The 72,089-nt window shown below is 34.4% G+C and overlaps 8 protein-coding genes and 1 pseudogene across 10 annotated transcripts; 3 read left to right on the top strand and 6 right to left on the bottom strand.

Annotated features, from left to right (window-relative positions):
- The first annotated feature begins 6,612 nt into the window (after positions 1-6,612).
- LOC133293201 (auxin transporter-like protein 2) lies at positions 6,613-14,843 on the top strand. The gene is made up of 9 exons (XM_061491737.1): positions 6,613-6,783; positions 7,128-7,313; positions 9,028-9,140; positions 9,424-9,607; positions 9,943-10,040; positions 10,810-11,017; positions 13,167-13,424; positions 13,935-14,165; positions 14,832-14,843. Exons 1-9 carry the CDS (start codon positions 6,613-6,615, stop codon positions 14,841-14,843), a joined length of 1,461 nt encoding a protein of 486 aa, XP_061347721.1.
- LOC133293208 (T-complex protein 1 subunit beta) lies at positions 14,762-21,977 on the bottom strand. 2 transcript variants are annotated; one of them, XM_061491745.1, is made up of 12 exons: positions 21,903-21,977; positions 20,871-20,899; positions 20,723-20,779; positions 20,498-20,563; positions 20,296-20,407; positions 19,002-19,130; positions 18,209-18,280; positions 17,980-18,095; positions 17,413-17,489; positions 16,657-17,142; positions 15,750-16,065; positions 14,762-15,221 (listed from the first exon to the last, which is right to left on the bottom strand). In XM_061491745.1, the coding sequence occupies exons 2-12, from the start codon at positions 20,874-20,876 to the stop codon at positions 15,075-15,077; spliced, it is 1,584 nt and encodes a 527-aa protein (XP_061347729.1). In that variant the 5' UTR covers positions 20,877-20,899; positions 21,903-21,977; the 3' UTR covers positions 14,762-15,074. The 2 variants fall into 2 exon arrangements, with proteins under 2 accessions (XP_061347729.1, XP_061347730.1); XM_061491746.1 differs by having other exon boundaries at positions 20,871-20,918; positions 21,903-21,941.
- A 2,863-nt stretch (positions 21,978-24,840) lies between these two features.
- LOC133293200 (uncharacterized) lies at positions 24,841-25,573 on the bottom strand (annotated as a pseudogene).
- An 832-nt stretch (positions 25,574-26,405) lies between these two features.
- On the top strand, positions 26,406-29,255 carry LOC133293202 (uncharacterized). Its single transcript, XM_061491738.1, has one exon. The coding sequence runs from the start codon at positions 26,406-26,408 to the stop codon at positions 29,253-29,255; it is 2,850 nt and encodes a 949-aa protein (XP_061347722.1).
- A 3,303-nt stretch (positions 29,256-32,558) lies between these two features.
- LOC133293203 (UPF0481 protein At3g47200-like) lies at positions 32,559-33,929 on the top strand. The gene has a single exon (XM_061491739.1). The coding sequence runs from the start codon at positions 32,559-32,561 to the stop codon at positions 33,927-33,929; it is 1,371 nt and encodes a 456-aa protein (XP_061347723.1).
- A 629-nt stretch (positions 33,930-34,558) lies between these two features.
- Positions 34,559-35,542, bottom strand: LOC133293209 (uncharacterized). Its single transcript, XM_061491747.1, has 2 exons — positions 35,102-35,542; positions 34,559-35,008 (listed from the first exon to the last, which is right to left on the bottom strand). The coding sequence occupies exons 1-2, from the start codon at positions 35,487-35,489 to the stop codon at positions 34,650-34,652; spliced, it is 747 nt and encodes a 248-aa protein (XP_061347731.1). The 5' UTR covers positions 35,490-35,542; the 3' UTR covers positions 34,559-34,649.
- Positions 35,543-39,042: 3,500 nt separating this feature from the next.
- Positions 39,043-44,394, bottom strand: LOC133293207 (pentatricopeptide repeat-containing protein At4g28010). Of its 2 annotated transcripts, none has more exons than XM_061491743.1 (4): positions 42,167-44,394; positions 42,005-42,058; positions 41,255-41,421; positions 39,043-39,390 (listed from the first exon to the last, which is right to left on the bottom strand). In XM_061491743.1, the coding sequence occupies exon 1, from the start codon at positions 44,384-44,386 to the stop codon at positions 42,209-42,211; it is 2,178 nt and encodes a 725-aa protein (XP_061347727.1). In that variant the 5' UTR covers positions 44,387-44,394; the 3' UTR covers positions 39,043-39,390; positions 41,255-41,421; positions 42,005-42,058; positions 42,167-42,208. The 2 variants fall into 2 exon arrangements, with proteins under 2 accessions (XP_061347727.1, XP_061347728.1); XM_061491744.1 differs by having other exon boundaries at positions 41,255-41,426.
- A 2,451-nt stretch (positions 44,395-46,845) lies between these two features.
- On the bottom strand, positions 46,846-48,129 carry LOC133293204 (uncharacterized). Its single transcript, XM_061491741.1, has one exon. The coding sequence runs from the start codon at positions 48,127-48,129 to the stop codon at positions 46,846-46,848; it is 1,284 nt and encodes a 427-aa protein (XP_061347725.1).
- A 19,404-nt stretch (positions 48,130-67,533) lies between these two features.
- Positions 67,534-68,802, bottom strand: LOC133293205 (uncharacterized). The gene has a single exon (XM_061491742.1). The coding sequence runs from the start codon at positions 68,800-68,802 to the stop codon at positions 67,534-67,536; it is 1,269 nt and encodes a 422-aa protein (XP_061347726.1).
- Between the last annotated feature and the right edge of the window lie 3,287 nt (positions 68,803-72,089).

Consider the following 72,089-nt stretch of genomic DNA (forward strand, 5'->3'; position numbering starts at 1 on the left):
CTTTGTTTATGATTCAAACACCAAGGAGATCAGTGTCAGGTTTAAAGGGTTCAAACCCTCTAACGTTGATCTCCACCACCCCACGTCAAGATGCAAGAACTCTTCTTGAAAAGCCACCAATTGATCACCACAAAAGCTTGCTAGGCGTCCAATGTGTGAAGGAAGAGGCTAGGTAAAGGTGTTTAGAAGAGTGAAGTCTTCAGCATGAAAACTTCACAAAAGTGGGGCATGGATGCTCTTAGAAAAGGCTAAGTTAATTCAAAAAAGACTTAAGGAAAAACCTAACAAAAGTGGCGCACCAAAAGGATGAGAGAAAGCAAGGATGCAATCAGATTTTCTCCCCAAATTCTGATCACAAATGGCGCACATAAAGGGAGAGATATGGTGGAGTTGTTGCAATTGAAAATTCCCAACAACCTACCATACAATCCTCATGAGACTAGATCTTTATCTAGTCAAAATTCTGACCTAATGTCCATCATATGGCCAGCCATCTATGCGCCCCATTCAGCCCCAAAAGGGGTCCAAATACGTTGAGCAGTTGCATTCAAATTTGAACCAACTCACTCACTTCAACCAACCAAATCTGATTGGATCTTATTTGGTTGACTAGATGACACTTATAATCACACCAAATCAGTGCCCCAAACAGCTCTTGGTGATCTCCAAATATCTCCTCTTAATACAAGGGATTTGTTTTAACAAGATCTTATCTTATCCTTTTGTTATGAAACAACTTTTCATAGCCAATTCAAATTCAAATTCAAACATTTAAATTCAAACGTTCAAACATTTAAATTCAAAATTCAAATTCAAAATTTAAATTCAAATTTCAAAATTCAAATTCAAAATTCAAAATTCAAATTTCAAAATTCAAATTCAAATTTCAAATTTCAAATTTCAAATTTCAAATTTCAAATTTCAAATTTCAAATTCAAAATTCAAATTTTAAATATTTGATAATTAATTTAACTAATTAAATTAATTAGTAATGTCTTGGACCATCCAAGCCCACTACATGATCCATGCGCCCTTTTCCCTTTTAGGTGGGCTTCCAAACTTCTTCTTGGGCTAACAACCATTATTAGGCCCAATACCTTTAATGTTAGATCATAATGGAAATAAGGTGTTAGTGTGTGACCCATTAGGTCCAACATAGCCACTGACATAAATGGGCTCGGGCCCAACAAGCCCACAACCCATTTAATGACAACATAGAGCACTAGCAATGCTTTGTTGCCCCAGAACTAGTTAGATTAATGACTTGATCATTCTATTACACATATTTGGTTGTCGTATGTATTTCCTTTCGTCTCGGTTACCTTCCTTTTAAACCTAGGATGAGGAAATATATCAACCCTTGCGGTTTAGGGTAAGCTTTAATTCGAAATTGGGAAGCTTCAATTTACTGACTCTAAAGACAGATCATCTCATAATCTCTTGTACTATGCATAGATTCCCGAGTCCTGTAAATGTCATCTCGATTTCTCCGGTTTACAGATAACCTAATCCTTTACAGAGATTTGACGAATTCCTTCAGCTTATCACCCTAGGCCTGTGCTCTTTCAGGACATGCCCTAAAGTATACCTACGAGTCTCCATGTTTCAGGAAGACGAGGTATACAATCAAAACATGCCTTCTAGAACATAGTCTAGGTGACAACTTATGGTTTAAGGAAAGACGTACCCTGTAAGAACCTGCACCGTTAATTAAGGAAATTAAGTAATTAATTGTGTTAAATTAGAAAATGATCCCATAATTGACCCTAATAATTATTAAGAGGCTTTAATAATTATGATAAGTGATTAAGAATGCTGAAAGTCGCTTTTCGGAAGAAAAGTGCAGATACCGGTTCTGCTAGTCCGTGTAAATGCGTACCGAAAAAGTATCCCAAAAAATTATAATAAGTGCATGATAATTACTAGAATAATATATAGGACTTGTAAAACGAGTTTCAAGTCCAAATAATGAGAACTGGTGCCAGAAACTGATACTGGCTATGAAAAGCGCATACTGGAAAAGTGCTCCGAAAAATATAAGAAAAATATGATAATTCTTGTAAAATTGTGTAGGTTAAGAATCCAAAGTTTGAGATTAAAATGTTGAGCGTAGCAATTAAAGTTAATATTGTGTGTTTAATGCTTAACTGCCTATATATAGCCTTATTAAGGGCAGAAAGCCCTAGAAAACTGACTCTATGCGTGGGTTCTTGTGGTGGCTGATCAGTTTTGCTCTGTGTTAGTGCTTTCTTCCCTTTGTGTGAGCCTTGTGACCTTCTACCTCCATGTTACCTCTTCCAATAATTTAATAAATAAAAAGTATAGTGACTAAAACTTAAATTATTAAAAAATATAAGAATTGATATCTTAAGGATAAGAACCGAAACTTAAATAAGTGAAAATATGTAGATCAAATATCAAAATAAAAATAAAAATATCAAGATAAAGATTCAAATTCGTAGAAATTATAGAGATTAAAAAAAATTGGAAACAGATAGATAAAAATCTTGTCTAAACTAATTTTCAATGTTATCCTTCTCTCACTTTTTTTTTTTTTTTGGTAAACCTCCTTCTCTCATAAATTTTAATCTTATTTAAACCTTAAATTTAAATAAGTAAATTGATAAGTAAAAACTATGGAGATTAATACCATAATGAATAAATATTGTAGGGATTAAAACCTAAATCATTAGAAAATGTAAGAATTGATGTCATAAGGGTTACATGAAATAGAAGGGAAAAAAATCAAAATCCAAATTGATAAAAAATTATAACGATCAAAATCTTGTTTAAACCTACTTTTAGATAAATCTCTCTTCCTCTTTTAATTTAGTTTCTTGATTTTTCTAAATCTTAAATTTTGTCCTTGTAATAACATCATTGCACGATCAAACGACAAAGATAAGAAGAAATTAAATTTGTACCCAACAGTCTTCATGAATAGGAAACAAGAACGAATTCATACATACATATACATATACATACATATATATATATGAGGTAGGATCCTTTGACACCGGTGTCAAATTTGAAGTTTGACACCTCATCTGAAAATCGTTAGATAAAAAAAGATCAATGGTGTCACATGCTTACAAATCAGAGTCGTTAATCTTTTTTGATCTAATGGCTTTCAGATAAGGTGTCAAACTTCAAATTTGACACCGGTGTCAAAGGATCCTACCTCTATATATATATATATATATAAATATATATATATAAAATAAAACACTAAGTTATATATATAGAAAGATCAAACGTGAAAATATGCATACCTAATTAGGCTATCTTTAGATTCGAAGGGAAATGTGTGAACTTAATATTAAGATCTTCCCCTCTATGAGTTATTATTCTTGGAAAAGTTTATATGAAAATAGACTAGAGAGAAAACATAACAAAACCTAATCAGAATGTATGTCCATTGTATTCACCCATCATGGAATCTTGACCTAACAAAACCCTAGTCAAGATGTATGTCTAGTGTGTCCACTAATCATGAAATTTAGTCTCACACTAATAACTACATAACCAGATTAATTTTGAAATACTAAATTATATTAATTAATAAAGCCACGTAAGAAAAATTTCTAACAAAACTATCAAACAAGTAATTGTAATTACACGAACTAAGTTGCAAAGAAGAAAAATAAGAATTAAAATATAAGTGAATGGAAACTTTAATTATTTTAGATGACGTAAAGAATCATTTTAACACAAAATTTTAAGCTTGTAAGGGATAAGTTTTCAATGATTTTATATTACATCTATCTAACACACCGCTTCACATACGAGTCATTGGGGCTTAAAGTGTCGGTTAACATCAAACTTGTGATCCTATGATCACCTCAGCTCTGATACCATGATAAGCTACAAATTCAACTCAATAGCTTAAACTTATAAGTAACAGGCTTCAATAATTCTATATTACATCTCTCTAACAAATGAAATGTAAGTGACTATCACATTAAGTAGCCTTTACTATCACATAATTGAACTTAGTAACAAAGTTACAACAAGGTTCTTACGTACCTCCACTAGAAAATTTTCAACAATGGACTTATCTCTTGTCTCCACTAGCAAATGTTCAACAATGGACTTATCTCTTATGTCCACTAGCAAATTTTTCCATTGAAAAAAAATCTGAGTTTTTACGGTTTAGGGAACAAGTAAAACGTATGGATTTGGATACTCAAAGATGGTCAATAATTTTAGGTAGAAAAATTTACGTTACACAAAAAAAAAATCGGTCAGTTTAAGTGCGTATTGCCCGTATGCTAAAGTGATTGCTTCTCTCAAATAACTGAGGCACATTGTGGCTGCATATTCTAGTTTACTATAAAGCGAGAAAAAAGTGGGAATACATGTAGTTTTTTTTTTTTTTTTTTGAAAATATTCCAATCGGTCTTGCTTCGCAACTAATCCGATTCGAAGCGGGTCCAGAATTAAGGCTTTAAACCCCTCCCAAAAGTGGTACTGGGGAGATTCGAACACATGCTCTCACCCCACCTACTTATTTCCCATGCGCCAACTGAGCTACCACCATTTGATAGAATACACGTAGTTTAAATACCCTTAAGTACCGATTTCTCCACTAGAGATTGGAGAATGGACCTTGACTCAGAAAATTTTATTTATGTGTGTATATTTAACCCGAATATTTAGTTTCGGGGCAGTGGCTCCGAAAAAATATTTTTAAACAAAGTTTTAAATGCATTAAAAAATAAAAAAATATAAACAAACAGAGATTTATATCTCTCATATTACATGAACCAAATTTTTTGTCATGTTAAGAAAAAAACAAGACCAATTCATTGAATATGTGTCATCTCACTTTCTTTAATAGTATATAACTTGTCTTTTTTTTAACATGACAAAAAATTTCGTTCATATAAAATGAAGGATATAATCCTCAAACAACAAAAGAAAAGAAAACTTTGACTTAACATAAAAAAATAATCATCATCTTAATGATATAAAACCACTAAAACATAAGCAGTAAATAAAATATGTTTCTTTCTTAGTACCTATGCTTGTATTTCTGGCAATGCAGCCACTAAAATTACTCCTTGAGTGACATTCTTAATTAATTAAAAAATATATCTCTTCTTTACTAAAAAAAATATATGACCAAATTTATGTGTGCATTTACGCACATTGACAACCAAATAGGTCCGTCTATGTTGTGCCTGAGGAGCAGAGTTTCTTCACTACAGATGAGGGATGGGAACTTGTGCGGTAGGAACACATAGTTTCTTTCTCTAGGTCGCATTTTACATGCTTAGATTTCCAAAAAGTCCGTATATTGTCCATCATTTTTAACGGTTTATATTTGAATAAAATTTAATCCAATAACTCAGTTGTCAATATAGATTGAGTGAAGAGAGAACCTGAGTTTGATTTCCACCAAATACATCGTTAGAGGCAATGAGCTTTAAATGTGATAAGTCCATACTTGTAATTAATCTCGTAGCCAACTCAAAAAGTTGAAACTTATGAAAATAGGGGGCGACTCACCTCAAAATTATAATTAGGGTCGGTATAAAAAAATTTAATCCAATAAAATGCTACTATATATGCTTTAATAAGCTCAACGAAAGGAGAATATTAAGAAGAACATGTAATGATGCATGTACCAATAAGATAAAAAATAAAATATTCAAAAAAATATTTAAATTTAAGTAGTAATAATCAAAGAAAATATAATATAACATGGACTGAGATTATTTGTAATATTTTTCAAAGACTCTTAGATATTCCGTTAAAAAAATAAATTTATTACTAAGAACATGACATTTAAAAAAACGAAAAGTCCATCGAAACTCAAATGAATGAAAAGTAATAAAATAAAAATTAAATTGATGTATGATTTGTATTAAAATAAAGTGGAGGAAAACTTAGGGGTGTCAAAACGGATTGACACGACACGAATACATCAACACGAACACGACACGAATTTTTGTTCGTGTCAAAATCTTCAACACTGACACGACACGGATTTTTTGCTTGTTGACACGACACGACACGAATAACACGCAAAATAGGGGTCAAAACGGTAATTGACAACAAAATTTAAAAAAAATAGTTCAAAATTAAAAAATAAATAAAAAATAATACTAAAAAAATAAATAAAAAAAAATATGGGTCGACACGAACACGAATACCTCAACACGAACACAACACGAATTTTTTTACGGGTCAACCCGAACACAAATTTTTATGTCGTGTGGCGGGTCGACCCACGTGTCATAACCCATATTGACACCTTTCCGAAAACTAGGGGTTTATATATGGGAAAAAGTGTTTTGATATGCAATAAAAGATTAAATTATGTCATGTAATCTTAAAATGACTTGTTTCTCTCTTGATAATTTTATATAAGGCGTTTTGAAAATTTTGTTTCTCTTTTTTAACACGATTTTTAAAAAAATATTTTATACTTTTTTTTCCAACCCAAAAACGACTTTTTGTTTTTCTTTAAGGATTCTAGTACCCGTATTTGTTGTTTTTTTTTTTCTGATTCATTGTCCTATATATGTTTCAGAACTGAACCGAAAGAAGGTGAAGCAGAAAATTGTTTTTGAAGGTACACACTGCCTTTCCCGAATAAGGGAGATAATGTCCCCTCAGAAACAGGCAAAGGAAGCAATAGTCACAAACTTGGGTGGCACAGAGCATGAAGTTGGAAGGGAGGAAGAGGAGCAAGACCAGTCTATGTTTAGTGTCAAGAACATCCTCTGGCACGGTGGTTCTGTATGGGATGCATGGTTCACCTGTGCTTCAAATCAAGTAACATCACTAGTCTATACCCATTCCATTACCAAAACTTCATTACAAAAATGGGAAAAAGGTTTGTGCTTACATGTGTTCCTTTAACACAACGTGTTACCGGTACGATTTTGTTATAATATAAAATTTGCTTTTTTTCCTTTTCTTTAGTTACTTTAGGTGATGTGAAAAGAGAAAAAAAAGTAACTTTACATATTATAAAAATGTCGTACTCATAAGACATTGTATTAAACACTAAAAGGATATAAGTACAGACACTTGGCCCTAAAAAAAACACTCTTTTTTTTTTCTTCTTCTCCATTTTAGCTCATAATATTAACCATCCAATTAATGGGATTTTTTAGGTAGCTCAAGTGCTGTTGACACTACCATATTCTTTTTCTCAACTGGGCATGCTATCAGGTATCATGCTTCAGGTGTTCTATGGGCTCATTGGAAGCTGGACTGCATATCTAATCAGTGTCCTTTACATCGAGTATCGCACTATAAAGGAAAAGGAAAATATCAGTTTCAAGAACCATGTCATTCAGGTAGGTTTCGTTCTGTGCCTTAACTGAATCAATTCTGCTACCACTACAGGTGTTCAATAATCTTATACACTTATATTTAAGGGGGCGTTTGGTACAGGAGAAATTTTTATTTGTCCGGGAATCTCAATTTTCAAAAATATGATTTTCACGTTCAGTTTACGATAATACCTGAAAATTTAAAATTTAGAAAAATTCAGTTTCCCGGGAATCCCTCAAATTCCCGCGTACCAAACGCCCCCTAAGGGTTTTATAAGAGTTATGTTCTAGGAAAGATGATTGTGTTATATTATAGAGATTTGTTTTGCATGTCGTAGTTTTTCTTTTTTCAAAACATGCGGGTCCCACAAAATATTGTGTGTGTAAGAAATTTTTTGTGGTCATGTTAAATGATAGATATAATCCCCTATATTTAAATACAAAGTGATGCCCTTTTATTCAAATTTAATGAGAAAAATTATTATGATTTTATTCTTCTAACTTTTGAGAATTTGATATGTAAATTTATTTTAAATTTTATGATCTTATTATTTTAAGATTTTTTAAAAATAATACTGTAATTAAGTAATACGTTTAAATTTTTGAGAAATTGTAGATTTTATATAATTTTTTATTAAAATGTATATTATTTATCAATGGCTAATATGAAATCAAAATCAATTATTAAATAACGTAGATATATAAGATTGTAATATAAACTATAAGTTGAAAGAACAAAGTTTTCAAATTTATATTATAGGTCTTGAACTATAGAAACTATTTGTTGGATACATTTTGCAAATAGCAAATAAGCATATTATGGGAGAGCGAAAGAAAAGAATTCAAAAGCGAATTTATGAAGAAAAAAAAGATACTTGGTGCTGTATGTGCTCAATATAAATGCATATGATTGTTAGTTGACTGTAAATGGGGATTGAGAATTAATTGTGTTAAGAGAACCAGGAAGGCAGGAAGGAATATAAATTAATATTAGGCACAAAATAAAGGAAGTGAGAAACTATATAATATTTTATAATTATATTAACTTTTTGCATATTTTTAATAGGAAATCAAATGAATAGGTAAAACTTAATCGGCATGTGAGAGGTGAATATATATTAAACACTTCTTTTTAAAATTGAGAAAACATGTAGGTATGTTTTTCCTTTTCTTAATTTTCAATTTTTTATATTTTTTATATCATTCATAAAGTTATGTAGCTTGTGAAATTTGCGTACCTTAAGTTCCTGATAAGTTATTATATTATTTATACGTAACGTAGGTAGATCTAAATATTTTTCCCTTAAATGAATTAACTACTTAAAATTTTAGGATCCACTAAGATAAATGAACTAACCACCCAAGATTTTACCCTTTACGGTATAGCCAACCCGGTCCACAACTGGTTTCTAGAACAGTTTCCAAACACAGAAATTGGCTCTGTTTGATTATTGTTTTTAAAAGTAATTTTTTAGTTTTTAGAATAAAAAAATTAAAAAACTCGTTTGGTAAGACCTGTTTTATAAAAAATATTTTGAAAATTATAACTATTTTTTTGCTTTTAGAATCAAATTTAGAGAATATATCTGAATTGTTTTTGTTTTTTATTTTAATTTTTAACTTTCAAAAAGAAAAAAAATATAAAAAATAATTGTTTCCATAACTATTTTACAAAACAGTTTTAAAAACAAAAATATCATAACACAATCAACCTAGCCCTACTAAATTGCACTTTCAGTGGTTCGAAGTTCTTGATGGGTTATTGGGTCTATATTGGAAAGCAATTGGGCTAGGCTTCAACTGTACTATGCTCCTCTTCACAGCTGTGATACAGCTTATAGCATGTGCAAGGTAATTCAAGATCTTCTCTTCATTTCTGCGGGTAATTTTGGATTAGTTTTTATTTTGTCATAATGATTATATACGGTGTAAGTTATATTTTTTAATTTTTATTGTTAATTTTCCTTGTATTTAACACTTTTACTTTTTTAATTATATAAGTCATTGAAAATAAATGGATCCATAACCAATAAGAAGTGTAAAATTTTATATTATTATAGAAATGTAAGAATAATCTGATTTTTTTTTTTTTTTTAATGATTACAACTTTTTATTGCCTTTTTGATGAGAACAGTAACATCTACTACATAAATGACAAATTGGACAAAAGGACTTGGACCTATATTTTTGGAGCTTGTTGTGCTACTACTGTGTTCATACCCTCCTTTCACAATTACCGTATCTGTTCGTTTTTGGGTCTTGGAATGACCACTTACACCGCATGGTACTTGACTATTGCATCCATTATTCATGGCCAGGTAAATCACCAATTTTACAGTAACAGTTTTAATTTTTTTCTTTTTTCCTTTTTTTTTTTTGAGTAAACTCAGGATATCTGCATCATTTCATAAAATGAGACTATTTTTATATGGTTTGGAGTATAATGATTTTCACTACTGTTCTCAAAGTACTTATCATAGAAATCGAACCCATAACTTTATCAGTTGAACCCCACACTTGAGCTACATTCCACTTACCAACTGAGCTACATCTTAGAGTTACAGTAACAGTTTTTTAAATCTTTAAAAGTTGAAATCAAATCTTTATTATGGGCTAACATGTTTGCAAAATAAAAAATAAAAAAATGTTGCAGGTGGAAAATGTGACACACTCGGGTCCAACAAAGCTAGTGCTATATTTCACTGGAGCCACTAACATTCTGTACACATTTGGTGGACATGCAGTCACTGTGTAGGTTTCCCATAGTATCGTTATGTATCCTTCCTCATTGCTTGTTTCAATTAGAGAGTTTTTATAAACTAGGTTCATACATACTATACTATGTAGATTAAATCAATTACCAACTATATATATATATATATATATATATATATATATATATATATATAATACTAAAAAGACAATTAAAAGTATTGATTATGGGCAAACTGTGTAAATAAGTGAATTAATTACGATTTAATTTATGAATGAATTAAGCTAGTATTTTAAAAGAAAAAGAATTACTCTCATAATAATAGAAAGTAAAACTTAGAAGTCTTACTTTGAAGTCAAAAGAACTCTCCCTATATATAAAGGTGTAGACAATTAAAAGTATTAATTATGGGCAAGTTGTCTAAATAAGTGAATTAATTAAGTATTAATTTATGAATGAATTACTATCGAAAATAAAATATCAAAGTTATAAATATTATTAAAACTAATAATAGGGATTAATTATTACAAGTGTTTTTGAGGGAGGGGCTAACTATTAATACTAATAATATATTATTACTATAAGAATATTATTTTATACATATAATAAAAAAAAATAGGAAGGAGCGACCTCTCATATACTCCCCCGGCAATATGTAATATGGAATGAAGGAAACAAAATTATATAACAATATTATGAATCAATTTACCAAAGATAACAATAATAATAATAATAATAATAATAATAATAATAATAATAATAATATGAATCATACATGAAAACAATGGTGACGTATATATGTTGCAGGGAGGTTATGCATGCAATGTGGAAGTCTAAGAAGTTCAAGTACATATATTTATTTGCAACTTTGTACGTTTTCACATTAACGATTCCTTCTGCTACTGCCGTTTACTGGGCTTTTGGTGATGAGCTGCTTAACCATTCCAATGCCTTCTCTCTCCTTCCCAGAAGTTGTTTCCGTGATGTTGCTGTAATCCTCATGCTCATCCACCAGGTAAGCTTTTTAGTGCACACAATTTTTTACTTTTTTATTTTTTTGGTATAAAAATTATAAAATAAAAAAAAAAAAAAAACTACTCCGACACATTGTCTTGCATAGTTTTCTTTTTAATACTTTTTATTAAAGAAAGATAAACTTACCATTTTTTCTCTATTTCCATTTTCAATAAATATAGTAGGAATAACATAGTTGTGAAATATATATAATAATGAAATAGAAAAAATGAAGCTAAAAAAGTGTAGTAGTATCCAACAATAATTAATTGATGTCAAGTCCTATTTGGAAAACATAATTTCGGGATCAAATGTCAATGAATGCACTTCATATATACTTTGATCTACCCCACCCGGCATAAGGTCCTTAAGGGTCATTTGGAACAAAATCTTATCATTGTAACGTCTGGCCGCTTCAGGAATTAATGATTATCCCCACATACTAACACTAGACTTTTTAGTCTGCTTTTTTCTCACTCACACACTTCCCGAAAAACTTTCTAGGAGGTCACTCATCTCAGAATTGCTCCAAGTCAAGCACGTTTAACTATAGAGTTCTTCTGTTCTGGGCTACCGAAAAGTAGATGCATCTTGTTAGTATATAGGTAGTACCAATTAATTCTTATAAGCTATCACAAACAGTCTCATACCTGCACAGTCTTTGGACTCCCTCTCTTTCGGGTGTCGGTTCGATTCATCCATTCATGTGAGCTCCCGCTGGAAGCCTGTCAGGAGCCACTCCTTGTCCATGCCCTTTCGCACCGGCGATCACTCCCAGCCCTCGTCAGCGCTCGGGATGTTACATGCCCACTAGCTTCCGTCTGGTTCGTCCTCGAACCACACCGTACTGGAAGAGAGGCCCTGCTCTGATACCACTTGTAAGGACTGGCCGCTTCATGAATCAATGACTATCCTCACATACTAACATGAGACTTTTCAGTGTGCTTTTTCCTCACTCGCACACTTTCCGAGAAAACTTCTCAGGAGGTCACCCATCCCAGAATTACTCCAAGTCATGCACGCTTAACTATGGAGTTCTTCTGTTCCGGGCTACCGAAAAGTATATGCATCTTGTTAGTATAGGTAATACCAATTAATTCTTATAAGCTATCCCAAACTGTGCAGTCTCATACCTGCACAGTCTTTGGAATCCCTCTCTTTCGGGTGTCGGTTCGATTCATCCATTCATGTAATCCCCCGCTGGAAACCTGTCAAGAGCCGTTCTTTATCCATGCCCTTTCGCACCGGCGATCACTCCCCGCCTTCGTCAGCGCTTGGGATGTTACATGCCCACCAGCTTCCGCCTGGTTCGTCCTCGAACCACACCGTACTGGAAGAGAGGCTTGCTCTGATACCACTTGTAATGCCTGGCTGCTTCAGGAATCAATGACTATCTCCATATACTAACACGAGACTTTTCAGTGTGTTTTTTCCTCACTCGCACACTTCCCAGGAAAACTTCCCAGGAGGTCACCTATCCCAGAATTACTCAAAGTAAAGCACGCTTAACTATGGCGTTCTTCTGTTTCGGGCTACCAAAAAGTAGATGCATCTTGTTAGTATAGGTAGTACCAATTAATTCTTATAAGCTATCCCAAACTGTGCAGTCTCATACCTGCACAGTATTTGGAATCCCTCTCTTTCGGGTGTCGGTTCGATTCATCCATTCATGTAACTCCCGCTGGAAGCCTGTTAGGAGCTGCTCCTTGTCCATGCCCTTTCGCATCGGCGATCACTTCCTATCCTCGTCAGCGCTTGAGATGTTACAATCATTGAGGGTTTTATTTTTATTTTTTATCCGGAGGAGGTATAATAAAAATAATCACAAGTCATAACATTAAATATTGATTGAAATCAACTATATTTTATATGGATTTAGTGTTTCTACGGTTACGTAACATAAAATTATTTTCTACAATTTTAAAACAATTCATTTTGTATTTTGGGAAAATAAATAATTTTTTTTAAGAAAATTCATATTGCAAGGGCGTTTTGAATTTGTGAAATATACTATTCATAGAAGTGGTAAACTTAAATGGGTGCATCCAAAGCACAGCAAATGTTTTGGTTGAAAAATATATTTTTGGGATGATAAAATAGAATATTCTTACTACCAATATTGAATTTTCCCCTCTAATAAATGGGTGCAGTTCACAACATTTGGGTTTGCATGTATTCCATTGTACTTTGTGTGGGAGAAGGTAATTGGGATGCATGACACAAGAAACATTTGTCTGAGGGCATTAGCAAGGGTGCCAGTGGTGATACCCATATGGTTCTTGGCTATAATCTTCCCCTTCTTTGGACCCATAAACTCTGCAGTTGGAGCTCTTCTGGTTAGCTTCACTGTCTACATCATTCCTACCTTAGCCCATATGCTCACTTACAGAAAAGCCTCTGCAAGACAGGTAAATGCTCTTAACTCCCAACTATCTCTTAAACACCCTCAATTATCATGTTATGCTGCAGTTATAAATAATCATCTAAAGTTTCAAGTTCTGAAATAGATGTAACCGAGAGTTACTTTAGCCATTTTCATTGGTTATATGAGCTGTTAAAGATTTATCAGTTGCTGATTTTTGAATAACAGTGGAAGTTGGAATAGGTTATATTTACAAAAAATTTGTTTACAAACTATACTAAGTACTACGGGTAGTATATGCTCAAGTAGGATCTACTACCCATAATATATAGTATAATTTGTAAACAAAAAGTTTGTAAATATAACTCTGCTTGAAGGAGTTTGGAACAAAATCTCAGATATGAACCAGGTGCCCTTGTTATTGACAATCTTGTGTAATCCCTATTGCTATATCCTATTTGGCATCATGCTGCTCCTGTCTTGGGAATTCTCTGAGTAATGCAATGCTAGTGTAGTAGGGGCCTCCTTAGTGATCTTAATTTGCTTCATTTTGCAGAATGCTGCAGAGAAGCTTCCTTTCTTCATACCAAGCTGGACTGCAGTGTATGTCCTCAATGCATTCGTTGTGGTATGGGTTTTGGTGGTTGGATTTGGGTTAGGAGGATATGCTAGCATAACCAACATCATGAAGCAAATTAACACATTTGGGCTGTTTGCAAAGTGCTACCAGTGCAAGCACCCAACACCACCACACGCAGCAGCAGCGCCCCCTCGCGCCCATTACTGCGTACAGCTAGCTAACTCACCACAACATAATAGAGTTCAGCTGAAACTACTCTTTCTCACATCATACACCCTTTCAATTGATACGTGCTGGCTGTGTTTTTACTGTTTTGAATAAGTAGAGCTACTTGTATGTGCAAGCTTGACAAATAGCTCCAATAATCTCCATGTTCATGAATAATACATCAATTTCACTCTACAATTGAACGTTTACCTTTCTCGGTGTACGAAATTTCGCCTCAGTAATCAATTATGTTATGCTAATGCATTATGGAGCCCACAACTCTAATTCTCGATAGATCCGATCATCATCTTTCTAAATAGAGAATTTCATGATTTTGTTTTGTAGAGTGATGGGTCTTTCAAGATCATGAGGTGTAAAATCAGAACAGCAGAATTTAAGTCCAATGTCATCAAACCGTGACCAAAGGAATATGGTTACGGTTCAATTTCACGCAGAAGTAGCAAAAAGAGATGGAGCAGTTTCAATTCTTAGTTAAATATTAGGTATTCACAGAATAAATAAATTGTTTTTACGTTTTGTAAAGAATGAATATATCTTTAGAGAAACAGGTTAAAAGAAAAAAAGAAAGAGATCTTTTTCGAATAATCAAGTAAAAGATAATATCCTCATAAATTTAAATTGAACAAATTTAACTACTGATTGCAGGGGCAGGAGTAAAAGGTTCTCAGTAGAATTTCTTTACCAACGCCATATAATAACCATCTCAACCCCTATCCCACTGCCACCCACCCCAATCCACCGGCGTGTGCCTGGGTTCCAAATAAAATCAAAATTTACCTAACATATTTTAAGCATTACAACCAGTTCTTCCAATCACACACACTCGATAGAATACACCAGAAATTGCAAGGCATCCCAAGCACATAAAGTTGGACGCTCACCAGACTTTTACATTCTGTCTTCTCTCCTCCTTGGAGCACAAGTAATGATTTCATCAACTCTAAGGATCATCTCAGCTGCCTCAGTTGAAGATAGCAATACAGCCTGCTTGACTTTGAATGCTTCACATATTCCCCGTTCAGCCATGTCTCCAACCTTCCAAAAATACAAAACAAGTCAAAGGTTAGCCGAAAAAATAAATAAGGAAGCAAGTCGAACTAGTAGCCTACAGGATACTTTTCTAAGACAACACAAACCATGGTAAAATCCATCCCTTCATACCTAAGCCATAAGCTCAAGTTAAAAAAAGGTATGTATCCTAACTCCAACAGCGTTAGGCACATGCCCCTGGATGGACATATCCACTAGGGAGTCAATCTTACTTAGAAATGACGTAAGATACGTACTCATATTGGAAATTTCAATGAGACATTTCATGTTATATGCCAAAAATCAATATATGACCAGTGAAAGGGGCAATCAGAAATAGATCTGCTTCCTATATAAAAAGTCCTCAGTAAAACATTATATAATCAGGTCAAATAACTTCGAAGATGCTCGTGCAAGTAGCAACCCCACCCAAGGGAAAAGGGAAACACTAGCATATTCATACATCAACATGAAGCATTTTTGAAATCGTGCTCACTCTAGTAAATCTACCAATTTCTCAGATTCAGTACTTACAGAACCAGAGATAACATCAATTCCAGCAGTACATCCCTCCTTCTGGTGCTCTGCACGGAGCTGAGAAATCAACTCAGCACTGTCCAAACCAGCATTATCAGCAATGATTGTTGGGATAGCCAAGAGTGCCCGGGAGAATGCCTCCATAGCAAGCGACTTCTTTCCAGGAGTTTTCCTAGCCAATTCATCCACTTCCTTTGCCATCACCATCTCAGGCCACCCACCTCCAAGCAGCACCCTGCTGTCATTGACTGTCTGAGATAGCACACACAAGGCATCATGCAATGACCTCTCAGCCTCATCAAGAACATGGTGGCTGCCACAATAGTAGATATGTCAAACTTAATGCGCACACAACAATAAATCATTCAAGTCTGGTAAAAAACAGATGTCTACTCATGCATAGAAAACACTCCTATACGTGTCACGCTCACAGTACACTGATTAAAACAATAAAAAATTGGATAGGACTACATAAAGTTATAAACTAACTTGGCATGAAGATACATGAACACATGCATAAAAGCAAGTACTATCCAAAATTCTAGCAGTCTATAGTTAAATCACTGAGCTCAATCAGCATCATTTTATCAAATATTCTGAAAGAAAAATAACAACACAAATTTTTAGATTCTAGATGTTAAATTTCAATAAATCAGCATGGCAACGTAACGGGTAGTGTAGTTAGTATTAAGCAATTCATATCAAGTACAATGATCCACCTAGAATGGATAGCGGCTATAGTTGACAGGAGCAAAAAATTCTAATCAAACCGTATTGCCAGAATATGAAAACCTCAGATGACTGAAAAATTATGATTTGAAGTAATATAGTATCAAGATTAAAATGCCTTAGTATGTAAAAGAACAACATTGAAGGAATTTTCAATATATTAGAATAAAAGTACCTAGCGCCTCTCAGTACTATTGTACATGCCTGCCCCATAGCAACACCAGAAAAATGAATCAGTTTATCCTCGCCAATCATAATCTCTTCAATAAGGTCGCAATGCCCAAGCTTAACAGACTCAGGATTGTCAAAGGTTGATGCAATATCACCACCAGTTACCAGAGCCAGACGCTCAATACCATCAAAATCAGCATGCTCAATAGCCAATATTCCAGCATCAGCAAAGAGCTCCTCTGGAAAATTGTAAATCAACTGTCTATTAACAAAACAATTGATACCATGGCCTATTATCTTCTGCACCTTTTCCCTCATTTTCTCCTTTTCAGCTCCTTCAATCTCAGCAACTCTAGACATGGAATCAACACGAACACGTGCACCATATATCTTCACCTTGTCTGTGTCCATGGCAGTGTTTGCCACCAGTATCTTTGCATTCTCTATGCGTTTGGGTTGTCCAATACCGATTTTCTTGTCAAGAATGAATCTGAATATAAATATGAATCCAATTCAGAAAGATTATCTTTTACCCAGAATAACGTGAGGATAAGCAATACTGAAAAAGAACAAAAGATTATTGATGCAAATGCTTCATTATTCAGGAGAGTGCAGAAGTTGATAATCATTTGAGTTTGTACAAATTCCTTGAATAATGCCAATGCAACTCAATACAAAAAGATACACCAGGATTCAAAAAAGGGTTGAAGCATTCCATACTTGCAAACTACAAATAGTCAAACTTTTTCAGAAATATTACCCTTCATCTAAAAAAGAGTCCTTCAGTGACCCTCCAGGTTTTTTTATAATCTGGATAGATTCTAAATTAGTGCTTCCCTGCAGTTTAAAACATTACCATTAAAAAGTAAGATACAAGGAAATGAAAACATGAAAAGAAATGTACTTAACTTTATAACAATATATCTCAATATGATACAGAATCCTTTTGAGTCATAATGGCTCCGTGCAAAGTTTACACAGAAGAAGAAAAAATTGAATAACTATATAATAAGTCAACTAAGAAAACTCCACACTCATGGACCATTTAGACAAAAGGAAAAAGCCACTGCTCCAAATGAAAAACTGCTATAACCCAACAAAACTATTACCAAGTTCAACTCATCATTTCACTGAAGGTCTTTATATACCATTCCAAACTCGCTGTGTATGCAGAAAAATATATAGATCAAAATTGAATTGAATGTGTCTCTAGACTGTATATCTTTGAAACAAGACCCAAAGGAGAAAACTAGGCCAACAGTACAGGCACTATCTGCTAAATCCACCTAAACTGAAAAATGTATTCAGTAGGGTAGTCGCAGTTCACCTTTAGTCTCATTACAGCATCAACAGCTAATTTTGCAAAATGCTCCTTGTCCTGGGAGAGAATCTTGGAGCTCAAAGTAGTCATTGCAATGTTCATCAAGTCTGACCTGAATTTCTCTGCAGATTCCAGTAAATTCATGTATAAGATATTAAGATGCAAGAATGCCTCCATACCTGGCCCTAGTAATAAAACACCAAAAACAATCCTATCCAAAAGGGAAAACAAATACCAGCATCTGCTTTGTTGTCCACGACCTTCTGTAACAACGCATCACGAGCACACTCAGCTGCCATTCGGAAACCTAAAAAGCATAACCATTAATATCAAGCACGCACATGTTAATCACAAAGGCATCTTTGGTAACAAAATCATTTCAAAACACATGGAAGACAGAAAACCGCAGCCCCCAAGGGCAGGGCGGGGGGGGGGGGGGGGGGAAGATATTCATGTAAAACCCATCAGAATTGTAAATTGTTTTTTAAGCACCACCATCTAACATTTATGCTTTATGTTTCTGATGCTTCCCACAATTTCCCCTCCTTATTACTCATCTTTCTGGAAGAAGGAAGAGTCCACTAACAGCAAAACCATACTAAAGGAAGTATAAACGAGGCAGCCTTGGAAAGAAAACAAAACATTGAGTATAAAAAATTTCATTGAGTGCTTCTATCACAACCACTTCCATCACAACCATCAATAAATTGATGTTTAATTTAATTTGAAAGCTGGAATGAATAAATTTTTAAGACAAGTAGGTTTTACCATTTTACATTTATTTGCTTAATAAAAATTTAAATATGTTAGACATCAAAAAAGGATCTACTATACGAAATACAAATTAATAATGGATAGATAATAAGGAAGATGTTCTTTCTTTACCAATGTAATTACTTTTGAGATAAACTGCCTAATACTCAAATGTAAACAGTAAAGTTGTCATTCAAAAGTTTGTCAACGTGAAAAGACAACAAAATTTGCATCATAGAGCAGTTGGACCACTGTTGAAAAGCAACGAAATGAACCTGATATTATCGTCATCGGATGAATCTTAGCAGCAACCAGCTTTTCTGCCTCCCTTAAAAGTTCTCCAGCCAATACAACAACAGAGGTTGTTCCATCCCCAACTTCATCATCTTGAACTTTAGATATATCTAACTTTCATTAAGGATGGTTGTTTTAGGATTTGAAACTTAGATAGTTACATTGCAAAGAAAAATCCACATAAAACCCTCATCAGGAGCCGGGTAGGTATTATGTTGAGCACAAAAATGCTTGCCATCTAAACGATAAACATGTACCACATGACATATACCCATTGGTTAAAATTATTGAAAATTCTGCCTAATACAAGATTAATGATATTCAACATATTCTCTAAAGATGCTGAAGCATTTGAAGACAAATTCAAGACCAATGTAATGAGTTAGCACAAATTCATCACCCGTCCATTTATTGTCAGAATTCAGGAAGTCAGACTAAGGCCTGTTTTCATTTTGAATTTGAATGTTACCTTTTAAGACCAGCCTAAGCCCAGATATGGAAACCTCTGGATGTCTACTTTTTAGATTAATAAACCTTGTACTTTCGTAATGCACTGTCAGCAGAGTGTCTAGTAAAATCAGAATTCCAAATTTAGCAAAATGACGTTGAAACTTTTATCTTCTTGCTTCTCGCCGAACACAATTTATTTTTAATTATCTATTTCGCCATGATTGGAGGAATGATCCAAAGCTATTTTGTTTTACTTGTCCACTTTTCTATACCCAAAAGGATGTTTCAAGGCTGTCGACTCATATGTTTCTCATGCAACAAGACTTCTAGGGTGATCATTGAGAAATCTGGAGCGCTTTTTTTGCTTTCCTCGCTAGTTCTGCATGAATTTGATGAGTTACATTCAGTGATTAACTGTATCTTAGCATTTTTGCATCTTTTTGAGGGATTCAAAAAGGAGGTGAGTGCATCTTGGTCTGTATCTCTAAGGTTGTAGGTTCCTTAGGCTGGTTGTGGCCTTTAATCTATCATAAATCCTGACCTATATTTCAGTTTTGTTCTAGAAAGACATTTGCTTTAGGTTGGTTCAATGTGTTCCCTTGGGACTAGGAGCTTCTCATGTGCTTCTAAAATTTCAAAACCTTGACTTACTTCTCACTTTGGAATCATTGTGTTATGAATTTTCTACAGTTAAATATTATTGATTTTAGTTTCATGCCCTTCAATAACATGTACAGGCATTTCATATCAGCTCTCTCCAAAATCCTGTATCATCCAACAATTTCTAAGCTGATTTCAACACAACATAAAAAATGATAAGGATACCAACAAGGACTTTAGCAGCTGGATTGTCAATATGGAGGGACTTCAAGATTGTAGCACCATCATTAGTTACGGTAACTTCACGTCCTCTACCTGTTGACTGCAAAATTTTATCCTGCAGTTATCACATCCAAGATATATGATTTAGTTAGGCGTAGAAAATAAAATCATTTACCAGCACATTTAATGAGTGAAGAGATTTTACCATTCCTTTTGGCCCTAAGGTAGTCTTCACCAAGTCAGCAATAGCCATGGCTCCAACAAAAGATGCCTGCACAAGACCAAAATATACAACACATGTAATTAGAGTTAAGCAACTTTCCCCAGACTCATAAAAAAGTATAATGCATGGAAATATTTGCTAATACAGATCAGAAGTGTGTATATTAATTTTAACAAGCGAAAAAACACAAAATCATAACAAGCTCACCATTCTGGCCCGCTCTCCTTTTTCTTCACTGGCTTCATCTTTAAAAATTCTATCAATCTATGGCATTCACCACGCAAGAAATTGTCAAAAGGGTAAAAAAAGAATAACAAAAGGGACAAAAAAGCAAAATTAGTAGCAAGTAACTTACCGCCATTATGGGAATCCAAATGTGGTCACCTGAATAGAAAAATATATCCTGTCACACAATGAATCATGAAAAAGGTATCTATATTCTACATAATAGAGGGAGGAGCTAAGCTAGTGCAGTAAGGGGACCAGGCCAAACTTGAAAGCGATAATAATAATAATAATAATTATTATTATTATTATAAAATTACATTGAAAATAAAAATAAAATATAAAGGTTTGGAGGCTAAGGCCACCTCAACCTAAGAGGCACTGCCCCCTATATATATTGGGCTTGATTACATTATACTTTTTGATACTATCATGGACTGCATTTACAACTGGAACCAATCAAATGACCAATTTGTGCTGTCTCGAGCAAGTGAGAGGAGTAGCTTATTAGTCATTAAATCTTACATGAATGGTCAAAATTAAAACATAAAATCATGTGACCTTTAAGTAACTTCTAAAGTTAACCAAGGTCGATATTTGCCCTTTTCACCTCATAATAAACCACTCCACTCACAATATATATCAGTCAGTTTATAGTTATAACTAAGCAGACTATAAACTGAGAGATTTTTCCTGCACCACAATCTATCATCAAGCTACTAGAATACAAATTTTTTTTTTAAAAAAAAAAAAACTAAGTGTAACACTAAGACAATGAATAAATAAATAAATAACCCACTACACCTAAAGGCCATTGAAGAAAACCTTAATCAGTTGCAGCTGATCCTAGGTTAAGCACTGCAAAAGCAATTCTTAGTTCTATCGACTAAAGCATTCTTAACTCTAAATAAAAAAAACCATATCGTCCTATCAAAAGAAGAAAAGAAACCATCAGATTTTGGGTCAAAGATCCTGCAACAGAAAAACATTGAAGCAACAGAAATAGCATGGAATTTTTACAAACTTGAGAAATGGAATTAGGTACGGAGCAACTGAGAAGTGAAGAAGAAGTTTTGATGCAATGCAGAGTTCGCGAACGAAGAGAAAATGAAGATTTGAAATGCATAAAATGCTTAAATTAAACAGAGAGAGAAGCACTAACCGAGAAAGAGGGTAGGGTTCGCGAGAGAGTGGAACTGGAAATGCTATGTGAGAGAGAGAGAGAGAGAGAGGGTTTGGGCCGTTTGGGGTTAAGAGTATGATGGGTTTATAAAGACACTTAAACGACATCGTTTCTAATTTCCATCCATCCGCTCTTTTTTCCTGTGCTTTGCGCTTATTATATGTATAATGCTCCGTTATACAGGGATTCCTATTTGGTTAAGATTAAAGTTGTGTTTCTTTTCTAATTAAAAATAAAATTGTATTAGTTAGTGAAACTGTAACTCTTTTAAGTTTATTCTTAATTTTTATTTAAGTCTATTGGTAAGTAGTTAAGTACTAAGTATCATGATTTAATTGGGCCTGCTCAAAGTTAAGATCTTGGCCCATTACAAATAGTTTTCTTTGCAGGACATGCCTTAACAATTCGGGGGGATCAAATCTCTTGTATGACATGCCTCTGACACATACCTTTAGTATCTACTGGTATCACGTCCTCTCTTTAAGAATTAAACTCATGACTTTGACTCTTATGGGACGTTTGGTACAGGAGAAATTTTTATTTGTCCGGGAATCTCAATTTTCAAAAATATGATTTTTACATTCAGTTTACGATAATATTCGAAAATTTAAAATTTAGAAAAATTCAGTTTCCCGGGAATCCAGCCAAATGCCGCGTACCAAACGCCCCCTAGCGTTTGTTGGATAGAGTACTTTTTTTTATACATTGAGAAATTAAACATAAAACTTATTATATAATTATTCACACCTCTCGTCACTAAATTAATCTTGTTGAGAAATATAGTCCTACATTGAGTGTATCGGCAACTAATGTGAAGTTTATAAGGACTTGGGCACTCTTACCCTCTGAGCTAGCTTTTGAGATGGTGACCTCAAGGTTCTTAACATGGTATCAGAGCGTTCGAAATCTCACCGCCTCCCACTTTCTTTGTAGTGGAATTTCCACATGTAGGTGAGCTTGTAACTTTCTTTGTAGTGGAATTTCCACATGTAGGTGAGATTGTATGTTGTCCACCCTTCAAGCCCAGTGGGCTCTCGTGTGAGGGGGCGTGTTGAGAAATATAGTCTCACATTGAGTGTATCGGCAACTAATGTGAAGTTTATAAGACTTTGGGCACTCCTACTCTTTGAGCTAGCTTTTGAAACGGTAACCTCAAAGTTCTTAACAAATCTTAATAGCTTTGTTGGATAGAGTACTTAACATTAAGCTTAAAGATATAGCGATTAGTGAAGCTTTTTATTTATTTATTTATTTATTTTTGCAACCTGTCGAAGATGCCCAAGTATAGGTCCGCTCTCATAAAGAAATCTTTCATTGAAGCTGTTTCATGAATTAGAGCAAAGGCATCAAGCCCTTCTATGTTTATAGCTTTTCATAGCACATGGTCCTTTGAATCAGCATCTTTTAGCTGGTACAGACCCGGTTAAAAACAATTGGTTAGATCTTGTCAATGTTCTAAATAATTAAGAAGTTTTTTTTATTCAGTATTAATTTTAGCCCAAGTGATAAAGCATGTTACTTTACCCGTAACTCAAATTTCTTTTTATGTCTTACAACATATGAGAAATAATAAATCCTCTTTTTATAGCTTATCTTAAATTAAAAAATAAAAGGGTTTGGTCGTTCAATTCCTCCCTAAAGAGAATGATATCTCAAAGAATAAATGAGAAATGAGTGGTTCATCCCTCACTAAACTGGTTTTCAAAGAATAATAGCTGCCTCGATACAATGAGCTATCGCTCAAAGGGCAAAATTCAATGCACAAAACTTTAATTTTTTTTTTTCAAGATATTAATTGGTGTCCGAAACTCTAACAAACCCGCCTAATTTAATTTTGAATTTAAGCATCTCCATCGTCTTCAAGAGTTGTTATTCTTGAGTGGTGGGAGAGGACCTCGGTTCGAATCCCACCAACACCATCTGGGGAGGGGCATAAGTACCGTAATCTTTGGACTCGTACCCGAACTCTGGATCAATCTCATAGGCGGCTCAAAGAGTCGAACCCGTGGGGATACCGGGGGATTCTTATTCGCCTCAAAGAGATAATTAAGATCAGTTTCCAAAAAGAGTTGTTATTCTTGGAATGGAACTTACTATGTTTTTTACCCTTAAATATTTACAAGAAAGTATTTCTCACATTCAAAATTGTGATCTTCTAGTCATAATTAAGCAAGGCTCACTCTCAAAGGACTTTGCATATTTAAATTAATTTATTTTAATGCCAAAAAAAAATTTAATTAAAAGATTTAAGGGAAAGCCTCTAAAAAAGTGATTAATTTTTCAAAAGAATTATTTATCAAACATGCTACTAGTCTGTGTATGCAAAGTACAAATAGATATGGAGATAAAGGGTATTCCAGTCTAGGTGAGAAGTAAAAAGTCACATAAATTCTGGGAACCCAACATCCAATAATGTAAATTCCAATTATTTCTGTGATATGCCTTTCTAAATCCACTTTTAACTAGCTTGTAACCTTTCTTTTTGCTCATCGAGTGAAAAACCTCTTCAACTATAACAAAGTTATCTGAACTGTGCCTCGCGGGAATGAAGCTACACTGATTGGGAGCTATAAGAAAATCCAAGTGATATTTCATTCGGTTGGCAATAACCTTCGTAATGATTTTAACAGCCTTCGTGAATGTAAATTTATCCATGCATATTAATAGATTATTACGAGTTACATAAATTGATATGATATAACAGAACATTACTATGTTGTACTAAGGAAGCCCATAACTATATCACTACTACAAATTAAAGCTAAGACAGAAAATACTGAAAATTCTAATAGTTGGAGAGTACTGAAGCTAGCGTGCACAGGCCTTGTGTATGCAATTTTGAGCAGCATCAAACTTAATTGCATTAACATCCAAAAGAACACTGTCTAGCTACTAGGCTATGCTTCAAAGCTGTTATTATTAAAGCCGAGACCTTAGCATAAATTGACCCTCAGCTACTAGTCTTGTTTCTGTTAACACTGGTGTTGCTCCACCATCAACATTGTTACCTGCAGGTTCAACTTTCCCAGTACTGGAGTTGGAAGTACTTGTGACTTTCAATGTGTATACTGCATCACCAAGAAAATAATACACTTCTAGTCACGGACTTAGATGGGTACTGAAATATGGAAATTTCATGAATAATTAAGCCAAGTCAAAATGTTGAAATTGATCCAAGGAACTAATGAATCAAGTGATTAGTAATGTAAAACTGGTCTAGTCATGTTATTGTATTCTTAATACCCTCCAACATCTTATCATGACTTTTTGACTAAAATTCTCCAAAATAAAATTTCTTCAAATGCAAACTGACCTGGTGGAGGGGAAGTGGAAGTTGGGGTGAGCTATAGGATCTGCTCACAAACAGCTGAAATTTGACACTACCTGTTGGGTTCTCCTTAAAAGCAGAAATCAGCAAATTAGGGAGAGGTAAGGCAGGGACTTGTTGGTCTAAGGTTGATAAGGGTGCTTCAGAATTGTGCTTAAGCTTCTTGTGGTCATGGTCTGCATCTGCACCAGAAGATGGGTAACCAAGTTGTTTATCCACAAACATGCTGAAAGAATTGTGTCTTTTCCTTTGGTTCGGTCCATGATCTTCCATGCTTCAAGATGAGGACTCAATTTTTCAATATCTAAGTGTCTGTATGGATTAGGACTTTTGACAAGAAAAGAGGTTAAGGTATTAAACATTAAAACATTTTATTCAAGCTTAAATAAACCAAAGAATTTAAGATATTGTAACTTTACAGATTTTGTGGAAGAATAAATTGCTGGGGTTGAGATTTCATCTCCCATAAATCAAGGGACTTTTAGTCTAACTGCAATAGTTGTCAATGTTCGACAACTTTATTCTCTTTCTCGAGCCCATCCTTTGGGGCGTAGAGGAGGGAAAAAAAAGTTTTGGAAAATCTGGTATCAAATTTTTTTTCCACAGTAAGTTAAGAAAAAGTGTTTGGTAGGACAAATTTTTTTTGAAAAAAAAAGTTATTTTTACTGATGTTATATTTGTTTAATTGTAAAATATTGATGGAAATCTGAACTGAAATAACAAAATTATCCATTTGTACACATTTATTGATATATTATATAAGAGCATTTTGTCTCAAAATATGAAAATATATTTGATGCACTTGAGTCACCATAAGTCATCATAATTGTCATTTAGAGGGGTTTTAAGGCCTTTTATGAATTTTAATAATTGCAGACGTTTCAGTTTGCATGACTTTATGTTTGGTTTATGATTATGTCTGTTTTGAGTCAGTTTTATTTCTGTTTTGTGTCAGTTTTAATATCATTGATAGTCCTTTATTGTTGTTTACGTTATGTATTGCCTGATTAAAAAGGCTTTGTAGAAGGATGTGAAGGGCAGACTTTGATTTGTTGAAGAATAATAATATAGCAGAAAACTTCTGCATTTTCCTGAAAGCCTACTTTCCATATAATTCTGCATCATTTGGTATCAGAGCTCAGGTTGCCTTAAAGATGGCTGAGCAGGAAAATCGCGGAGGTCGTGGTCGTGGTCGTGGACGAAGAGGTCGTGGCGGCAGAGGACGCGGTCAACCTACCGATGACGATTATTATACTGATGCGAGAGATGCTGAAATTGAGGAAAAGGACAGACGGATCCAAGAACTCGAACAACTGCTTGCAGAGGCACAGTTGCACGGGTCAGAAGGGAGACAAGAATCTGAACTGTCATCTCTAGAGGAAGAGGAGGACGAAAATCCATTTTTGAACCGCGAAATACCAAGGAGAGGTCGAACCGGTGATCAACCCTTCACTTCCAATTTTGGGATGAAGATCGAGATTCCAGAATTTGAGGGATCAACTCACCCTGACGTATTCATCGACTGGTTACACACCATCGAGAGGGTTTTTGATTTAAAAAACCTCACAGATGAGCAAAAGGTGAAATTAGTGGCAATCAAATTGAGGAAGCATGCCTCAATCTGGTGGGAACATGTCAAGAAACAAAGAATCAGAGATGGAAAGTCTAAGATTCAAAGATGGGACAAGATGAAGAAATTGTTGCAGCACAAATTTTTGCCTGCTCAATACAGACAAGAAGCCTTTATTGAGTATCACAATTTCAGGCAACGTGACCTTACAGTGGAACAATACACCACTGAATTTGATCGTCTTCGAATGCGTTGTGACATGGTCGAAGAAGATGAACAAGTGATTGCTCGATATCTAGGTGGATTACGGGATGAAATTTCTGATGTTGTGTACTTACAACAGTATTGGTCTTATGAAGATGTGTGCAAACTGTCCTTGAAGGTGGAAGGACAATGTAAAAGAAAGGGTGACCGTTCGAAGTTTCAATCAAGATTTCCTAGAAAAGAATTCGGAGCTAAATCAGTGAGTTCTTCAGCAACTTCACCTGCTGGAAGGAGTTCTATGCCTCAAAAAAATATTCCCAACAAGGAAGGGTCGATCAAAGGATGTAGTACAGGAAAGAGGTGTTTCAAGTGCCAAGGAATTGGACATTTTGCTGCAGATTGTCCAAATAAACAGATTGTGACATTTGCAGAGGCTCCAATTTTTGATGAAGAACCAATCTATGACAATGTCGATGAACAAGAAGAAGCAGAATCTGAAGAGGTGGGGATTGTCTATGCTGATACCGGAGAATCACTAGTCGTTCGGAGGGTCTTGAATGTGGATATGGTGAATGATGAAACATGGCTTCGACACAATATTTTCCACACCAAGTGCACCAGCAGGGGAAAAGTATGCAGTGTGATTATAGACAGAGGGAGTTGTGAAAACGTGGTTTCTACCACTATGGTAGAAAAATTGGGGCTGAAAACAGAAGAACACCCACAACCGTACAGGCTGTCTTGGCTAAAAAAAGGGAATGAGGTGAAAGTAACCAAAAGATGCCTAGTGTGTTTTTCAATTGGGAAAAGATATTCAGATGAAGTATGGTGCGATGTCATTCCTATGGATGCTTGTCACATTTTATTAGGCAGGCCATGGCAGTTTGATAGGAAGACAAAACATGATGGTTTCAAAAATACTTACACCTTTAAGAAGGATGGCCACCTTATTACACTAGCACCTTCAGATTGGAGGAAGGAGGCGAAGAATTCTATGCTGTCCAAGGCAGAATTTTTAGAAGAAGTCATTGGTGCAACTGAGATATTTGCACTAGTGGTGATAGTAGGAAACGATAATGGTCCACATATTCCCTTGAAGATTGAACCTATACTGACAAAATTCGCTGATGTAATGCCAGGGGAGATGCCACCAATATTACCGCCTATGAGAGATATTCAGCATTGCATAGACTTTGTTCCCGGAGCAGCCATTCCAAATAAGGCAGCTTACAGAATGAGTCCCAAAGAACATGCTGAGTTGCAGAAGCAGGTACAAGAATTGCTTAAAAAAGGGGCGGTCCGCGAAAGCTTGAGTCCTTGTGCAGTACCAGCATTATTGGTTCCCAAGAAGGATGGGTCATGGCGAATGTGCATTGACAGCAGAGCTGTTAACAGAATCACCATCAAGTATCGTTTTCCTATTCCACGTTTTGATGATCTGATTGACCAACTTCATGGCGCAACTATTTTTTCTAAAATAGACTTGCGTAGTGGATATCACCAGATCAGAGTTAGGCCTGAAGATGAGTGGAAAACAGCCTTCAAAACAAGAGATGGTTTATATGAATGGATGGTGATGCCATTTGGGTTGAGTAATGCACCAAGCACCTTCATGCGACTAATGAACCAGGTTTTTCGATCTTTCATTGGTCAATTTGTGGTAGTCTATTTTGATGATATTTTAATATATAGTCCATCTGTTGAACAACACTTGGTCCACTTGAGAAAAGTTCTTGAAACATTGCGTGAGCAGAAGCTATTTGTTAATGTGAAGAAGTGCCATTTTCTCACCTCAAGCGTGACCTTTTTGGGTTACATTATCTCAAAAGATGGTATTCAGATGGATCCAACAAAGGTTGAAGCAATTACAGGTTGGGAAACACCAACAAGCATTCATGAAGTCCGAAGCTTTCTTGGTTTGGCTTCCTTTTATAGGAGGTTTATTAAAGATTTTAGCTCCATTTCGACACCAATTTCTGATTGTCTTAAAGGAAACAAGTTTCTATGGACTATGGAGGCGGAAGCTGCGTTTCAGATCTTAAAGGTTAAGGTAACTGAGGCCCCTGTTCTAATATTACCTAATTTTTCTGATGTGTTTGAAGTGCATTGTGATGCTTCTGGAGTAGGAATTGGGGGTGTACTAAGCCAAAAAGGGAAGCCAATTGCATTTTTTAGTGAAAAGTTGAATGAAGCCAAGAGGAAGTATTCGACGTATGACAAAGAGTTTTAAGCTATAATTCGAACTTTGGAACATTGGAGGCATTATCTTCTATCTAAGGAATTTGTCTTATATTCAGATCATGAGGCATTGAAGTATATCAACGGGCAGCATAAGCTCAATGCTAGACATGCGAAATGGGTAGAATTTCTCCAATCTTTCAGTTTTGTTATTGTTCATAAAGCTGGAACTTTAAACAAGGTGGCTGATGCTTTGAGCAGAAAGCATTCTTTGTTAACTACTATGCAGGTGACTTATGGAGGAAGTGCCAAATTGGACCCTATCAGCAATTTCAAATTGTAGAAGGGTTCCTTTTTAAAAATAACAAATTGTGCATTCCTCAATGTTCATTAAGGGCAGCCATTATACTTGAAGGACATGCTGGTGGCCTAGCAGGACACTTTGGTATTGACAAAACCAAGGCGCTGATTGGTGAGCACTTTTATTGGCCACAGATCGAATCTGATGTGACCAAATTGGTTGCAAGATGCAGGACCTGTCATTTAGCAAAAATGACAAAACAAAATAGTGGCCTCTATATGCCACTACCAATTCCAACCGCTCCTTGGGAAGATATTAGCCTTGATTTTGTACTCGGCCTACCGAGAACACAACGCAACAAGGATTCTGTTATGGTGGTAGTAGATAGGTTCTCTAAGATGGCACATTTTATTCCTTGCAATAAGACTTTTGATGCTTCGCAAGTAGCTAAATTATTTTTGCAGGAAATAGTCAAACTTCATGGTGTTCCAAAAACAATTACATCAGATAGAGATGTGAAGTTTGTGAGTCACTTTTGGCGTACTCTATGGCGACTAATGGGGACCAAATTGCAGTTCAGTTCTTCACACCACCCGCAGACAGATGGTCAAACAGAAGCAGTAAATCGGAGCTTAGGTAACTTGCTGAGGAGCTTAATAGGAAACAATCCCAAACATTGGGATTTGGTACTACCACAGGCAGAATTTGCCTACAACAGATCCCAGCACCGCACTACTGGCAAGAGTCCTTTTGAGATTGTCTATGGGCGTGCTCCAATTACACCAGTAGAACTATCACCTTTGCCAATTCAGAAATATTTTAGCTCCGATGCAGAGGAACATGCTAAGCACATCAAGGAACTCCACTCTCAAGTTCACAGTCAAATTCAGAAACAGAATGAGAAATACAAGCAACGGGTAGACAAGCATAGGAAGCAACAGATCTTCAAGGAAGGAGATCTAGTATGGATTCACTTGCGCAAAGAACGTTTTCCTGCTAAACGCTCTGGCAAGTTGCAACCCCGAGCTGATGGTCCTTTTAGAATCCTTTAGAAAATCAATGACAATGCATATAAGGTTGAGTTACCAGGGCAGTATAATGTGGCTGGCACTTTTAATGTTGCAGATTTATCCCCATACTGTGCCGAAGATGAAGGTGACATGGCAGATGAAGACAATGCAGATTCGAGGACGAATCTTCTCGTGGTAGGGGAGGATGATGCACTTGAGTCACCATAAGTCATCATAATTGTCATTTAGAGGGGTTTTAAGGCCTTTTATGAATTTTAATAATTGCAGACGTTTCAGTTTGCATGACTTTATGTTTGGTTTATGATTATGTCTGTTTTGAGTCAGTTTTATTTCTGTTTTGTGTCGGTTTTAATATCATTGATAGTCCTTTATTGTTGTTTACGTTATGTATTGCCTGATTAAAAAGGCTTTGTAGAAGGATGTGAAGGGCAGACTTTGATTTGTTGAAGAAATATAATATAGCAGAAAACTTCTGCATTTTCCTGAAAGCCTACTTTCCATATAATTCTGCATCAATATTTTTTAATTGGTGGGGAAAAAATAATATCATGGATGAAATGAGATTATTTTTTTCCCATGTATAATTAAAAATGAGAATGATGAAAAAAAAAAAAACTATCTCAAGATAATTTTACTATTACTTATACTTACTTGGTAAAAAAAAAAAAACCCACCCTACTTTGCCATAATTTCCTCCAAAATACTCGTAACAAACACTTTAGTTACCCTTAGCTTTTCTTCTCCATTGCAGTAGCATACGTGTTTTTTAATATATGTAGTTACTTAACCTTCTTGAGTCCAGATAATGGAACCAATGTAATTTAAAAAAAAAAAAGATAATGGAACCAATGCTAAGCCATAGAATGGTAATTTACTACTCGGTATTATCTTAGTATGATCATAATGTCACACAAATGACATCATCTCAGAAATTTAGCAATAACAATCAATAATATTTGTGGGAGGCTTACCTTAGTGAATAAATTTTTGGTGCTATTATTGCACCTAAATTTAGTGTATCTTATCAATTAAAATATTACACATAAGAGGAGAAAGAGAGAATTTGTCAGAGAATTTTTTTTTTTGGCTGACATATAATATTTACATCGATGGAATACACTGAAATTTTTGATACAACATCACCAAAAATTTATTTTCCCTTGTCGTCATTTGTAAATTATTGACCATGTGCTAGAGACAAGTGGGCTTGAGTAAACGAAATTGTACTTTTGTAACAGACACATAAAAAGAAAAGACATAGAGTGGTGGACAGCTAATAGATGGAGACATTTTACCCAATCATAAATCACGAAAGAATTTAAGATAATGTAAACATATAGAGGTTGAGATTTCATCTACCATAAATCAAGGGACTTTCTTAGTCTAAATGCAAAAGTTGTCAGTGTTCACCAACTTTATTCACTTTCTCGAGCCCTCCCTTTACCTTTTGTTACCCTTACTTTTTCTTACCCATTACAGTATGTAGCGTGCATTTTTCTTTTTTATTGTTATTAATATAGTTACATAAGTCCAGGTAACGGATTATTTGCTAAGCATTATAATGGTAATTTACTACTCGGTTGGTATTCTGTTACTATAGAAGAATGGCCTCAAGTACAGGTCAAAATCGTAATCATATATATGAAATCATCTCAGAAATTTAGCAATAAACTATCAATAATATTTGTGGGAAGCTTCCCTTAACTATCAATAATATCTAAAGTCTCTTTTTCACAGTAGGCTACAAGTCCAATAAAAATATATTCTTTGACTGTTCTTGAATCCTTTCAAAGTTTGAATAAATGGTATGGTATATAGTGTATTACATCTAACGAGGGTGACATAACATTAGGAAATGCCAAATCAGTCCTCAAACAGAATCACAAATATCCCATATGAAATTGAGTTTGAGGTGTGACTGGTTTCCCCAAATCCCCTTCTGTCCTTCCCTGGTTTGAGTGTTTCAAAGTTGCATTTTCTGTCCAGATTTATATCCTTCATTTCAACACTAATCTCAGCTATCATGGACCAAACTCAAAATGAGTCTGGTTGGATGCATTCTATCAAAGTAACACTGGGTTCTCTAGATCACAGAGAGGTTAAATCTTTCATAAGCAGCATTCCCAGTGTTCCAAGCAAACTTAGAAAACCCAATGAGGAAGCTTACTCACCTAAGCTTGTCACCATTGGACCAATACACAGGGGAACCAGTAGCCACCTGCTAGCCATGGAAGAACACAAATGGCGTTACATGCTTGCTCTTCTTCACAGAACCCAAAACCCAGTTTCAACCTTGGATGAATGTGGCACAGTCATTCTAGGCTTGGATGATGCAGTTCGTGCAAGCTATGGAGGTAACATCAAATATGAACCTCATGAGCTAGCTAAAATAATGTTACTTGATGGTTCCTTCTTGTTAGAACTCCTCCTTAGGTGTGGTCCACAAGATATGGTACCTCAAATTCCAAATGAAGATAACCATCATGGTTCTTCTTCAGACCCTATACTAGGACACCAAGAGATGCTATCATCTGTTCTCACTGATCTCACTTTGTTAGAGAACCAAATACCCTTTTTTGTTCTCAAGACATTGGCTAGGACACTTTTTCCAAATGTCTTCACAAGTCAAGTTGATCACCTTGTTGCTGATCTTACACTGTCTCTCTTTTGCTACCCTTTGATTCGTTGTCCTGCTGTGGCACATTTTCTTCATCTTATGCACTTGTCTTCCATTATTGATGAGGGGCAGAAGGTGAAACAAGCTCAACAAGAACTAAAGCGTTGTGCTACAAGGCTCAGAGCTGCTGGGGTAACAATTAGACCAGTAGATAGGCATAGCAAGCTTGTTAATTTGTTTGGCTTTGACATAAGGTTCCTCAAAGGGGTGCTAGAAATCCCACCTTTGCATGTAGTCGAAACAACTGAGGTCTATTTGAGGAACTTCATTGCTTGGGAACAAAGCAGAATTGGAATCAGCAGGCAATTCACTTCTTATGCTTTGTTACTCAGAGGCTTGATATGTTCTCTGCAAGATATTGAGACGCTTGTGGACAATGGAGTTCTGGTGAAAGATACTAAGATCAGCAATGAAGATTTGCTCACTTTATTTGGCACAATCACAAAGGGTGTGGACCAAATGGACTCCAGTTACAGTAAACTTTGTGAGGACTTGAATACATACTCAGCAGTGAACCCCTTGAAGAAGTTCCCTATACTGATATGGCATTATTGTAGACTTTGTGTAGAATGCATGAGATACTTTTGCAAACGCAGCTACAGAATCTTGATTCGCGATCATATACCAAATGTTTGGAAATTGATAGGAATTGTGGTAGCTGCAGTGCTGCTTGTTCTCACCATTATGCAAACCTATTTTTCAGCCCGGGCTAAGTAAATTATGTTATTAAGTGTAACCATGACTCAGTAACCAAGGAATTTTGTGCCAAGGCTCGAAAAGTGAAAGGAAGCAATATAACTTTCTTTAAATTCTATACACTTATTCAGTTTGGTGTGTGCAAATACTAGTTGCTAATGGTTAGAACGTGCATCCAGATAGACAAAGGTAGGGTCATCAAAAGTTTCAACCACAAAACTTGTCGGCCAAAGTTAGCTATAATGCAAACAAAATTAACTGAGCGATTCTTTCATAGCAGCTTTCACACTAGCACTTGAAACGGAAGAGCTTTCTCACCTAGAATCCATTAATATCACTATTTTCTATTTTATGGCTAGTAGTCAATTTTCAATTATTGGAGCAAATTAAGTACCCCATAGACCGTTTGTCTAATTAAACGTCAAACCTTTTATTTTTATTAAAATTGATTACATTTTCTTATAACATTGTTTTGTAACTTTTCAATATACCAGTAAACATGGCAAAAGTGAGAAAGTATTAAATATCCAATAGACATCGCAGAAAACTTAGAAAAGGGAAAGGTAAAAAAGATGAAACATCATTTACTAAAAACATAAGAAAAAAATGAAACATCCATTTTAGCATGAATCAATTAAAAGAAAGGTCTAATTTGATGGCAGAGAGATCTGAACTTAGCCCTCAACTTGGAAGCTTATCATCCGCCGACATAAAACTTCTTTAAGCTCAAAATGCAACAAGTTATAACGTATCACGCAACAAATTCTGGCCCTCGGCAATGAGTTCCTGTCCTTTCTTGCGTAGGATCTCTGCTTGAAGCAACAACATAGCTCCTTTATGACCATTTTTCCCTGCCATCTCGATCTCATTAGTTGAGAAGCTCATAAGCTCCAGAAGGTGTGCTGCATCAGCCATCTCAAGTCCAACATCTATTGTAGTCTCCATATTTGACAGATCTTTCAAACGTTTCACAGTGCAATCTCGTTGACCCGCAATTGCTTTGTAGATTCCCCCAGTTTTAGGCCTCTTGGATAGTTCCTCAGCTGCCATAGACATCACTGATTCCATCTCAATCTGATCTTCTTTCCAATGACACTGACCTACATGCACAGCAGATGCAAACATAAATTACTTAAGGTATCTGATATCTATTAATTTTTCATATAAAGAGAAACTGGGGCATTAGAACTCACTGGCTGAGACAGTTGTGCCAACTTTCCCATCATTCTCCTCATAGTCAATGCCTGATGACTTGCTACCAATGGACAGTGGTGATGGTCCACTGTTAGCTGAATGCTTAATGAAAGTGCATGGAGAGGAAAAGTCTAGTGCTTCTCTTGTGCCAATGTTTTGTTTGAGAATAGGAGAAGCGGAGAAGTTGGGGGTGGTTTCTGATAAGGGAGCTTCAGAATTTGGTTTGAGTCTCTTGTGGCCATGGTCATGGTGACCACCAGGACTAGCCTCAATTGATTCAGTGTGGTGTTCTGATGGTGGAGAAAATGGCACAAACTTGGCGAAAGCATTGTTGTCACTGCTTCTTTTTCTTTGGTTCTGATGGCCAGGGTTTGGAGAATCCTCCATGATTTCTCCCCCACTTGCAGCCAAGGTAACAGTGGATTCTGAAAGTTCTTTTCGTGTTTATGTGGCAACAAAGTCCAAACACAAAAATAAATAAATTTTAATAAAAAAAAACCCTTAAAAACCAAGTAGGCAAAGCATGTGAACCCAACAACCAGCATCAACTACATAGGTTATTGTAAATCGAATTTATCAGACTCCAGCAATACTTTTTTGTAACCCATGTTCAAGAAGGGTACTAAGCTTGCCCATAAAAAAGCATCCAAATTTAGGATTGGGTTTTAGAGCAGAAAATGAATACAAGTATCTGCAAAACCCATGGGCCAATTCCACAGCCTCCATTAACATAGAAAGAGCCATCTATAATAAGTTTAATCCAACCCTCTTCTGCAGACACAAAACTTTCTCAAACTTCACTTAAAACCCCATATCCAAATTGTTTCCTCCACAATTCGAAAAGCATACTCATGAACCATAATAGCATTAACAATAATTTCTCTCATCTTTTCATTAGAATACTTACCACCTGGTGCAGAATTTGTAGGTGAAATGCTAGAGTGGATTGTCTATGCCGTGCTTGGTGTAATTTCCTTTGCAAGCAATTCAGTAAATGCCTCCTCAGATGGCTAGTGCTAGCTCCATTCCCACCCGTAGCGAATCTACATTTGCAATGGTTGCAAACTGCTTTTTGTCTACCATCGGGGATTTCAATTTCATAAAAATCATTCCAAACAAGTGATCTTTTCCGCTTCTTATTTGCTATGATTGAATCTCCAACATCTCTTACTTGTTTATCTTCACAGTTAACAACAATCATACCAAGTGTTTTGTCTTGAAGTTGACTTGAGTCAATTGGCACACTAACACTACCACTTCCAATTGGATTAGAGTCCATTTTTCAGGCCTATAAAAAAATAAGCACAAAAAATGGAGGATATTAAATTGTTAATTATATTTCCCAATAATACATGATTAACACATAAATCAGAAAATGAGGGGTATATTAAAGAAGCTAATGAAGTGAACCTCCTTGAAAAAACAAAGGGGTATATTACTCAACATGGAGATTTCATTTTCAATTCAATTTAAACAAAGAAGCAAGCAAATAAGCATCTAACTAAGTTACGGAGTGTTGGTGCTAGCTAGTCCATGACAATGCAATTACCAGTCCACTATTTTTATTTCAATTTTCACAAAAAAAGAACAGACAAACGTTCAGAAGTAAGAGATACAACAACAAATTCGCAAATTGAAACTTAAGAGTGACATCTAAAAATGAAAACGACAAACACGAAACTGTAGCAGCAAGTTGTACCTGTGATTCCTTGACAGTGGTTCGCTCATAGCTACTATGCTTTACACGTTTTAAATAGGGTTATTTTTAGGCTTGTTTTATTTTGCTAATCAAACCCGGCCCAAGATAGGTTAGGCTTTAAGACCATTTAGATTTATTTATTTATTTTTCAGGAATATGATATTTTTACTACCAAATGATGTTATTACCAATGTTATTATCATATCTTAACTGTTGATTTTCGTCGATCATAGGTTATTATTTATTATGAATTAATAATTAATTCATGAGTTTGATTTGTGAAAATAATAACCGTTGATTGGAAAATCAACGATCAAGATATGATAGTGACATTGATAGTAATATTATTTGGTAGTAACAATATTCTATCCCTATTTTTCAAAAGGTTAGAGTTATTTTGTGTTTGGATGAGTCTTAAAAAATATTTTTAAGTTAAAAAAAAATATTTTGTTTTTCAGAAGTTAAGAATTTTGGTTTTAAAAAATAGTTTTAGCTTTTTTTATTTTTTTTAAATACATCCAAATATACATATAAAATGAAAAGTATTTTACTTTAAAAAACATTAGTTTCTTGAAAATAAAAATAAAAATTCAGGGTAACAAGCCCTGGAGAGACCAAAAGTTGTGCACCTTACTATGTCACTGTCTTCGGATTAGGAAGCCATGGCTCTGCAAAAAAATTTCATAGGAAATATATCACAGCTATTATAGTTAAGGTTCAAATCACCTAATGATTGGAAAAGGTTATATGTTTCATGGGTATATATATATATATATATATATATATATATATATATATATATATATATATATATATATATATATATATATATATATAGGGCAGGATATTCTTACACCGATGTAAGAGTTAGAAGTCTTACACTCAATCTTGACCATTGATTCACTTGTATCTAATGGCTCACATTTCTAAAAAAATTTAGCCGTTAGATATAAATGGAATCAACGGATAAGATTGAGAGTGTAACTTACACTGGTGTAAAATGATCCTGACCCTATATATATATATATATATATATATATATAGACAGGATCATCTTACACCAATGTAAGAATAATAAGTCTTACACCAAATCTTAACCATTGACTTTCTGCATCTAACGGTTAAGATTTATTAGGTCTCACTCATTAATTAATTTTTAATTCCCAATAAATCTCAACCGTCGGATGCACGGAAATCAATAGTTAAGATTTGGTGTAAGATTTATTATTCTTACACCGATGTAAGTTGATCATATCCCATATATATATATATATACATACATATATATATATATACACACGAGGTATGATCCTTTGACATTAGTGTCAAATTTGAAATTTGACATTTCATATGAGAGTCGTTAGATAAAAAAAGATCAACGACTCTGATTTGTAAGTATGTGACACCATTGATTTTTTTTTTTATCTAACGGCTATTAGATGAGATGTCAAAATTTAAATCTAATAATGAAGTAAAAAAATCCTACCACTATATCTCTTATGTTATTAGGCTCAACTATAACCCTTGACTCAAACTTAAATACATGCATGCACGCGTCCTCTCTGTCGATGAATGCGTGGCACATAGTTTTGTCCTAGTTTTTTTTTATATATATTCTAATCTATTTATTGTTTCGCGACTAGTTCAATTCAGGTCGAATCTCGAGATTAAAACTTTAAACCTCTATAAAAAATAGTATTGGAGAGAACCGAAGAGATGCTCTTACTCCTATTTGCCTCATCATTTGATTTATCGTAACTTCTTTAGCACACTTGTTCATTGAAATGCTTCCTTGTAAGCTACCTTAGCTTATTTTTCGGGGTCTATATTTTTTATTCACTCACTAGAACCAAAACTTTACTATGGTTTTATGAATAAGTAGCAATACATATAGATGGCTAAATGCGAAAATTTTCTTAGGACAACCATGTTGTTCAGATCCATCTAAACATTGGTAATATGAGGAAATCCAACATAAAAAATTAAAAAAAAAATCTAGAGAAGGTTGTAATTTTCACATCCCTGAGCTTATTCAAGCAACATTGAAACATAAAATAAGAGAATTACAATCTTGATGTGTACCAAACTGGTGTAAATATGTTTATCGATAAAGTTGCCTATGGCAAGTGTCCTAAATTACTAATCTGACATTACAATGGGAACGGTAATTTTATAAAGAATTATTCTGTTTCTAACCATGAAATTCCAATATTTTCCATTGCACGTTTGGTGCATGTAATTGTGCTCCAAATTTAACACTGGAATTGGAACTGGGCCATTATTTAATGATAAAACCTCGCCTCATCACAATTCCATGGAATTGAAAACAAAAAATAAAATAAAATACAACCTTTCCCAATTCTTAACCCAAACCCTGAAAATTACAATTCAAACTAATCAAGAATTGAGATGATGTAATATATATTCCATACTTCTCAACCATCACCTATTTTTGATGTAACAGTTTTGACCGCTAAAGCACAACAACACTACCACTAACACTTAACACTGTCACTTTTGCCATGATCCTTGTCACTAACAGGAATAATTTTACCATTACTACTGCCGCCGCCACCACCACCTCTCCCTCTGAAACCATCACCGTAAAAAAACATTTAGTTAGAAATATCTATTAAATATTAAAATTATGTCAGCAATATTATAGATAGATCACACACCCAAACAATAAAATTAGAATAGAACCCAGAATGACAATTTTATTTCCTGATTCTTTGTCTAATCAAAACGTAAGTTTTATGAATCTGAATTAATTCCAATTCTAACATAACTAGAATAGAAATTATAATCCAAAACCTAAATGTCAATTCTGAATTCCAAATAAATCTGTTAGAGATCCCCTAAGCATCCATTGTTAATTCCAATTCTAACATAACTAGAATAGAAATTATAATCCAAAACCTAAATGTCAATTCTAAATTCCAAATAAATCTGTTAGAGATCCCCTAAGCATCCATTGTTAATTACAGTTAGAGTATCAACAGTTAGTTATAGAGGGAGAGATAATGGGGTATAAATAATAGAAGGGAAATAATAGTGAGGAGTCTTTTATTTTGGGAGCGGAAATCAGGAAGGAGGACTCAGGTTTCTCGAATACCTGAAGTAGTAGACTCTTTCTCACTGTCTTCTATATTCTATATTGTCCTATATTGTTTCTATACAGATCCAGAGATCATTTGTTCTATCAATAAAGAATACATTCTTTACATCAATTCTGGTCCAGTTCTATTAAAAATCCTAAAACATAAATTACAAATACCATTAATTTTTCTCTTATTCATTCTCATTGAAACTGTTCGATATATAAAAAAAAATCCAGTCTTAAGCTTCCATTTATCAGCTTCAGCTTTTAGTAGAGTTGTTCTTTAGTATGGTATTAGAGCATAGTGATCAAGTGGTCACGATTTTGATCCTTGCCCCTTCCATAGTTTCATAGTTAAATATTTAAATTAAGTTTCAACACAAGGTAAAGTAGCCCTATGAATTATCATTACGTGAAGGAGGAGGGTGTGTGTTAGAGATATAAAATCATTCCAGAGCCTCCACCTAACAGCTAAGCTTTTAAGGAAGTTTGTCTTTAACAGTAACTTCCAGATGAGAGCTTGACATTGACAGTAAAATTTTAACACCAACAAGGCAACACTGAAAAACCAAATGCTAAAACAAATATCTGGTAAAAGTATTGACATCAGTAGAAGACTAGAAAGTTGATCTCACCATAATCATGATTCAGGATCATCTATTAGACAAGTTCTTGACACAATAAAAGTAAGTAAACAGTCAAGAAGGGATCTAATCAATAAGTCCATTCTCTTAATTTACAACAAAGCTGGAGGCATCGGAATTGTTACCAGAGATGATTTAATTCAGACAATGGGATCCAACATAGAGGAAATTAGTAAGGGCTTGGGAGCAGCAAGTCTTGTGTTTCAGGCAGGGACATCTAAGACACAAGCTGAAGCTTAAATAACTTGCTAGGTCTAAATCAAAACATGCTCCTCAATCTTCTGGTACTAGTTAGTTCACTTGAATCCATGGAAACATCTCAGAAAAGTAACATTGAGCCAGATAGAACTGGGATGAATGCCTGTATATTCCATAGAAAAACCAAGTCATGGAAGATGGAGGGAATACTGCTAGTGATTGGTTTAAAAAAGGTTGAGCTAATTAGTTTTAATCGCGTTCATTTATCTGTTTGTTTAGTGCTGCCTTAGGCTGGCATAATGGCCAGTTTTGTTTTTGGGAGGTGTATGGGATTACTTGACCAGTTAATACAATCTCGTATCTATCTATGTCTAAAAATGAAGAAAGAGAGCCTCAATGTTAGCCAATCTGACACAAACTTCCTACTTCAAAAGCAGAAATTGGATCGCAAAATAATAACAAAGTGATGATATTGAAACCAAGAACAAGAGTCTCTGCGTTAGAAGCAAACCTGTGAGAATACATTTTGCCATTCTCATCCATGGCCTAATCATAGTTTTATATGGGGCATTATATACCATGAAGTTGAATTTTACATTTGCATCTCTTTACCATAAAATGGCAACTGGTTGAAATGCCAATAACCTCAAAACTCCATGATCGTTGGGTTGCCAATCTCTGTCCTAGCAAAACATTAATTTGACTTATATAAGTCATTGCTTGTCAAATACAACAAAATATGCTTGTTTTCAAGCTGAAAGTTCCCATTCTCTGAATATAAGTACATATATTACATGATTCAAATGTGCATCGAACTAAGAAAAATTTCTTCAAATCACACCTTCAAATAATATTGTATATACATATATGAGGTAACCATTCATGTGCAACCTCCTAACGGCTTAAGCTTTTGGCGGAGTTGGTCGTATGACATGATATCAAAGTTATGCCCAAGTGGTCTAGAGCTCAATCTTTATCGTCCCCATTTATCAAATAGAAAGTTGAATTTAAGCACAAGGTAACCAAAAATAAAAGCATGGATCTGTGTATTATCCATGCTTAGAGCCCAGTAAAAAAAGAAGGTCTCGCATGAGGGGACGGGTAAATAAATATAATAAAACCATTCATGTGCCTCTTTCTAATGGCTTAAGCTTTTGGGAGTCTGGTTGTGTGACAGTAACATCTCCCCAAGATTAACAGAAATATGTACAATTTATACACCAATGTAAAGCAGGCATAAAACAGACAAGAAGTGTCTTACCTGATCAAAATCAGAGACTGAACGAGGGTGTCCTACCATAAGACATGCAGCAATCTGAAATGAAACCAAACCATCTTGATAATTTTGACTATCTAAACAGAGAAACAAAAGTAGATAAAACTAGAACGTAACTAATTTAATGAAAGACAATGTAGAACTTACTTTAAGAGTACCATGACATCGCATTCTTGAAAGCAAAAACTATCATGCAACAAATAATTGAAGCTCTGGATGAACCTTATTAAGTTTCATCAAGAGCTCATTGCATGTAATGCTTGTTCCTTTCGATGTATGTTCTGAATATTTTGGAAGAATCTTCTTTATATCAATATCTTCTGACATGTGACAAAGACAAGCTAAGATGGTAGAAGTTAATTTTGAGTCTAGTACAACACCCTTATCAGCCATTTGATGAAGCAAGAAAATGATTTTTTCTGTCCCTCCCATTAAACCATAGCCCTTTAGCAAAGAATCAAATACAGCAGAATCCGGTACATGACCACAAGAGACCATTCTCTCATAGAGAGACATAGCCTCATCCAACTGCCCAAGTTTTGAGAACCTGTTTATCAATATAGAAAAGGTAATAGCATCAGGGACCAAATCCATGTTAAGCATCTCCAATAGCAATTCCTTGGCAGATTTAATATCTCCAGCTTTGAGGGTTTCATCAATTATAATATTAAAGGAGACAACATCAGGATCATGATTCACATTTCTCATTTCTTGAAATAAACTCCTAGCCTGCTCCAAACTACCTTCCCTGCACAAGGAAGCCATTAGTACATTATAATCAATTACTGTAGGTCTAATCCCAGAAGCTCTTCTTTTAGCAAAAAGTCCTTTTGCAATACTAAGCATCTGCATTTTGCACAGACCATTAATCATGACACTATAGGTCATTGAGTTGGGGGAAAATCCCAAGTCTACTGCATATTTCCAGAGTTCCAATGCCTTAATAAATTTTCCAGAATTGAGATAACCATCAATCAAAATATTATAAGTTACTGTGCTACTTGGGAACCCCCTTTTAACCATTGCAGAATGGACCCTCATGGCATCATTGAGACGTCCTTCCTTGCAAAGTCCCTGAATTAGAAAACTAAAAGTAAAGACATCAGGCTTCATATGGTACTCCTTGCTCAATAACAACTTCCAAAGGTCCATTGCCTCATCAATTTTTCCAACTCCACATAGTCCTTTCAATAATGTGTTGTAGGTAACAACATCAGGTTTCTTCCCCTTCTTTGCCATCATTTCTAGAATCCTGTGAGCATCATCCACCCGACCTTCCTTACAAAGTCCATTTATAATGACATTATATGTTAAAGTATTCGGCTCTTCCCCCTTTTGTATCATTAAATCCAACACTTTGAGTGCATCAGATGCCCTCCCATTTTTGCAAAGCCCATCAGCTACAACTGTATAAGCAACAACATCAGGACGAACTCCACTGGCCGTCATATCATTCAACATTTTGGAAGCTTCTTGCCACTTCCCATTCTTGCAAAGAGCATTCATCAAACAGCTATAAGTAACCACATTCGGAGCAACTTTCTTTTTCAACATCTCATTAAAGAGTTCTTTACCCCTCTCAATATCACCTTTGTTACAAAAGCCATTAATGAGAGCACTATACACAAACACATCTGCATCCAAACCCTTCTTCCCCATCTCCTCCAACAAATCCAACCCTTCATCAACTACCCCATTCTTACAAAAACCATCAATCAAAGCACCAAATGTCACCAAATTCGGCCTACAATCCCCAACCTTCATCGCCTCAAACAAATCCCTCGCTTCTTCCAATCGCTTTGCTTTACATAATCCATTTATAAGTGTATTATAACTACAGCTATCAGGATACACACAATTCCTCCCCATTTCACGAAACAAACACATGGCCTTGTCACAATCACCAATTCGACAAAAACCCTTCAACACAAGATTCACATTATAAACATTAACCCCAAAACCACGCTTTATCATCAACCCCAGGACCCCAAATGCAAACTTTGGCTTCTGGGTGTTGACAAAACTTTCAACCAAAGCACTCAACGAAGTAAACCTGGGCAAAACACACGCACGTGCCATCTTACAATAAACCGACAAGACAAGGTCATAGTGTCTTGCCTTTCGCAGGTTGTCTATGAGGGAGTTGCAGGAAAATTCAGAGGGAGGTGAATCAGAATCCACGGCACGGTAAAAGTGGGAAACAGCTTCGGAAAGTGACTGAGGAGGATTGGGTTTCGCACACTGGGAAGCTACATCAACGGTTGAAGAAGAAGCAGAAGAAGAACAAGAAGAAACATGGAAGGGACGAAAGTTGGAGGGAATAGAAACGATGGATCGAGAAGGATTAAGGAGGCGTTTTGGTATCATTGGTGAGATTGTTTAGGGGAGGTGGTCTTCGTGGCTTAGGCGCGGAAGGGTGCTGCAGATGCAGAGGTTGTCGTTCAAGTTGGAACGAAATAATAACATATAAAGGGTTTTTGTTTTCAGGATTTAGAGCTTGTTTGTATGGACTTGTGAAAAAAGTCATTTTAATGACTTCTTTATTTTAAAAAGCGCTTTCTATAAAAGTTATAGCTACTTAGATTTTTTAAAAATATTTAATTTTTGAAAAAAAGTATTTGGCTTTTGACTTCTGTTTTTTTACGACTTCTGCTTTTTTTAAAAGCAGACATCCAAATAGACTTTTTTCGAGAAGTGCTTTTTTTTTCTTAAAAAAAGCAACTTTTGAAGAAAAAAAAGCTCATCGAAACGGACCCTTAATGTGTCTACTGAGTTATTTATATTCGCTACAAAACAACATTATTTTTGGTTGAAAACACGTTAGTAAACAAATCAGGAGTCTTTAGTACAACATGGTGAAGGTACAGGTTTACATATTTAAAATTGATTATTAAAATCATGATTGGATTTGTATAAAAGCTTGTCTAATAAAAGACTGAGGCTCTAATTCAAAAGCTCGACCTTAGAGCTTCTCAGTCTTGGTAATTTTTTTATTTTATATTTTATACTACTTGTAATATCCTTCCTTTCTCCTCATTCCATTTCATCCTATTTTATTGGTTAAACAGATTTTTTTGAATGATTTTGTTTTATATTGTGCTATTTGAATATACATTGAATTTATAAATATTTATGAAATTACTATTACTGTTAATTGTATATTCTATTTGGATAATTTTTTGTTGTCTTATTTTTTAAACATGCTAAATCAGACTTTTATTTTTTTAAATAAGGCAGGTCATAGGTCAATAATTATATTTATAATAGGTAACATGCTTGATTAGGCTGACATATTTAAAACAGACTTACTCTTTTAAGATCAAAGCTTGGCTCGACTCGGTCAATTAACACCCCTACTTGAAAAATTAAAAAAATTATAATAAAAAGACTACTATAACCCTAAAATATATTATAATTATAAAAATACTTTGATTTCAGTCACAAAATAACATCATTTTGGACTCAATATAAATAATTTATTTACATTAATTGCAGATAAAATGAACCCTTAATTTAAAGGGATTAATATTTAATGGGATATGTGAAGAGAAAAGTAAAAAAAAATAATATCGGACCAAAGAAAAAAAAAAGCTGAGTAAAATACATGAATGTGCCTTTCATTTGTTAAAAAATCAATAAATATTGAGGTGATAATTTCCAACACACGTCTCACGAAAAATTTGTGTTGATTGCCATATTTTTAAATTAGTGTCGTGTTTGTGTAATAAAAAATGGGTTTGTCGGTTCTCCTTTCACTGCTGATGAGAAAAGAAAAATTTTAACACTAGGATACGTGGTCGTATCCTGGCCTAAAAAAAAAAAACATCAGGATCCACACGTGTATCCTGAGAAAAATAAGTTTTGCTGCACTTTTTTCTCATCTACAATGACATGAGAGCTACATGTCCCATAAAAAATTGATCTGTAAAAATTTATATCATGTCGTGTATTAACCTGTGAATTCAAAATTGTCCACATTAATATTTTAACATGTTGTTAATGTCATAAACAAGTTGTTCTATCTTATTATGTAATATTGACCCACATAATTAGTAACACAATTTGAAATTGAGAGATTATTTATGTCCTGTCATGTCAAAGTGCATAATCAAGGACACTGAGTTTGTGGGTTATTCGTGTTATATGGTGTTAATATGCAAAATAAGCGAGTCGTATTCGTGTTGAATGTTTTAATCCGATTTCAAATTTGTATCGTGTTGGTATTGAATTTTTTTATGTTCCTATCGAGTTTGTGTTGTAGTGTGTGGTGTTAATCCAAATTGTCATCCCTAGGATTGCATGAAAAAAATGGTTTTAATAAAAAAGAATAGCATAAAATATTCTATTTCATTTTATTTTATTAATGCATCAGGTAGCACTTGCTATACAAATGGAACGGAATGGAATGGAATAGTGTTATGATAGCTCCAACTCTTTTAACAGAAGTAAAATGTATCACATTCTTAATGGCATGCCTGAATTTTGTTTTATTTTTAAAATACACCAAACTTAGAATAGAGTACATATGTTATATTCTATTTCGTTCTAATTTGTCTACTAGATATTGTCTTAGACGCACTATATAAAGGATGAATATATTAGGAGTGTAGTGTGATTCAGTTTCTATCCTTTTTTAAGCATAAACAAATTCTTGAATAGATTAGAAATCCATAATTTGGATGCTGCAGGCTTGGCAGTTTCAACCATTCTTCCAATTCTTACAAGGAATGATATTATGCTATCAAGGGAATTTTGCTATAGCTGAGTCTCTTTGACACCTGGGAAATTTTCGTTTCTCTTCAAGGGAATTGCCTCCTTTTAAGGTTCTATATTATGCTATCACAAACAACACAGTGGTCTGAGATTAATCTTGCCATGACACTTCCCTCTTCAATAGCCAATTCTCTGCTTCTCTTGTTCCACAAGTGCACTGCAAAGGTCTCTCCCTCAGATAGTTCATTTAGCTTGCTTTCCACCAATCTTGATTCTGACTCATTTTCTGGTTTCTTGAAAAGCCTTCCAATTCTCAACCAATCCACAGGATAGAAGGCTTTAGGAGGCAAAATTGTAAGGTTGTATCCTGGTGTGCTTCCCACTCTCTCTATAACCCTTGAAACTAAGTAAGGCCCATTGTGGCCCCATTTATTTCCATCAAAAGTTGCAGAAAATTCCTGCAAAAAGTCCAATAAAATAGGGTGATTAATGTCAAATATCATAATTGCACCATTCAGTCTAGTCCATTTTTTAGTCACTGAGTCTACACTTTGTGCTCCAACTGCATTTCTCAACTCTGAGAAATCTTTAAGTACTATCATGTCTGTGTCCATGTAAACCCCACCATATTTGTACAACATTGCTAGCCTAATGAGATTAGAAAGATTTTGGGACAATGGGATATGTCCAGGATCTTTGTTACCACTATTCATCTCTTCAAGCCAACCTTCAGCTGGGGTGTCCTTAACCAAGAAAGGCAAATCTGGAGTGATTGCATAAACTTTGAAACCAAGATCAAGCAAAGGTTTCAAAATTCTGTATCCACGTTTAGAATCCATGGATCTTGATATAATCAACAAGCATCCTTGAGGGTGTGCTTTGAAAAGTGTATCCATGGTGAGAAACTCTCTTTTCCCAAAGGATTGTGCTGGAGAAAACCATGTGATGTGGAATAGCACTGAACAACCTTGGTTTAGGAAGTTCAAGACTCTACTATGAAATTGCTGTGATAAGTTACTTGACTGTAGAATCTCTAGTTCAGGAAGTAGTCTTCTGAACCATGCAATCCTTTCATTCCTTGATACATTCTCAGGAGGAATAAGAGGATCATGGTTTTCAATATCAGTCTCTTCCTCTTCCAGAGAAAGCTGAGGAGTGTCACCAATGTCAGTAGTTGACAATTCAATTGATTCATCAATAAGATGATCATCATCCTCCTTTAGAGTTTCATGGCTTGTCAAGTCAAAGGACTGTAGGGTAGAATTTGAGTAGATGCTTTCAACATAGATGAAAAGAAATATTGCAAAAAATAAAGTGGTATAGAAGACTGGTGATTTGGGATTGCGGATTTTTTGCTTGTATTCAAAGATCTTGCGAGATATTTTCTTAGAACCCATGATACTTTGGGATATAGGTAAGTTCCTCTATAATCTGACACTAGCCAATGTGCCTCTTAGAAGCAAAAATCAATAAGTGATTATGCTATGCATCCTAGAGTTTGTATTTATAAACTACCTTCTGAATTTCGGTTATAGGTGAATAATAAACATATTATAAAATATGGTCCACTAGCCACAAGGAAATGGTGATTGATGTGAGAGGATATAAACTTGGTATTAACTGTTGAAAAAACTAATAGGGTTTTCAACTTCTTGGAGCTAAAATATACAAACTGTACCTTCATTCAGCGTTTACTACTGTGTCTTAAAAATGACCACAATGCGGGCTAGGTAACAGTACTTTTTCTTCACATCAATGAATGCATTTATTTATTTTCGTTTTGAATAATATATGTTGTTTTTAGGGCCTTTAAGGTTGCCAATTTATTACCCTTTATAGTAATGCCTATTATCAATTTGAATCAAGATTGATAATGAGATCATTTATATGGATCTAACAGTATTAATTATATCAAATCAGGCTGATATAAGTCAGGTGCACTAAGATGTTTTGTCATGATCATCCATCTCCATGTGTGAAAAACGCCAGTTTTTCTTTCTCCCCCTGCCCCTTTTTCTTTAAACCTTTGTATTTATTTTATGACAATATTGATGCCGATTTCAATTTATATTGGAAAGTGAAGAAAGAAATATAATAAATAAAATAATGTAAACTCCAATTTTATTTCATTTTTTGGTATAATATTTTTCAAGTAAATTGTGTTGTTTTCCGCAATGTTATTAAATCTGAATCAATAAGACTCGGTTGAAATATCGGGTCAATGAAAAAAAAAATTGAACCAATAAAATTGAATATATATATATATATATATATATATATATATATATATATGAAAAATATTTTCTCATGTTATTGGAGACATTTTGTCTCATGTCATATAGGTAAATATGAGGGGCCCACTTTTTATAAAAAAATTAAAAATAAAAAAACTTAAAGGAACCCACATGTTTATTTTTATGACATGAGACAAGATGTCTTTAACAATAAGATATATATATATATATATATATATATATATATATATATATATATATATATATATATATATAGGGAAAAATGTTTCTCCGGCAACTTGAGATAAGTTTATCTCCGGCTATCTCAAAACGACGTCGTGTTGTTTTTTTATTTTCTTATATTAATTGATTCACGTTTGAATGATTATGATTCTCTTTTTCTCTCTCTTCTTTTATCACCATTGATCCATCTTTGTACGGTTATGATTTAGTAGCCGGAGATAAAATTATCTACCGCAGCTTGAGAAATGATAAGCCCTATATATATATATATATATATATATATATATATATATATATATATATATATATATATATATATATATATATATATATATATATATATATATATATATATATATATATATATATATATATATATATATATATATATATATATATATATATATATATATATATATATATATATATATATATATATATATATATATATATATATATATATATATATATATATATATATATATATATATATATATATATATATATATATATATATATATATATATATATATATATATATATATATATATATATATATATATATATATATATATATATATATATATATATATATATATATATATATATATATATATATATATATATATATATATATATATATATATATATATATATATATATATATATATATATATATATATATATATATATATATATATATATATGATAATTAAAATAAATCTGTTCATGCCAGAAAACATGTACCGGTTAACAGAAGTTCAACCCTACTGCATGTTACATGCAGGGCCGATCAATTATCGATTAGTGTGTTTTCGTTTTTATACTTTTCGTCTTTGAATTATTTTTTGGAAAATGTGCTTCGTATCCATTTGTATTTAGAATTAGTTATTACTTAGTACTATTTGCCTATTTGGCTTATGGAACTCTATTTTGATGCCTTCTATTTTTTATTTTTTATTTAAAAAGTACATTTTCAGTTCTCTAAATTCAGTTGAAGTTCTTTTTTGTCACAAATTTTAATTGTAATAATGTTATTCTTGTAATTTTAATAATTGATGTAATGAATTTCTTCCATTTAATTGATGTATGAACGTGAATACGTGATATTCGTTTCGCTCATATGGACAGTGCCACTGCCACATCATTTCATGTAAGTAAACTCGATAATAATTTTAAAAAAATCAGTGTCACGGAATTAACTATAATCGACATAGACAACAAAGGCCTTTCCGTGTTAGCAAGGCACTGTCATTTCATTATCAAACTAAATGAAACTTAAATACATTAATTAAAACTATGAAGATAATAACGTAAAAATTGAAAAAAAAAAAAAAAGAACCAAATCAAACTTTAACAAAAATAGGAGGTTGAAATGTAATTTTAAGAACAATTTCTTATTACCAATTCATAATAGAATTTAGTTTTTAATTTATTTTTATTTTTATCAGATACCAAATACCTATGGGGTCTTAACTCTAGCTTGCTTACCATTAGACTCGTAGCATTCAGTTCTGAATTGTTAATCCAAAATTTTAAACCATTTTTTGCTTTATTAGTCATTACCCAAGAACATTTTACTATATTTTGTTTGAAGAATTGAAATTCAATTACGGAATGAGTTAATTCTATAATTTTTTTTTGGTAAGCGAGTTAATTCTATAATTTGCCAATCATTTTAGTTGTACAAATTTCTTAATTTTTCTTGGTTTAAATATTCTAAGGATTAAATTTATTATTATTTTTAAACATTTGCATGTTAATTTATGAGTCCACCAATTTTGTATAATTCGAGATATATTATATAAAGCAACCATCTCATCTAACAACTCAAGTTATTAAATGAAGGTTCGTTAATGATTTTTATATTATATTTTTCCAACACACTTTTTCACACAAGAATTTTTTGGGCTCAAAGCGTGAACATAGACTCTGATATCATGTAAAACAATCATTTTAATCCAATAACTTAATTTATTAAGTGGAGGTCTACAAATAGTTTTTATATTACATCTCTTATATATTATTTATATAATAACCCAGTGGCGGAGCCGGGCTCCAATTTGAGTCCGGGCCAAAAAAATTACGTGTATTTATTTTTCTTAATTTTAGTTAGTTTATATCATAATATATTTAAATTATATTAAATACAGAGCACCTGAGCAGGTAGCACCAAGAAGAGTTATAATTATATTAAATATTTTTTAATTTTACAAAAAAATATTTTATTTTTTTTATACAAGTAGAAATTGAACACTAACCTAATACAACTTACCCAAATCTTTCACCATAAATATTTTGAGTTTTAGATAAGGCCAAATTATAAATTATAGCCCGGGCCAAAGTATAATTTTAACCCAGACCAAATTATAATTAATTATATAATTATATATTATAATTAATTATATAATTATATATAATAAGTACAATTTGTTAAAATTTAACCCGGGCTGAGGCCACACCCAGCTTGTATGTGGCTCCGCTACTGTAATAACCCTAACTTGTGTTATATAGATTTAAGAATTGATTAATGATTTAATCATGAAATTAATGGTCTAAATAGGTTAAAAATCTAATTAGGTAAAAATAAGTCATTTTTGGAAAAAGTGCAAAAAGTGAGAGTCTTGGAGTATAATTGCTAGTAGACAAAAGTTACCGGAACTTAAAAATAATTGAATGGAATATAACACTATAAGAAAAAACCTATATAGCGACGAAATTGTTATGGAAACACTTAGATAAGTCCAAGATTCACTTAGATAAGTCAAACACATATAACTACATGAATCCATCAAACACATCATGATCCACTTAGATAAGTCTAAGATTCACTTAGATAAGTCTAAGCATCATGATGTGTTTGATGGATTCATGAGGTTATACTTACTATTTAGTGAAAGTCTAAGATCCACTTAGATAAGTAAAATGGATGAGATGACGTGATTGAGAATACGCGTTATTTGTTTTGACTTATTGGCACCTTAGATATTTGATGAAATATCTTAAGTTAGACAAAACCATTGCATTTCTCTTCCTTCTTCGTGCGTGAGGGTCGTGAGCCATTGGAAGGAAAAATTGATTTGCAACTTCATGTGTGGTTATCCAATCAAGAAAGTTTCAACTAGAGAATTGCTTAGAATTACTAGACAAAGATAACCCTTAATTCAGATATCCTTGAAAGTGAGTGTGTGAAGAGAAAAAGAAAGGAGAAAGTAGCAGTTTTTATGAGTTTGTGGGCAATGGAGGCTTGTTTGATCTCACCCAAAGGTTCAAATCTACTGCTTACTTGATTGTGAAGCTATTGATGGTAAGAAATCTCATTTCTATCTAAGTTTTTGATAAGTTGATTTCTAATTTACATAATGCTACATCTCCATGGTTGATATGGTTAGAGTGATATGTAGCCTTAGGTCCTTTCGAATATATGTTAAGGAACTTAAATAAATGGTAAAAAGGGAGTTAGATCATCGTTTGGACTTGGTTTGATATATTCGAAAATTCCAAATGATTTTAGAGTGTTTCTTGCAATGCAAGTAGGGGTGAAAGTGGGCTGGAATGGGCCAAGATTTGTTCCGAAAAGCCCAAGCATGTGCCAAAAAATTTTAATTTAGCCTGGCCCAAGCCTAGTACGAGTCTAACTGTTAGCCTGGCTTGACCCATTTATAAAAAAAATAAATGGTCTGCCCTAGCCTGTTAGCCTGTTAATTTTTAAGTTCCAAGCATAACCATGAATCAACTTCACAAAATACTCAAATTTTGTTGCTAAACCAAAAATCATAATTTCAACTTCCAAACAGAATCATGAATCACAAAAAAACTCATCACAATATGCATTTAAGTCACTTTCAAAAGCAAAATGCTTAAACTAAATAACATATATTTCATTAGATCCAACAAACAAATCTATATTATGTAAATTAAAATAACTACATGAATCCATCAAACACACCATGATGCTTGTAGTAAGTATAACCTCTCCCAAAAACTTTTTAATATATTCATATACACAATCTAACATACTGAGATATTGGTTCCTTCTACATAAGAAAAAAGTCAGATTTCTATTAAAATATAATCGAATATAATTGAGTTATAAATAATTGCAATAGATTAAATTTATATCTTTAATTTTTTCTTCAAGGCATACTTATTTTATTTAAAATAAATAGTACAATATAGGCCTGCATGTAGGCTTATAGGCCAGGCCTTGTCAAAGTGGGCCTATGGCCTATTTATTAAACAAGCTTTTTCAAGGCCCAAGCTCGACCTATTTTACGAAATATACTAGGTAAGGTCTGGCCTGACCTAGGCCGAGCCAAAGACCCCTGTAGGCCGACCCGGCCCAGTTTCACCCCTAAATGCAAGTAATTGGTTATTTGTGATTGATATTGCTTATTGTTATTAAATTCTATGAGTGATTCGAGTGGAGGAATAGAGAGCAAACAACGATTGGATCAAGCCTAGGTGTTGCTTGTAGCTTGTGATTGAATACTTTATTACAAGAAATGTTTGATAGGAAGTTACTACATGTAAGCTTTTGGACTTTGGGATTTATCTCATGCTTGTTCCACCATGCTATGAAGGAGTAGTGGTTTATGTGATATATGTAATTGCATATATTTGATATGATGCATTGGATATATGTATGTGTATGCTATGTGTTTACACTTAGTATGTATCAAGGATATTTCCTTATGTAATTCATAGAGTGTAGGTTCTCTGACTAGTAGGATTTATTGTTATTACGACATGAGCATTCTAGAGGAATGTTTGGATGAGCATTATTTTCATAGCATCGATATGTATATTTGTATCATATAATTTATTGCTTTTATGCTGAAGTGACTTGGAGGTGGAGGAATCTCTAAGGGCCCCTGGTTTACTGAGATATATATGTATATCTAACCCTGTGTTATGGTATTTCAGGTACAGGTACCGATGGTGTAGGATTTATTGTCATGATATTGCATGAATGTGAGATTTATTTTGATGTATATATTTATAATATCCCTCACTATGAAATTTAATTAATTGCATGTAATTAGATGATTAATCTTTTATTAGTGGGTTAAATTAGGTAAAATATCTAATTAAAGGAATTAGGGCCACTTTTGAGGTAAAAAGTGCAGTCAGTGAAAATTATGGGATAAAAATGGGTGTAGGCAAAAGTACCCAAAATATAAAAGTAAAAATAAAAATATTCCAGACCTTTGGATAAAGTTTGAAGAGAATGGGGTTGAATAGATAGATGAGCTCATACCCGGTGGAGATAACTTAATAAATGTTAAGTGTCAAAACATAAAATCCCAACTTCATTTCTTCTTCTCCATCGTGAATAGTAGAGAGAGAGAGGGAGTGAGTGAAGCCATTGATAGAAAACCAAGAAAACCTAACTTCTTCATCTCTCAACCAAATCAATCCATTCCGAAGGCAAACTTGTGTCAAATTCCATCCTCTTCAAAACCCATCACTTAGTTTTTGTTGGGAACCATTGTGGAGGGAGAAACTCCACCTTGAAAGTGGCGATCCACTTGGCTTGGAGGACCTTGGAGTGGCTCATTTCTTAAAGTGAGGCTTGTAATCTCTTCCTTGTGTGATTCTAGGTGAGTTGGTGTTTAGAAATCCCTTTTCCTTGCATTTTATGATGTTGGGTATGTTAGGATTTTGTTTTAAGAAAATGCATGAATAATGGGGTACGTTAGAGAGAGATTGAAGTTAAATTCTTTTGTAAAAGTTGTTAAGAATGATAAATAAAGAGTAGAAATGGACTTAGATTGTCATTTGGTTGTTGTTCAATATATTAGAAAAATTCGTGCTTGGACATGTGAAGTTTCTTGCATTGTTGAGCCATGATTTGGTTGGATGGTTGATTGTGTCCCTTGTGGTGATAGGATTAAGCCTTATGGATCAATATAGAAGGACCAACCATTAGAGGAAGCCATGGAACTTGATTAGCTCACTTGAATTGGTAAGTTCATGCCATTGTGGTGTGAATAGGTTTGTTTGGTTGATGACAATATGATAAGGAATGGGATCCTATTTGGAGAATATGAAAGGAAAATCAAGAACAAGTAACAGAAAAGAGGGAAAACGAAACTGAAAAAGTTCTTCACTAATATTCTGGTGTCCTCCCACATTGACACTTGGTTCTTTTTATTACAACTCAACTATAGCAACCCATCAACTAGTTGCCACGACATCTAACTAATTGACACCTCATTCCCCCTACTAACACATAACCCCCCACCAGTATACAACTATGAGCAACATTTACAATTGGGCATTTACAATTAGGCTTCCTATTTACATATGGGAAACAAAGTCTTTGGCCCAAGAAGGCAAGTCTCCCCGTAACATTCGCTTCTCCTACCAAAGGAACCTTGTCCTCAAGGTTCATCTCTGGTATTCTGAAATCTGGGTACAAACTTTGCAAGTCTTCCTCGTACTCCCAAGTTGCATCTTCAAGGAGAGAGTTTAACCATTGAATCAGCCACTGCCTTTTGTTCACCTCATTCATTGATGCGAGCACACGGTTAATGCCACGCTCTGCCAGCAACAATGGTGTATTGATTAGAGTGTTTGTTCTTGGAATCGTCGATCCCTCACTCATGTCTATGTCATCATCAGAAAAAAGTTTTGTCACTAAATAATTTGGATAGTAAAACTGCTTGCACCAACGTTCAATGCAGCTCCTGTGAGCATACTTCAAGCTGCCATTGCAAGAGCAGGGTGCTTCTAATTTGGAGACAAAGTCCTCTTCCTGACAATAACGGTATTCTCCCTTAATTTCAGTATGTTCACCTTGTTCTTCAGGTTTCATAACGTTGTCATTGGCAAGGATTATGCGCCTATTATACCATACAGCTTCCAGGGATGCACTTAATTCTTCAATGGGGATCTCAATATGGTGTTGGGTAGTTGAGGATCCACGGCTTGGGGTTGCTATAAGTTTCTCAGGACAAACAGTGACATGATCTCTCATGTTGCCAACCTGCATAAAAATGCTGATTGCAATGGCAAAACTAGGAATAATGACAGATTTGTATCCCAAAGTAAGGCCAAAGATGACATTTGTTGCAGCTCCAGTATGGCAGGAATCAACAACATCTTGTACAGGGCTGTAAGCATTGCTTATATAATATTCAGTAACAAACCCAATTATAAGGCCAGCCCAGACACCAACACCCTCACATAGGAACAGTTGCCAATTCTTTATTTCTTTATGAACCCCAAAGTTGAAAATTATGAAGGATGATGGCAGAGCAAGCCAACTCACCATTCCAATTCCAACAGTCATGAGTACTGTAGAGATAATAGACTCATTTTTTAATGTTGGATCAATTTCCTTGATAGCCTTGATCTTAAAAAAATCAGTTGCAAAGAGAGTAATAATCAAACAGACAGGAATGCCCATAGAACTGATGAGTAGTGGATATAACATGGCAGTGAAGTCGTGGTTGATTCCAATTAAGGAAATGGAGGCAACTACTAGGGAAGCACAAGATGATGCAGCATATGAGCCAAAAAGATCAGAACTCATCCAAGCAATATCTCCAACATTATCACCAACATTGTCAGCAATCACAGTTGTGTTAGTTGGATCATCCGCAGCTTTGGTAGAGATACCACCACCGACTTTCCAAAACAGAGTCATGGACGATCCACCCAAACCATAACTAGTGATAGCCTCAAAAAGACATTTCCAATCATCACCGTAATATAGCTTGAAGAGATTGATAGAAATGTAGAGCACTAAAACTGAAGTCATAGCACCAAGAAAGAAGGATACAGTGCTAAACAATGCAGTTGCAAGAGCTGGCTTGCATAGCGTGCTCTTATCATATGTGCAAGGCTGGCTCTTAGTACTGAAGCTTTCCACAGAGCCCAAGAAAATGAAGATTGGGATTGCAAAAGCAACCATGAAGATTCCAACATATTGATATTCAATGAAAAGAAAAAACGTTGCACCTGTTAATTCATTGTGAATGAAAAAAAATCCTCCAGGGTCCCAATAAAACAAAGGGTCATCTATCATCATGAACCAAGTCTGTGTATTCAGGCTGGGCATTTCATCAAACATGTATCGTGCATTCCCATTCTTGGCGAGATTCGACTGCATGGGAACGTTGAAAACCCAACCGAATTTGGGTTTCATCATCTTCTGCATCGTGTTCCAAACTTCCCAATTGGACCGCTTCAATTCTTTCATCGGCAAGTGACGTTTGTTCCCAGAAACCTTGCAACGATTGATGTTCTTCAAACGCTTCAAGTTCTGAGTCAACAAGTTCCTACATGGCTTTCCTTGAATAGGAATGGGTTTTCTTGCTGTCACCTCTGGTGGTGACGAAAATTGAGGTGTTAGAACAGGGTCAGAAAAAGATAGCTTCAAAGGGTCACAATCTGGAAAATCCCTGTGTGGTAATTGACTATGAAGAGATTGAGCATACCATTTCTTGACACCAGTATCCATCACAATAATAGATGCAAAACTCTCTTTGGAAAGAACATTAGAATTTCTTGGAACATCAAGAACAGAGGCTTGGTTACACTCTACCTGAGCAATAGGAAAGAGAGAACGAAAAGAACAATGAAAATGGGTAAAAGTTTCAATATTATTCAAGCAATGAATTGGTTACATTCTTCTGACTTTTATACTTCACTTTGATACCCACATAGTACCCAAGATACATCCCACGTGACTCTAACTAACTAGCTCTAACTAACCATTCTACACACATGTGACACTAACTATTACAATCAGTTACGCCATTCACTAACAGCCTTAAGCCCCTAACAATATAGCCTTAGCAATGTTCTTCATCAGTTACTGTACGTAACACTCGATCCTCCTTCGACAGCAACCTTGTCCTCAAGGTTCAAGGACAGATAGTGAATTTTTAAGGCATCTTCAGTCTCATGAAACAAATTTGGTAAGGTTGGTGCCCCACCATGTTCTCCACGAAACAGCGTCAAGACAGAACATGGACAGAAGGGGGAAAAAAATTGATAGGCAACAGAGCTTGGAAAACAACAAAAATGAAGGGTCCTCCTGGGTCCCAAGGAAAATCATCCATGCAGTTATTCTGACCTGACGACATCAACAACAAATAGTGGAAAATGGACATCATGTAATGGAATAGAATCCACTGGTAGTGTTTGGAAAACCCAATGTTGATCTTGTTGTGAATCTCTGTAGCTAAAAACGTGGGTATGCTTTGGAATGTATCAAACAACCCTTGCATCCCCGCTAACGAACGATCTGGCTCAAAGGCAGGAATCTCCATGCGAACAGACTTCGACAGCGAACGCGGATCAACCGTTTGGGTCCTTCCATGACGGTGTGGAAGTGAGTATTTGTCAATTGGATCAAGAGACGACCGAGAGATAAAAGACTTCGACGGTGAAAGCAGATCAACCGTTTTTTTCTTTCCATGGCTGTGTGGGTTTGAATGTGTCTCTGTTTGATCATGAGAAGGTTTATGATTTTCTTGAACAACAACAAAAATTGATTGCTGAGAAAGCTGATGAAACAGGGGACGCGGACCCGCTGAATCACTTTGCTCATAATCTTGCACTGAAACTGGATCTTGAGAAGATGGTTGAGTAGGTGGTTGTATGATCAGTGGTCTCATAGCAAGAAGATGCTTATTGATATTTTGCAACTGAGCAATCAACCAAGAAAACTGTTTCTGGTTTTCATCGAACCCCTGTTCCATCTTCAACCTTAAAGAAGCAAGGTCCTTGGCAATTTTCTGCATAGCAACATCATCTTTGGTGAGCTGCTGCATTTGTATGATCTCGATGGTGTTCATGATGAAAGCACCAATGTTAAGGAATGGGATCCTATTTGGAGAATATGAAAGGAAAATCAAGAACAAGTAACAGAAAAGAGGGAAAACGAAACTGAAAAAGTTCTTCACTAATATTCTGGTGTCCTCCCACATTGACACTTGGTTCTTTTTATTACAACTCAACTATAGCAACCCATCAACTAGTTGCCACGACATCTAACTAATTGACACCTCATTCCCCTACTAACACATAACCCCCCACCAGTATACAACTATCAGCAACATTTACAATTGGGCATTTACAATTAGGCTTCCTATTTACATATGGGAAACAAAGTCTTTGGCCCAAGAAGGCAAGTCTCCCCGTAACACAATATTGGTATTTGTTGGATTGCCTTGATAGATTGCCTAGTACCTTGATGTAGGTATTGATTATTGGTATTGTTGTAAAGCTTGGTTGATTGCTTATTGGTGGTGAACAAAGGTTAAGCATTGAAGCTCATTGAGGTAAGCCTTCAGACCTTGGGTATTAATCCTTTTATTATTCCACCAAGCCCGGAATAGGTAGTGTGTAACATCCCCGTCTCGAGCCGGTTCAATTAACATGCATATGATAAAAACAGAAACAGCGGAAGACTTAACTTACGAAAATACGAGCTAACTTTTTCCTTTTTCTCTTTTAATTCTCATTAGGCGTAAACGAAAATCGGTCAGAGTAACCTCTGTACACCGGACAACTGGGAATTTTTCAATCCCACTCTCAAGAGTTCCTAATCGACAGTTTAAACAATACAGATATCCAGAAGTACTAGTCATGCATATATACTCAGATACCCATCCATGGGCGCATGCAGAACTTGGCTCCATGCCACTAATCTACTAGCATGCAATCCAATACATAACATAACTGAATACTACCTAGTCATATCAACATGCCTGAATACATAAATGTACATGCATCAAACTGAAAGACATGTACAAGACATATACATGCCATATACAAGGTGAGAGATCAAACATCATGATCCCCAAAATAACTGAAAATACGAAATACACTAATACACTCCAAAAAGGGTAGTAGCTTATAGCCACTCAAAATCCGATCCGTCAAATTCCTCAGTCATGTGTTGTCCCTGCCAAATGAGGGCTCACCGAGAGTCTGGGAACCTGAAATAATGTCCCCAAAAAGGGGTGAGATAACAATCTCAATAAGCTCCAGGTTTATAGAGAATTCTCCATACCCCTGGCTCACTCCTGCATGAAAGTCAGATACAGAGTATACAAATGCATTTATAACAGATATCATAGCAGGACAAAGCATATTTCATATCATATCATATCAGAGGCATGCGCCGTCATTCCCAAGGGAGGACCCCAAGCGAAAATCAACGCAGGTGTTTCCAATAGAACAAAGCATATATCCATATCATATCATATCAGAGGTGTGTGCCGTCATTCCCAAGGGAGGAACGCAAGCGAAAATCAACGCACGTGTTCCCAAGGGAGGACCCCAAGCGGAACCAGAATATGTTAGAGGCGTACATCGTCAATCTCAGGGAAACCCCAAGAAGACATCAGTGTACTATTCATCATTACAGAAATCATATCAGAACAAGTCATATCATATTATCAAATAGCTCTATATGAATGCATCTATATAAAGCATCATAACAACAGTCATACAGTCCAACCATAGTTCAATAACCATGGTGGAGCACTCAAACAGGAAAAGACTCCTTAAACATAGAGCTTACCTCTTGAAGCTTTTTCAATTTTCTTACTTGTGACACAAGTTACTTATATAAATCTTCAAGAGATTCCGATCCTTTTCAGTCCCTAGGTGCTCCTAGAGAAAGAATCCGAAATACAAATCAATAAAATGCTATCATGTCTAGATTTCACATAAGGCACTCATTTTATCGCTTATTTTCGTTTCTTTACGTTTTTGCCAATCCTATGCCAATACACAAGTCTAGACCATTTCATAATCGTTAGCGTTCTTTACTTTAATCAAGTGTTCACTTGAGAATTTTACACATAAATCATGCCATTTTTTCTTCAAAAGGCCGTGGACATACCATTAGGGAAATCAAGATATTTTTCACAATTTTCAAGCTATTTCACTTCTTACTCATCACTTCCATATATTGAAATACAACACATTTTATTAAAATAAAATGTAACAAAATCTACCCCTAACCACCCTATAGGTCGAACTCTACAAGGAATAGGCAAGGGTTCTTTTCTTTTTAATTATTCTTTTTCTTCACTTACATGTAGCTTGCATATACATATGCATGTATCCACAAGGTTCCAATTAAATTTTGGAATGTCAAGCCCCTCCCAAAGACCCACAAGGCCGAAACATAGGGTATGATCTTTAGGATTTTTCTCCACTCTGGCATTCTCACTAATTTATCAATTTCTCACTTAATTTCCACACAATAAAATTCTCAATACATAAGATAAATTTTTGCACAATAACCCTAATTACACTATGAAGACCGAAACATAAGGGTCTATACCATGGATTTTTTTTTTCAAATTTTACACATGTACAAAGGCTTATTTAGCATTCCAATATCCCAAAGCATCCATAATACACCATCAATGCAAATTTTAAACTAATATCTTTTCCACCCAACCATGCTCATGACTATTCACAACATAAATCACAAGACTAAAATCATAGGTTAGAGTTTTGTTACCTCTAATCAACTACCCAAAGACTAGAAGACATTCACCAAGCAAAGCTCCATCCAAAGCTCCATTTTTTTCCTTTGATGAATAGTAGCTCGAAAATGGGGGGAGGAGGAGCTCTTCACACACTCAACTATAGCTCAAATTGATTGGTGGAATGGACTCATTGAGTGGTTTACAATCGATTTCATGTAGTGGCCTTTGTGATTTGGTTGAAGATTGGAGGAGAAATCAAAGAAAAAAAACTTAAAACCTAACCCCCCTTTCCCATGGAATATCGAGCAGCAGAGAGAGAAATGGAGAAAATGAGACACTGGCGCGGACGAAAGAAAGCTTTAAAGTAGTTGTAAAGTTACTTTATTTTAACTGGGTAAAGGTTTATTTATCTACACACCTCCATTTGTTACCAAACTTTACCTAATGGACTAGAATATTTTTCTAGTCATATTTTTAACTTTACTTTCACTTTTCGGATAACTTTGTTTACCCACATTTTTTACCCCTTCCTGTCATTTTAACTCCTTTTTCACCAAAGGTGACTTTATTTTTTTTCTTCTAATTATTCTTCAATATTAAATCCACAATTACTAGTAAGGGTTATTATATAGTGGTTGTTGATAGTGTATGTAAATGAAATAAAGTAGTTTAATGCTTTGTTATACATATGTATATGCACTGGGTGTGACATAGGATGGTGGTTCCCTATGTTTTGTATGTTACATGACGATGTGTAATTCATACTTGGTAGTTTAGCTGGCCAGTAGGACTATTTGCATCTGAGTATCCTTAGGACAACATGAGAGCTCGAGAGATGTCTCCTGGAGATGTTTGACACACTGCATGGATATGTATTTACTGCATTATTTACGATTATTGCTATTATATTGTGAGTGAACTATGAAATGGAGAGATGCTCCAAGGACCTCTGGTTTACAGAGATGTATTCGTATATCTCACCCCGTGTTGTGGCGACCCCCTTTCAGGTACAAATGCTGCAGGAGCCTCTGGTGGCAAGTGACCATACTTGGACTAGATTGATACATTAGGATGTTGCATTATTTTGGGTTATGCATATCATATAGTAGTTCCATGTATAGGATTCACATTTGAAAGCCATTTGATATGTGTACATCATGTTTTATTTTGGTGGACTTAACCTATGCTCACCTCCTTTGATGCCTCTTTTGTTGATGGGAGCCAAGGATTTGATCATAGTGTTTTGTAGCTAAGTTCCATGGTTATGTATTAAAGACACTTGGATATTGTGTAATATTATACTTATTGTATATATGATGGAAGGGCATAGATGCCTATTTGATAATTGTGTGTCTTGAAATAGCTAAGAATCATGTATTAGAGTGGTGGTATAATGTCTATTAGGTGAAAGAAAACCTTTGGGGTTGAGAATCAATGTAAATTTAAGAATATTATGTCTTGTTATCCATTTTTCATATCTTATATGATATATTTGGACTCTTGTGTCTTAATGGAAGTTATAGATCTTTTTCTTAGCTTTCTAACAAGACTAAGATTGCGTCTATCGGATAAGTATAACTTAAGTTACGGGTAAAATACCAATGTAGGATGAAAACTCCAGACCTTGGCGCTACGAGTGCCAAAGTTCGCGCTATCAACGCTGGACGATGCGAGGAGGGAAGTGTTCCCACGCTACGAGCGCGGGTTTCGCGCTACCAACACGTAGCTACGATGCTCCGATTTGAGGGTGGTTTGAACCTACACGTAGCTAACGAAGAAATCTATAACATATCGAAAAATGAGGACCATAGAAATGTTATAAAATTCCTTAAGTAAACTAAAAAGTGGAGGTGTTTAGTGTTGAATAACGATAAAAATGAGTTGTTAAGCCTTGTTGGTCTAAGGGGATTACTTGGCACACTATGGTAGCAACATATGGTTTAAATAAAATTACATTAGGTGTTCCACACATAGTTAAGTTATGATTACAGTTATTGGAATTTTTATAGTTACAGAATTGATTTTAAACATACACGTTTATAAATAAAAAAGAAAAAGTTTATCTGTACTTTAATTCAATTGCTGTGATTGTAACTGCACCTAATGTCATAAGTAATGTTAACAAACTGGTTCTAGAATGGGGTGTTTTAATTCAAATGCTGTGATTGTAACTGCGCCTAATATCATACGTAATGTTAACAAACCGGTTCTAGAATGAGGTGTTACAATATTTGTATCTCACGAGTCATATATGTATTTTGGAGAGTATAAGGGATGTCTATACCTTTTATGATTATTCATATGAATATATGCTAGTGACATGTGTATATGATGTGAACTCGTGTATTCTTCTGCCAAATGATCTATAGTGTTTATGTAGTCATTTGGAGGATTGTAAATCATGTTTATGTAGTCTTATTTCGAGAGTATGTACTATTGATGCATGGACGAGGGACTTAGTCTATGATCATAGTTATTGGATATCTTTCGTGTTGTTGATGCATGTAAAGGACTTTTGATCATATGTTTTGTATTAGTTAAGTTCTCATTTATGTAGTCTATGGATATTTATGTATTTTGATACAATTCTGGTGAAAGGGCTTGTACGCCTATTGGATAGACTGAGATGATGTCAGTATCTGTTGAACTATTTATCAAGATTGAGATATCATGTGGGAAGTATCCTTAGATGTCCGAAAAACAAATGAAACTCTGTCTGTTTTGTTTGGGCGATGCTGATAGAAGATTATCACCTTGTGTGATTAACTATCATCATTGTTGTGTGAAGCCGTGTTGTTTAATTATTGGAACTTCATGGTGGTATGATATGTCTAAGCAAGATTAGATGTTTCAGCAGTTTGTACAAGTTATAATTACAATTTGAATTTTTTATAAATACAAAAAGTGTTTTAATCAGAAAATAATATGTTTTCAAAAGAGAAAAAGTTAAGCCGTATTTAATTTAACTTCAGTTATTGTAACTGCGCTTAATATCATACATAATAATAATAAATCGTTCTAGAACGGAGTGTTACAATTTATGTTTAAAGCATCCTTGCGCATTTGGTTCTTTCGTGTTTTGACATCTCTAAGACTATGTATGGAAATTGAACACCCAACATTTGTTGTTTTGGTAAATGAACACAAAATTTAGTTCATAGTCGAGCCAATTCAAATAAACATTTGATTTCACTATTATTGAGATTAGATATTAAGGTGGAGTTTCATTCACTTAATAATTATATTGTGCTTTAAGAAAATTATTAACTTTTTAAAGGCATATTACTATTTTTGTTGAGGATTATAAAATTTTATAAATTAATTAAAGTCTTTTTTCAAGCTAAAAACAATTAAAGTTTGATGTATTTGAAATAAGGGTATATATATCCCTAATATAGGAATAATAAAAACTCATAATTCTCACCATTTCATTTTTCTTCCGCTACTGTTAAATAGTAAACTTGCTTATATTCTATAATATATGGTACAGAAAAATATTTCTGTAGTTACTGCAGATAAGTTATCTGCATTTATTCTCAAAATGACGTCATTTTGAAATTGAAAGATTAAAAAATTATAATTATAAAGACTATAATAATCCTGAAATAAATTAAAATTACAAAAATACCTTGATTTTCGCATTAATACGACATCGTATTAGGCTTACTGCAGAAAAAGCCAACCCTATATAATATCCAAACAATAATATAAGAAATTTCTTTCCTTCTCTTACATTTCATCATATCGTTTTTCATTCTATTCCGTTTCATTTTATCCGTATAACTACAGTATACTATACTCTAGAATCTAGATACTCTTTTAGAAACATATACAATTCCATGATGAAAAAAAAAAAAGATAACTCAAAATCTCACATTCTAAAAACATTAATTATTACAATGATATGATACTTTCTTATTTATCAATAATATAAAAAAAGCATAAGGTAAACCAAAAATAAAATAAAAAAAATAGGCCTATACAATATCCACACTTTAAGCCCAAAATGCTATTACGTGAAGGGCGTGTTATAAAATACTATAAATCATTAAAAAAAATTCATCCAACACCTTAAGATTTTGGGTTAAAATGGTTCTTTACATGGTTTGAGAGCTTTGAGAGCCTCAGTGACCTTACCTCCCTCGTTTTCTCTTGTGAAATTTCTTAGCACAAGTAGGTGAGTCTGTTGGTATGGAGATTCTGTAACGCCTGACCGCTTCAAGAATCAATGACTATCCACACATACTAACACGAGACTTTTCAGTGTGCTTTTTCCTTACTCGCACACTTTCCGGGGAAACTTCCCAGGAGGTCACCCATTCCAGAATTGCTCCAAGTCAAGCACGCTTAACTGTGGAGTTCTTCCGATCCGGGCTATCGAAAAGCAGATGCATCTTGTTAGTATAGGTAGTACCAATTAATTCTTATAAGCCATTCCCAACTGTACCGTCCCATACCAGCACAATCTCTGGAATCCCTCTCTTTCGGGTGTTGATTCGATTCATTCATGTACCCCCGTCGCTGGAAGCCTGCTAAGAGCCGCTCCTTGTCCATGCCCTTTCGCACTGGCGATCACTCCCCGCCCTCGTCAGCGCCCGGGATGTTACAGATTCTTTTTGAATTGCTGGGAAAGTGGGATAGGAATTTTTTTTTAATTTTTTTTTACCATGTTTAGTATGAGTAAAAGTAAAAAAAAAATCCTAGGATACCTTTTTCCCATCATTCTCGTTTTTAATTACACATGGGAAAAAAATAATCTCATCCCACTTATGGTATTATTTTTTCCAACGAACTGGGGAATGCAATTTCACGTTTCGAGAGAAAAATGCCCTTATACAATATATCAGCAAATGTGTAAAAATGAGTAATTTTGTCGTTTCGGTTCAGATTTCCATTAATATTTTACAATCAAGCAAACATAGCATCAGTAAAATAAACTCAACTTTTTCGGAAAAAAATTGACCTACCGAACACCTTTTCGTAACTTACCTAGAAAAAAAAATTTCCCACCATCATTTTAGAATTTTTTTTTCTTTTCTCGCAAAAATAATATCTTCTCTACCAAATGAGCTTGTTATTATAACCTTACCCATCATCAACTTAAGATTTTCGATGAAATGGTTGACGACTTGGAATCTCAAATTTTAGATGTTTATTATATTACCATGATCCTCTCGTTCCGACTGTATGTTGTTTGTATAGAATAATAGGTTCGAAGATAAAGATGAATGACGTTGTGAAGATTGAAATTTATGAATCTTTTTTTTGTTTTTTGTTTTTTTGGCTGACTTTACTAGTGGTTGTATTGTAATATTAATCTTTTGATAATTTATTTGTTGATACTAAGTGAAAAAACTTGGGTTTTGGATATGGGAATTGTTTTTGTTATGTAACATAACATAAAAGCAAACTTCTTACTCTCACAAAAGTGAAGAGAGAGGAGAGAGAATAGAAAAAAGAGAAAAGTTTAGAGTGGGTCCCATATAAAATTTGTGTGCCTAGAAAGATGATTTTATGTTATGTAACATAATAAAAATAATCCCCTTTGCATATGTAGGCTTTTATCGCTCTTGATTGAGCTCACTCTGCTTTCTTTTATGGGGTTAACCTTCTTGTGAAGATTTTTACTTTAGCATTTTGGAGATAGGGATTGAAAAGAAAAATCTGAGTTTCTGCTTAGGATTTCACTGCACTGAGCATATTGTATATTAATTTCTCCGCTTCTATCCTTCTGCTTATTCAAGCATCATTACAAAATAAAATAAGAGAATCATATAATACTGATATTCTCTGCATTTTGCCAACAATTAACATCCATTTGATCCATAGAAACTTGCTATGAATTCTTTATCAAGTTTTAATACATATAGTTGCAAACAATGCAACGAACAGCTATTAATCTTGCCATGACACTTCCCTCTTCAATATCTAGCTCTCTGCTCTTCTTGTTCCATAAATGAAGTGCATATGTGTCCCCTTCATATAGTAATTTAACTAGTGTATTTTCCACCCACATTGATTCAAAATTCGTTTTAGGCTTCTTGAAAAGCCCTCCAATCTTGATCCAATCAACAGGATAGAAAGCCTTAGGTGGCAAAATTGTGATGTTGTATCCTGGTGTGTTGCCAACTCTCTCTATAACTCTTGAAACCAAGTAAGGTCCATTGTAACCCCATCTATTCCCATCAAAAGTTGATGAAAATTCTTGTAGTAAGTCCCAAAGGATTGGATGATTGATGTCAAATATCATAACTGCACCATTTAACCTTAACCATTTCTTGGTCACTGGGTCAGCACTTTGTGCTCCAACTGTGTTCCTGAACATTGAGAAATCCTTCATAATTATCAAATCTGTATCCAAATAAACACCACCATACTTATACAACATGGCTAGCCTTATCAGGTTGGAAAGGTTCTGAGTCAATGGAATGTATCCAGGGTCTTTGTTACCACTTTTTATCTTTTCAAGCCAAGCTTCAGCTGGGGTGTTCTTGACCAGGAATGGCAAATCAGGAGTGATTGCTAAAACTTTGAACCCTCTATCAAGCAGTGGCTTCAAGATTCTATACCCATGTTTAGAATCCATTGATCTTGATATAATCAACAAGCATACTTGAGGTTGGACTTTGAAAAGTGTATCCATTGTTAGGAACTCTCTTTTGCCAAAATACTTTGCTGGTGATAACCATATGATGTGGAACAATGTTGAGCAATCTTGGTTGAGAAAGTTTAAGACTCTATAATGAAATGAAGGTGTTAAGTTGCTTGGTTTAAGTATCTCAAGGTTTGGTAGCTGTGTCCTAAACCATGTCATTCTTTCTTCCTTTGATGCTTGAGCTGGTGGAATAAGAGGATCTTCATTTTCTGCATCAGTCTCTTCAGTACTCTCTTGAATGGAAAGCTGAGGATTTATGTCACTAGCTTTAGGAGTTTCTTGTTGGTTAAGAATTTGATGACTTGTCAAACCAAATGAAAGGGTAGAAGAATTAGACATGGTATTTAGACCAGAGATGAGAAGGAACATGGCAACAAATATGATGGCATAGAAGATAATAGATGATTTGGTAGTGTGGATTTTTAGCCAGTGATCATGGATCTTCGGAGACATTTTCTCATCATCAGCCATTGTAGTGATAGAGGGGGGTAGTTTCTATGGTCTATAGATAATGCAAAATTTGTGTAATGATATGAAAAGCCTTAAGAAAGAATTTGAAAATAAGGTATGCTTTTGAGTGGAGCTATATTTGGGCATCACACAAATTTAAATATTGGTGTTGGTACTTGGTGGGGATCCAATGGAGAAACTAGTTAAAATGTCCTAGAAAATTTCTTAAGTATACATCACTACAGTGTGGTCCACCAGCCTCCTTTCAATAACATAGGAAATGGTGATATGTGTAAAAACCTTTCTGTTATTCTTCTCGTTCTATATATGTTGTTTTTAGAGCTTTTAAGATTGCCAACTTATCACCCTTTACATTAATGCCTTAATTAACTAAGATCATGGTTGATGATAACATCATTTATTTGGATGTAAAAGCATTTATTACATCAAATCAGAAAAATAATTCAGGTGCACTGAGATGTGATCATCCGTTTCCATGTGTGAAGAGGCTAATCTTTCCTTCCATCATTCTTTAAACATTGTATTTACTCCATGACAATGAACATATAATTAAGTTTGTACATAATTTTTGCCATACCAAACAAGAAAAAACACATTTTAATGCATTTTTTCTACCATTTATATTCCAAACAAATAAGGTGTAAGCATGATGTAATTATTTGAAGGTGCAAATAGCATTTCTCTTTTGATAATATATTGATACCGGTTTCACACTTGAAAGTGAAGAGTGGAAATTTATATTAATGTAGACTCCATTTGTTTGTTTGGATAATCTTCTCCAACAAAATAACGTTTTTCAGAAAATGACTTTTTTGGGTATATTTTTTTGGGATAAAACTGTTTTCTGTGTCCATTAACAATTAGATGCACAGAAATTAAAGGTTAAAATTTGATATAATACTTGTTATTCGATGTATAATACTATCCCTATATATATATATATAAGATTCTATTTTCTTATATTGTTGGAGATAGTTATCTTCTACTATAGACATATGATGTGGTAGGGCCCATCACCTATTTAAAAAAGAAAAGAAAAAGAAAAATAGTAACACAATTTTTAATTTGAAAACAACAAAGATGCACCCTTAAAATTTCGCAACAATAAATAAGAAAATATAAAAAAATCAAACAATCATATAGAATCAGATTTACAAGGTTGTAGGGGAAGGAGCCAATAGCCACCATCTTTGGCCAGTAACACCAGTGGCCTTGAGAGAAGAGAAGAAGACTGTAGTGGAGGAAGGAGGAGGAGCTACGGCAGCATGAAGAAATTTCGACATAAAAGAATTAAAATTTAAAGCATGAAGATAATGAGGTTGTGAAGATTGAAATTGATGAGTCTCTATTTTCTTGCTGATTTTATTAGTTGGTATAATTTTAATCTTTTGATAACGTTTTTATTAATATTATTTTACTATCGAAGTATAGATTCCATTTTACCCAAAAAAAATAAAAAAATATGGATTCCATTATGACATGTAAAGTTTGGGTTTTGGATATATTTAGGCTTTTCATTTGTCTTAATTGAGTTCAATCTGATTTTTTTTTTTCTGGTGTTGATCTTATATTGAAGATTTTTGGTTAAGCTTTTTGAAGATGAGGATGGGAAAATGTAATGTGTGGAGAGAGAAAAAACATAGAGATGAAGAGGATAGAAATGGTGAGAAGCAAAAATGAATTACTCTTCTTCTCAGTGAATGTATGCATATATGGAGAGTTGCAGTATTTAACAACTCTGTCATAAAAGACAACACTCGTGGCATAACTGACAAACTGCCATAACTAACTCAAGCTAACTCATTCCATGACAACCCTTTTCTTATTGCATTTGTATTAACCATGAGTTTTACCTTCATTATGACATATTGACATGTTTCATTCTAATTCATTCGTTAGTGTTTTTTTTACCCGTGTAATTGGTTCATAAGTTATGCATCAATTTGGGAATGTTTGGGAGTTTTGATCACTCAACCCTGATTTTTACTATATGCAATGGACTTTGTAAGAATAATCACTGAGAGTGTAGTTATTTTCATCTATTATATGCAATATATTGCAGTGCATGATGCAAATCTCTGAATGAAATGTTACTATCACTAAGTAGTTGGTATATGAATTTCTTGGTGTAGCATCTCAATGGAAGGAGTCGTTAGAGCTAACTTGTATGATCTTGGGATATTTATTTTGTCCTAGTGAATCTCTACTTAGGTGGGGTCATCCTTCAATTGGAAAACAAGTTAACCTCATCCTGGTTTATATTGTAGTTTTTTTTTATGCTTTTGGTGGAGACCATGTGCCCTGCATTTGTTTAGGAGCATAAGTAGCAACTTTCTTATGCCATTTGTCCTCTTGAAATAAACTGATTTATATATACTATGTGGGTGGATTTGGATCTTTTTTTGAGTGAGCCTAAATTGTTTTAGGGAATGTTTGTTAGCATTTGGGAGGATTTGTTCTCCCTTCAAACATACATCATCATCCCAACTAGTAATTCTTCAGTGTCCAATAAGGGGTTTATGTTCAATCTTGTCTTGTTCTATGTCATATAGTGCACCAAATGTCAACAAATGCAGCCGGCTTCGTTATTATTTTTCTAATGGTATTGGCCTTCTTAGTTTTGTCCATTGTATTAACTCTTCTCCATTAAATTGGAAGAACTGTGTCTTGCAAATTTATTTTACATCATACGTTATTCTTGGAATACTTTTAGACAACATGTTATCTGAAATTACTGAGGAGACAGATGAAGAGCCCCACTGGTTTATAAACACAGAAGATCAGAAGGAAAAGATCAGGAAGATTATACAGCACCAAAAATCTCTATATTGGTCATCATCATCTTTTTCATCTTCAGCTGCATCCTGTTCATCCTTCTCCTCATTCCATAAATCCAGTAGTTTGATGGAGTTGATGAAAGGAGGAAGCACATCTTTGAGGAGATTATTTGACATGGAGCATACAAGTTTGGCAACCCATTTTGACAATTATAGTGGCTCACCTATGATTAAGCCTATATCTTTGTGGGACAGTGATTCAGAGCGTGAATTTCAGGATCCCTGGGCCTTGATCAAGCAGATTGGATCCACCCCTTTTGGTGGAACTGATAGAGTGAGTGAGTTAGCCTCAAAGGGTAGTTACATGGATGGAGATTTTGGCTCTCAGAATAGAAATGAGAAAACTGGCAAACGCAAATTGACTAGGAAAAGGTCTTTTAGGAGATTGCCAGGATTTGGTTTGTGGAAATGTGGAAGATTTAGATTCCCATTGAGATTTAGAAGGCTTAA

This window comes from Gastrolobium bilobum, unplaced genomic scaffold (genome assembly GCF_033153095.1).
Source record: "Gastrolobium bilobum isolate Gb01-03AN ecotype WA unplaced genomic scaffold, APGP_CSIRO_Gbil_v1 utg20278, whole genome shotgun sequence".
In the NCBI taxonomy this organism is placed as follows: Eukaryota; Viridiplantae; Streptophyta; class Magnoliopsida; order Fabales; family Fabaceae; genus Gastrolobium; species Gastrolobium bilobum.

Bases quoted from the DNA above. Each gene is read 5' to 3' on its own strand.
- LOC133293207 (XM_061491743.1), bottom strand. From the start codon at position 44,386: ATGATACCAAAACGCCTCCTTAATCCTTCTCGATCCATCGTTTCTATT.
- LOC133293208 (XM_061491745.1), bottom strand. The intron at 20,564-20,722 runs GTGAGCTTGTTA...GGTCTTGTGCAG, and splicing joins AAGGAGAGCGGGCCAGAATG to GCATCTTTTGTTGGAGCCAT. The intron at 17,143-17,412 runs GTAATATTTCTG...ATTTATATTCAG, and splicing joins GACTCTTTTTTAGATGAAGG to ATTCATTCTTGACAAGAAAA.
- LOC133293204 (XM_061491741.1), bottom strand. From the start codon at position 48,129: ATGGGTTCTAAGAAAATATCTCGCAAGATCTTTGAATACAAGCAAAAA.
- LOC133293205 (XM_061491742.1), bottom strand. From the start codon at position 68,802: ATGGCTGATGATGAGAAAATGTCTCCGAAGATCCATGATCACTGGCTA.
- LOC133293203 (XM_061491739.1), top strand. From the start codon at position 32,559: ATGGACCAAACTCAAAATGAGTCTGGTTGGATGCATTCTATCAAAGTA.
- LOC133293201 (XM_061491737.1), top strand. From the start codon at position 6,613: ATGTCCCCTCAGAAACAGGCAAAGGAAGCAATAGTCACAAACTTGGGT. The intron at 7,314-9,027 runs GTAGGTTTCGTT...TTGCACTTTCAG, and splicing joins TCAAGAACCATGTCATTCAG to TGGTTCGAAGTTCTTGATGG. The intron at 13,425-13,934 runs GTAAATGCTCTT...TTCATTTTGCAG, and splicing joins GAAAAGCCTCTGCAAGACAG to AATGCTGCAGAGAAGCTTCC.
- LOC133293202 (XM_061491738.1), top strand. From the start codon at position 26,406: ATGGCTGAGCAGGAAAATCGCGGAGGTCGTGGTCGTGGTCGTGGACGA.
- LOC133293209 (XM_061491747.1), bottom strand. From the start codon at position 35,489: ATGGAGGATTCTCCAAACCCTGGCCATCAGAACCAAAGAAAAAGAAGC. The intron at 35,009-35,101 runs GTGAGTTCTAAT...CTGTGCATGTAG, and splicing joins TGGCACAACTGTCTCAGCCA to GTCAGTGTCATTGGAAAGAA.